The following is a 69064-nucleotide window of genomic DNA, read 5'->3' on the forward strand; positions in this document are numbered from 1 at the left end:
TTATTAAGAGCTAAAAATACTAAAAAACACTAAAATCCTAAGTGCTAAATCCTAAATTTAGCACTTAGGTTTGTATCCTCACCCCTCTTTATCATCAGGGGTGAGGATACAAACAGCAGAGCAGCAAACACATCATATGCGAGGTGGAGGCAGAGTAGAAGAGAGATAAAGTCGTCTCCCCTTTTTTCCTGCTTAGCTCTCACTCTGTCATTGGCTCCGCGCTGAATGGAGTCTCCTCACGGCAGAACTTTGTTTTCAGGTGAGTTCATCTGCACAGTAAATAGACATGGTGGGGAGGAGAGTCTGAGGCACAGCCCACGCTCGGTTTTGGGAGCCGAGCCACGAGAGCCGGCTCTGTGAAAAGAGCCGAAATTCCCATGATTACGGGACAGCTTGTCAGAATGACGTCACCACACAGCAGCTGTCGGAGCAGCGAGCCCAACATCTGAGCTGAGTTTAGGGTGTTTTTACTCGAGCCCCGCAGAAGCAATAATGTTCAACTCTGTCTGTTGTTTTCCCTCCAATGATGCGAACGAGGAAGAAACGTTGGTCGGAGAAAAAGGCACGTAAACAAAACTGTTGTGTCTTTCATCTGGAAGCAAAACAAGGTCCTCAGATTTTGTGTATTTTGTTTTTTTGGGGGGGAGGGGGGGATTTTCTTGTAATCCACAGAGGCCCCAGAAAATCTTTGGGAACCACTGAACTAAGCTAACACTCCCATAGTTGCTTAACACAGATAAATAGTTTAACAATGCAAGTTCAGCCTGTACATTGAAATTAGTTCAACTAAATAAACAATATTCATATTATTATTAATAACATGAACAAATAATGTAAATGTAGTGTGAAGCCTTTTGGAGCCCACTGGACTTGAAAAAGCGCTATTCAAGTCCAGACCATTTACCTTTAATGTCCAAGGAATTCCGACCAACTAATAAAGTCAAATGTGACAAACAACAAAGTCCTATAATACAACGCTTGATTCAACAGAACAAAAACACATTTATCAAATCTAACCCAAATCCCAGAAGTTCCAGATTAAAATAAACCACACAAGACAGCAGGTTTGAAAGTTGCACTTTTATTCCTCATGTGAGTTCAGGGGTGCGTTACGATGATCTACAGATCTGATCCCACTAAAACTTCATGTAGTCTCTCCTCTCCCTTTGGTTCTGCGTCAAGTGTGAAGCGATTACTTATTCCAATGCTTGTGAAGATAAAGTGCTAAGAATGTTGCAATTCTGCTGCCAGTTTGCAATAGGCTAAATTTTTTAAAAGGCCACGTTTTTAAAAGAACACGTTTTAAGTTAAACCAGCAGCAGCAAACAGGGCCGTAATGTATTACATACATGAACAAATACACCCTCAAAGGATGTCAGGTTTAACAGTGGAAGAAACTTTAGCAAGGTACATAGAGAAGCGGTAAAGCCCAACTTGTACACAGTGGTGTTAAATCTACCGGATGAAAACCTGAGGTGGGATTAGCGAGAGGGAACTCTGCACCAACTCCTCTCCCTCACTCAGCTCCATTTTGTTCTAACCTCCCTCCTGTTCGGACACGTCACACCAAGTGAGCTCACACGGGCGAGCAGTAGCGGCCAGCGAAGAGAACGCTCTTGGAGGGGTTGTGTCGGATGAAGAAGAGGAAGGGGTGGTCTGCGATGAAGGTGGCGGGGATCATGGCGCAGCGCAGCATCATGACGACGCCGGTGGCAGCGGCGGCCTCGGTTCCTTCCTCATTGACTTCCACGAAGGCCTTGTGGTAAACCTCCGACACAAACAGGTCGTTGGCCGGGGACATGCCTGTCGGAACAGAGAGGGACCGAAACGTTTAGATCAGGGGTCTCAAACTCCAGTCCTTGAGGGCCGCAGTCCTGCAACTTTTAGATGTGCCTCTGCTGCCGCACACCTGAATAGAATTAAGGCTCTGGAGAACTGGTCTACACAAGGTGGAGGTGATTAAGCCATTTCATTCCAGTGTTTTGTACCTGTGGTACATCTAAAAACTGCAGGACTGCAGCCCTCGAGGACTGGAGTTTTGAAACCCCTGGTTTAGATGGTACCAGAAAGGTACAGAGAGCGAGTCGGAAGAAAAGAATCTGGAGACGAATCCTACCGGAAAAGTCGCTGCTTGATTGGTCGAAGGCGTCCACCATGCCCATGCTGGTCAGGACGGCCTTCATGTCGTATTTCTCCTCCAGCTTGAACCGAGGGAGGCCCACCTGCACCTCGATCATATCCATCATGTCTGGATTGGTCCAATCCATGAACTTCTCGTACGTCAGCGCCTGCTCAAGCTTGAGGTTGGACAACAAATAAAGTCAATTCCTCGAGCTCTTCCTGCACGACCTTTAGGAGGCTTTGCAGGACTGAGTACCTACCTTCTCCAGACCAGTCGTACCCTCCACACTGTTGGGTAAAAAGATGAGCATGCTCAGCTCCTTCCCTTTGTACGGCATCTCCAGGATCTGTAAAACAGGGGATTTTTATCAACGTGGTCTGAATGATGGTTGTAGATTCTTCCACCTGAGCTGTGAATCTCTGCAGTTACCTGGCAGGCGACTTCTGAGATGTAGGTCAGTGGAAACTTTGATTTCATGTGCATCATCTTCACCGGCTTTTTCTCATTCTAAACAAACAAACAAAACACAAGAAACAACAAAATTGTGTACACGCAGATTTCAGTAAAAAGATATTGATTATGCTTACGTAAGACATAGGGATCATACAAAGTCTACATAGGCCAACAAGTTTATTAATCCCTGAAAGAGTTGCCAGAAAAATCCATTAAAATCTGTTCTGGTTTCCGCTCCAGAACCAGAAACCAAACATGGAGAAGCAGCGTTCAGCTTCCAATACGCTTTTTGTTTGCCAAAGGAAACAAACATTCAGTCTACGTTTTAGCTGATGAGTTTTTCTTCTCCACACCGACAGAGGTCGGGTTGCCGTTACCTTGGTGACGCTGAACTGAGCGTCGCGGGTGGCGTCCACCTTAAACTGCTTGTCCCAGTGGCCTTTGAAGTAGATTGCATTGACCAACACCAGCCGGGTCAATGAGTTCACTGCATCAGGACCCAGGATATCCTTAATTTTACCTGGTGAGAAACAATGCAAATAAACAGGTAAGAAAAAAAAATAGCACATTAATTAAACAATTATATATATTATAAGAATAAAAAAGAGGCAATAAGCACAAAAATGAATTCAAAATTATTAAAAATAAATAAGCAAATATTTAAATTCAAAGAAATACACACTGACAAAAATAGCCTAAATTATCACCAAAAAATAGAAAAATAAGTCAATAGAAATATTTTGTGTACAAATTTTACATTTTAAAAGTAAAAAAAAAAAAATTAAGTAATGAAACAACTTCAAAAAAATAACAATAATAATATGCTGAAGTTGAATCAAATAGGAAAGAAAAAAGTCATCTGAGGATTATGATGGCTAAATATTGCAGAAGTGGAGGGGAGTTAAAAAAAAAAACCTGAAACTTGTTCCTGTTTTTGAACATTTTAAATGAACAGATCCATTTCTTGCTGCTTATTAATTTGTCTTTTTAATTTCAAATGCTTAATGACACATTGTGGGATGTGTGGGTGTGTGTGTGTGTGTGTGCGTAATCCACCTTGCGTCTGTGTCTCCACCCAGCCGTTGATGTTGACCCGGGCTGCCTCAGCGTTCGAGGTGAAGTCGACGGTCTCCAGTTCTGCCTGGTAGTGCTTCTTAGTGCTCTCAAGGTAATCCTGAAACAAAAGCAATAGATGCATCTGTCGGCTTTTCCGGCGTTCCGCCTTTCTGCCCTCATGTGGTCGGCCTTAACGTGCACAGAAAGCCGCACCCACTCAGGAACATCCACTCTTAGTGCTGAAAGGAAATCCCTCCTCCCCCATCCCAAGTCACACCTGAACAAACTGGTAGGACTGCTCGCCGTAGAGCCTGTTGGCGACATTCAGGGCATACGGAGCGTCCGACTTGTTGAGCTGGCTCAGCAGCTGGCCGAAGCTGGAGTGGAGGTCGTCCTTGACATCCAGGGTTTTCAGGGTCTGCAGATGAAAGGAAACCAGTTTGATTTACTGAACAAGAAGCAGACCAAACAAAATTTTTTTTTTTTTTAAAGAAAGGTTTTCATGGTCATTTTGTTTATTAAGTGATGAAAGGATTTGTTTATACTCTATAAAGAGTATCTAAACCTGCTAAAGATAGCAAAATTACATTTTAACTCATCACTTAATAGAAAAAAAAGACACATTTCCGTACCATCCATAATGCCAAAAGTCTTCATACACCAACGGCTTTACATCACAACCGCAAACTGCAATGTATTTCATTCAAAGTAGCGTCTAATTGTGAAGTGGAAGCAAAGGATATGTAGTTATTTTTATTTTATTTACTAATAAAAATGTTAAAATTTGGCATGGATGTGTGTAGCTCTTTCAATTATTTCACTGCAGAATCACTTATTCCTGGAATTATGTCTGCTGATTTCTTTGGTGTATGTTTACCACATTTGCACATCTAGAGAACAAATCAAAACAGATCAAGCTCAGTCAGATTTCATCTTGCCCTGGACGTTGATTGGGCCACGTTAAGACTAAACTACACAGTTATACAAATGTGGCCTCTGCAGGCAATTTGTTGTAAAGGAGGGCTGCATAAAAATAAATGCCAGACTCAATAAAAATACATTTACAGTTGTGGTTCTAATGCACCAAAATGGGAAGATTCAAGGGGTGTCAGAATGTTTATGTGTGTAGGAATCAGTCATGAAGACCCAAGTGAGAGAAAAGTGAAAAATATCTTAAACCCTTCATCCCTTTAAAATGAAAAAGAAGCAAAGATCCAGACCTTAGAAGTTCTTACAGAACATAAGACCATTCCTCCACCATGTTGTTATTCCAAGATTCCAGATCTTGTGTTTCCTTTACTGTGCAACCAAAAATGAAACTTATTTAACTCCAATGGCCTGGCACTGCACTGTCACAGCTACACCAGTAAGAGGAAACAAGTTTTGCCCGTTTAGTGCAATGGGAAGCGGCAGATGAAAAAAGCCCAACAACAGAGCATCGTGTAAAAACAAAAAGGACTCTGGAATGTTGGACGCATTCAAAAACTTCCAAGTTGCTTCTTTCACCTTCTGTTTCCTTCCTGGATTATTTAATGGTTGCGCCATAAATGGCAGCAGGAGAGCGACAAAAGAGAAAGAGGGCAGCAGAATGTGAAGTAAACTCTCCTCCAAAGACCACATGTTAGCACCCAGACCTTTGTTAGTAGTATCAGGTAACAGCTCCTCTTTCATTGCTTTTTTTTTTTCTTAAACCACCTTTAGCAGCTGTGGTGGCAGTTTGGCTTGAGCTTTCTGTTGCATTTGCATCTGCGGCGGTCCTGCTTGCTTCATCTTTTGCGCCTTAGTGAAGCTCAGAACCTGGAGGCGACATTTGTCAAGCTGGACATGACCGATCTCCAGTTGGATCCGTTTCGTCAGTCAAATCAGTGACACGCCACTGTCATGAGGCTCACATGAAGTTAAAGATTTTTAAACTTTATTCAGATTTCCTTATGACGGAGTACTAGGGCCATGCTAAGAAAAAGGAATTATGACTTTTCGCCATTGAAGTGTTACGACTTTATCCTCATGCGAGTTTATAATTTGTTTCTTAGTACGGCCCGAATCCTCCGTCTGCATCAAGGCTCTGTGTTTGAAATAAGAGATGGAGAAGTGCAGTAAGTTGCACCTACTCAGGACAGCCCAGGGTAAATCCTCAAACACCTCGGCAGAGTCTGAGCATGACTGATTATTGGTGCCGACAGCAGGAGATGAACGGATGATTCATCGTTTAAAGCGTCTTTCACAACCCGGAGAGACTCCACTCTGAATTCCCACTCCTATCAAACTCAACGCAGTTTAATCAGAGAGTAAAGTTCAACTTGGATTGAGCACTGCGTCACAAAAAGGTAAATGTAAATGTTATGGTCTGGTTGCTTCATGACGGGAATGCTCTAAGAAACGTAGGTTTACTAACCGACTCCACACAGAGTTCTCCAGGAATGTAGCCGCTGATTTACTGCACAAACAAAGAGAAAAACCGGGATGACTGAATAGGGACGGGTCGGTTAATGTGGTCAAGGAAAATGAAGGTATTTTAGTGAGATGCTGAAGGGAGTTGGATTTTCTCTGACATTTTTGCTCCGGTTTTTTTTTTTTTGCAACCAGTTTTATAAACTATATAGAGAATAGAAAGCAAATATGTCAAATATTGGGAACAATAAGCGCTGAAATTACTGTTCAGAAGAGTCTGTATTTATTTTTTTATTATTAATAACTGCTTCTTTTAAAATTTAAATGGCAGCATTAAGACTGTGTTTTACATTTTTGACTTTAAAGCTTTGAAATAGTATTTTCACCGCGGTTTGAGTACAGACCTTTCTATCGATGCTGGAAGTTGTTCACTGGAACAAGGAAAAGCTCGACTGCAGAGGGAGCCAACTAAAAAAATAAATAAATCATCTTTCAAACCAAGTTGTGCAATTTAACATTTGTCGAAATACTGACAAAGACTTACATGGCCAGACCAGTAACGCTTGTACAACAATCTACATTTGACAAACTTTAAATACCATCACTAAAATATAAGAGTTCCTGCAGCTAAATCCGAACATTTCTGTGGTTGGTGCAGAGTAAATGTCCGCCTGCTACCAGGGAATCAACAAACCGAGGGATTTCTCAGCTAAATGACGCATTCCTCCACAGCCGACTCATCTTTCCAGTCCAGCCTCTCAGCCACTCCCTCTTACTCAGCAGCATGCATGGCAACGAGCATCTCCATAACAACCACTGGCACACAGTGTGAAATGCCTTAGACGCACAATAGGAAGTGTTTCGCCAGCGCTCAGCTTTATTTTAGAGATTTCAGCATGTATAAGCAGGAAGTTTATCATTTTCCCTATTAACTACTGGTTCCCTAGTTCCCTCCTTCACAATGGAGGGATGTTATTTGATATGTAGGGAAAAATAAAAAGTTAAAAAAAATAATAATAAAAAAATCAGCTTAAACACAGGTTAAAACTGAGCTGCTCTGATTAATAAAGTAATTGATGTCTCTCTAATCCTGAACAACCAGATAAGAAAACAGACATGCGCAATTAAAACCTGCAAGTTAATGCACAAATCCGTGTTTGTGCATTGATCCATGTTTTACAGTGAGCATGTTGCTATGATGACAGCACTGATTTACACTGGATGGAGTTGTTTCTTTAACCTGAGCTACAGGGCAGATTATGGGTGAGGCCCTGCTCCTCCCATTTACTAACATTTACCAGCTTGACTTAACTGGGTGTGGTTTGGCTTCTGCAGTCCCAGGTTGTTAGAAGCCACATAAACGCCGTGTTACCAACTTTCACCTGAATTTCAGCCACCTCTCCTGGAAAATGGCTCCTGAATCTTTCTGCTAAAGTGGGAAACCCGCTACCGCATAACGACTAATGCTCCGTTTATTCTCGTATGGTTAGTAGGAACTCCATCGCTGCCGAATCAACAATGCACAGCGGACGTGGGCAGAAAGTTTTCACTTCAGTCGTTAAATAATTAGAAGATTAAATGTGAATGTGCCAGTTTAATAAAATGACGGTCGCCGGTCGGTGTTCATGCAGACTGAACTTTGAGAAGGACCGCTCATAAAAACGGTTGGGCATATCTGCTGCACATAATGAGACCTGATAACCACAGTTAAACATCTACAGTGATTATCCTGTTCCCGTAGTAACGCAACCACAGATTTGACCCACATAAAAAAAAGAGGCTGATTATTTAATTCCTGATCCCTTCCTGTGTGACGTTAAACTGTCATGATATTTTTCCTTTTAATACTTGCCTACTTTGATGCTAACTTCAGCGCAACTACCTGTCCACAAGAAAATTGATATTTCCTGTTGCTTTGGCACCCATGGTCCATTTACAAACAAGCATTGTGTCCTCCCCAAGAAGAGAAAAAAAGACAGTTTGTGGTGCATATTGACTGCATATTTGCCGATACTTACAACGCAACTACATAGATGTCTGCTTTGCACATACACATTATCATTTTTCCTCTAACATCCGCCTCATTTGATCATTTTCAGAGAAACTTTGAGCTATACTCACAACAACTTAAATAAATAAAGACGGAACAAGAGTTTTTCCTTGCAGGTTGTTCCTTATAATCTTTTAACAAAACCTCACTTCAAAACTTCTGAACCTTTAATGTCTTTACACTGACTCAGTGGAGCTGAGTAAATCAAAAAACGTGAGGAAATGTGTCACTCTCATGAATGCTAATAATGTGACAGTTTAAATAGGGGCAGTGTGTGTTTCACTAACTGTACCTCTGACATCTGAGCGGCTGTGTTTCCTCTGGCTCCCAGCAACACCATGGCCAGAGCCGAGGAGATGCTAAAAGGAGAGAAGAAGACGTTTGCGGTGTTGTCTTTGTCCCCCAGCTTTTTGAGCAGAGCCAGAGAGAAGCTGGTGTTGGCTGAAGCCAGAGGAGTTACTGCTGCCATCGTGCCTGGAGGACAAAGGCAGAGGTTATTACTTAGACCATTGTTGGGTTTTATTCTTCTTTGAAGTCAAACTCCAAAAAATAAACTGCAATAAAATAGAACAAGCTCAGCAATAAAAACGTTAATGTTAAACTGCAAGTGGAGACTGCAAAATTACTTCAAAACAATCACTGAGAGCTTTTAAGCTGCAACATTAAACGTCTAAAAGAGCAGTAAAATCGTTACGACAGCATTTGCACTCCATTACTTCTGGGTGTTTCGCTGGGAAACCAGAAACGTCGCGTCTCACAGACTGAATGACACAAACTACACTCACTGTCAGACGCTTGTCGTGTGCTCCACGGAAAGAGTTGGGTCACATGAAGAATGCTGGTTGAAGCGCAGGGTTTTTATCTCTGACACGGGGACACACCCCGTAAAATAAAAAAATAACAAACTTCCGCAAATTTCCTGACTACGGAAGCCGAGGGGAAAGAGATAAAAAGCTTCGGCCTGAGCTGACAAAAAGTTTTCTTACAATTACTACTACTACTACTACTACTACTACTACTACTACTACTAATAATAATAATAATAATAATAATAATAATAATAATCTTTATTTCTTTCTTTTTAAAATAAAAAAGGTTTTTCCATTACAAATAGCATATCTCCATTTAATAACCTTGGATATTTTATGTTCCAACAGGTCAATTTTATTTCAGTATACCTTTTTTCCTGCAGCACTTTTTTTTTTTTGGTCACACTTAAATCATCAAGAGTGTCTTCATGCCAGTTGTTATTAAAACGACCAGAGAATACTGTATATAAAAAGCATTTTAAAGTTATTAAAGGATAAAAAGTTAGCCAAAACATTGGCATCTATGAGGAAACGCAAACTGCCCCCTGAGCTAAATAACTGACAGGTCACAGACTGGATGTCTTTTCAAGGGTAAAATCAATCGGCAAGAGACAACACCTTTATTCTCACAAAATACTATCTCACCTGTGTTGATGTCGCACACGCCCAGGTTGCGCAGCAGCTTCTCTGAGAAATCAGATCTTTCTTTGCTTCTTGGAGCTAATGTGTGGGTGTGGTGGAAGGCTAGGTCACCCCATCAACCCTTTGTTTCCATATGATAAATTGAACATATGATAAAAAATAAATCCGTGAAGCTTAAAGACGGATCTCTGACTGAGAAAAACAAACAAACTTCTCATTCAGTCAATGAATTGTTTGAACGGATCAACTGAAATGTTTAACTTTTTTTTTTAAATAAAAAGCTCAATGAATGTTTATTTATAGCTATTGGCCAACTAATGAGCAAACTGTGACACATTTAGTGTATAAAGGAAAACTTACCCTATACTGAAAAAAATCAACGGGTAAGATTTACTCAAAAAAAAAACCTAAAGACAATTTGCACAGAAATTTTTAAAGAAAATTTAAATAACACAAATTCAAGTATACCATACTCATCTATATCTAGTAAATTATACCAAGCAGAAAGCTAAAGATTATTTTGAATAAATTAGGTACATTTTGCTTAATCTAAAATCAAAATAAGTAAAACTGATAGCCTTAAGATTACTTATTTGTATTTACATGCTTTGATCATCCTCAATTTCTTCTGATAAATACTACTAGACAACACACCTGTGACAAATCATTTTCCAAACACGTTTGAAATCATTTTTTGCCCATAAATTAATAAAACTCTGCATGTTAGGCTGCATATTCTATTATCTATATCAACTGACACCATTCCAACAACTCAAACTAAAGATATCAATGCCACATAAAACATACAGCTTTAAATGACTAATTGGATATACTTCTTAATTTATTTAGCAAAAATCTATTACAACAAATGCAAGAAAATGTAATGAATTAGTAGAATGTTGTTGTTTCATTAAACATATGCAAAAGAACAAATATATATATATATATAGAGAGAGAGAAAGATGGAGAGAGAAAAAAAGACTTCAATCTACAGTTTAACACGGTTACTAAAGAAAATAAAAGTGGAGAATATTGAATACAAATATTCGTGAATCGTCAATGTTCTCTTTGCACCTCCTCAGATGATTTTAAGTCTGAGACCTGGAAGCCCTCTGGGTCTGGTGCTGGCACTGCCAGATTATGTTGCAAGAACAAATGGCAAACATGACATGAAAGTAATCATGAACCGCCGGTGTAATTTGTTCCTGTGAAGACGGAGATCATCCACCCAACCACACCTCCACCTCTTCACAGAAGGGTGGGAACCAAGCAAGGAAAAATGAGTAACCACCCATCAAAGGTAGACTTTCATCACACACCAGGATTTTTATCAGTTTTCTCTAACATCTGATTAAAAGCAATAAAATTAATACATATTTTTATAAATAAATCTAAATGAAACCTTTTAGTTTCATCATGGGCTCGCTCAGGTGTTGGTCATTTTTGAAGGAACAGTCTCACACTTCTAATGTGCAATTTTGACCTAAAAAGGTCAAACATAATAAACAAAAAACAAAAAAAAAAGAAAGAAATCAAATTCAGCAGAAAATTCCAGTTGAGAAGAGTCAGCTACTTTAAGGTGACTAAGGTTATTTGGGCGTGAATGTTGGGAGTGAATTACGGAAAGTGAGTTTCTTCATTTCACTCCATGATGCAATGAAAAGCTCAAACAAGCCCAAGTATAGCAACTTGCAAAAGCAATATGGGTAAAAATGCACAACACATTTCTCCTCACTCCAAATAGCAGTTTTTAAAGACAAACTAAAAAACATTACTAAATAACATATCTATAAATGTTCATCACAGTTTCTTTCTGGCTATGCCATAATAAACATGAAACTATATTAATTCCATACAAAGAAAGCTTGATAAAGTTTAGATTTGTACAAAGTAATACATGCAACTATAAAATGTAGAGGAGCAAATGTTCATGAATACATTTCTTCTTGTTGCAGCAACAAGTGCTGGCAAATAAATACATTCAGAGTTCTGAGTCCCTCTTGTTTTTACGTAGATGCAACTACTGCTTATGTGAACATATTCACACCCGTACAACGTCAATAAAACAGTAGACTACTAAAATTTACATTTGTTATGCGTCACACCAAGCAGTAAACGGCACATTCAAATTAATAATTAGGCCTTCGTCTTATTAAATCTTCTTTTGCTGTTTCAGTGGCTTACACTTTTGGGAAAAGGCTCAAGTCTATAGTCCCTAACCCTACAAATGCAACCTGTCACTTCATAAACAAGCCACAATCTGCTCCGGAAGCACTATGCATACCGTTCAGCGTGCGATGACGTCAGCATCTTCTTCTTGGATTCTTTTGGCGTCTGGGATTCGTCCTTATATTTTTTATTGTTAGTAGTAGTAGTATCCGTCCTTATATATTTTTTTTTATTATTATTATTAGTAGTAGTAGTATTAAACATATTGAAAAGTTCTGCAAAACCATTTGGCATGTAATCATGACAGAAAATACATCCTTATTCCTCTTAAACTCTTTTACTGAGCTTCTTCTTCTCATTCTTAATGACTTCCAAACAACTTCGGAGGTGCACACCGCCACCTATCGTCCATGCGTGTGTGACCTTGTGCAAAAATAACAATAATGCGACGTTACGATGACATCAGAGAATGATGTAATTCTACCATATTAATATATACACGTGTCTGTTGATTTAAAAAAAAAGAAGCAGAAATGAAGATATTTCATTTTCACTGGCAATAAATTTTCTAAATCAGATTATCAGAAAGACCACATATTTATTCACTCTACTTTATAAGAGTAGCATCTCACAACACAATTTCTGGGATTCTTACAGCCATTTATTGTTCATGGATTTTCCACACTTTTGTCCAGACAACAAAAAGTTTCACAACTAAAAAGTTTTTTAAAAATGTAGAATGTACGTAGTCCATAGAAAATGTTCAAAGATATGGCAACAAGTTCTGGCACTACAAAGGAAATCTTTTTTTTTTTAAATAACGCCCTATCATTACGTCACTTTGAACCAGAGGGAATACAGATGATGTCACAGTTTCTGTCAGTACACCCAGGGATTGACCAACTCTGATCTTAACTCTTCATGCCAGCCTTAGAAATTTACAATTTTAGCAGCTTAACACTTGAAAACAATTAAACATGTGCATTCAAATAAGTTCATCTCCATCTAATGGTTAATATTTACTCCAGTGCAAACATAGATTGCCAAGATGAATTTTGGCACGACCTTTGGAAAAGGACTCGGTGACCTTTGTAACAGTGCAATCTTGTGAACGACAGCGACGTAGTGTGGCTGCTGTTGGGGTGTAGAGTGTGCTGGTGAGAATTTCTGGCCATTGGTTATTAGTTTGTCTATGAAGAATTTGATTGCATGCTCAGGGGGCGACTCATCCATGTTGAACCAGGAGGACATCTAGAAGTGGTAGTACTTTAGCCCTCAAAGACTGGAGTTTAGTAGCCCACCTGCTCCAAAAGTCATAGAGTGTACTAGGGGGAGCAGAAGCGTCCAGCAAAGAGAATGGTCTTGGTGATTCTATGACGAATGAAGAAGAGGAAGGGGTGGTCTGCAGTGAAGAAGGAAACGCTATCTGCCACCAAGCCACCCGTGGCAGCAGCAGCTTCAGTTCCTTCTTCGTTCACTTCTACAAAAGCCTTGTGGGAGACTTGCGACAAAAAGAGCCCTTTGTTGCTTGACATTCCTGTCACAGATAAGAGAAGAGACATCCCAGGATTACAGGCCACAGCTGTAGGAATACATCTAACCAAAAGTAGATATCAGTATTCAAAACAAAAGAGCCGCTTTTATCGCAGAGAGTGTGCTTCCATGAAGGAATACTACAGATAAAGGGAACAATTTGTGTGACATGTTCAGATTTGAGGTCCAAATGCTATGAGCTGAGCCTTTCTTTTTCCAATTGAGGTTCTAAAGCAATATGTTTACAGCCTTTTACGGCTGCTCACCTTCACCGTTTAGCCCACTTACAGCCAGTGAGGCTCATGGGAGGAACGTCAATCTAAAGCAAGCTACGGAAACAGTACATGTGTTCAGATACCTGACGGACCTGTTAGCTACTGCTTCCACGACTAATGATACATGATGGATATATGACAGAAAGCACTCAGGAGCTGTGTTTCCATTAACCATAAAATTATGAAAATTGAAATTAGGAGAATAAATGGAAACATGCCAGTTTTGTAAAAACTCAAGTCTTTGATCAAATGTTTTTGGGATACCATTAGGTTATTTTATTGTTGCTGTTATATTAAAATAGATGTATTGTGCAGCACTGCATAAAAAAAGGAAGCGCCTTTTTTACCTCACACGAGTCACATGAATAACCGTCGTATGTTACTACTGCCGAAAACCACAAAGAAGACAACAGGAAGAAGTAGGAGGATAATGTTTTTTGTTTGTTTTGTTTTCTTTACGTTGTGCTGCTGGCTCCACCAGAGCTCTCACAGCAGCTCATTAAAGTTGTGTCATTGGAAAGTGTTGAATCAATAGCTCTACTCTAAAATCACTGACTACATTTTATCCAAAACACCGCTGCATGTAGCCACTCCCAAGGGTAAGTGTTTTGTCACTCCATCCCTTTAATAAGACGGCAACTTCTCCTCTGATGGCTGATAGATGATGAGCGCTAGCGCCATGGCTGAATTATGAATATATCCCACGTAACTGTTTGCGTCTGTTGCTGCCATTATTTTTAATGACTTATCGCATGGACAAGCTAATACACGCATTCGTATTTAGTGGAAAGCACTGCAGTCATAAAATTGTGTTTGTTTTGTTTTTGTACTTTCTACTCTAGTAGAATGGCCTACTGACCTCAAAATCAGAAGTTGAATTGATGGGATAAGGGTGTGGGGTTATGCCCCTCGTCAGCAAGGACAATTTTAACCAAAAAGGTTTTATGTAGCTTAAATTTCAGGCTGATATTTTCCGTCACCAACAAGTCCGTTGCAATAGACTTGATCCTGATTTGACAGCATAAGGGCCTAGTTCTGGGCCCCACTCCACCCATAGTCAATTTAACTACATCTCAAACATCTCAATCTCCCTCCATATGTCTCACCAGAGAAGTCACACTTCGTCTCGTCAAAAGCGTCCACCATGCCCATGCCACTCAGGACTTTGTTTAGGTTATACTTCTCCTCCAGCTTGAATCGAGGCAGCTTCACGATAATCTCACCGCTTTCCATCTCATGTGGATGAGTCCACTCCATGAATGTCTCATACGTCAGGAGGTCTTCCAGCTGATCAGGTGATAAATCGATCATTACATGTGTCAGTGGTGAGGTTTAATCAGTCTGTGAGGCAGAGAGAGCCTTACCTTCTTCAGACCTGTTTCGTTATCTTCTATCTGTCTTGGTAAAAAGATGAGCATGCTCAGCGCCTTCCCTTCATAGGGAATCTCCAGAATCTGCCCAAGAAAAGGTGCAAGGCATTACAGAGAAATACAAGCTCTCAAATATACTTGATTTATAGTAAATCGCCACATAAAGTTTGGTTATTTTCCTACTGAGCAAGTTCAGTCAGGCGATTTGAGTTGTACTGCTGCTTTACATGTAACCCACTTCCCAACTGGAGCAGAGGATGAAAGATGCCAAATTATCTGCCTTGCTTCACATATCTCTGATTACATAATTTCAGCTTCCACCTGTGAGCTCCAAGGTCAATAGTACCTCACAGCTGGCTTCATCAATGGAGGCGTGGTTGAAGTGGCTTTTAAGTTCCATCATCTGCACGGGTTTTGTGTCTTTCTGTGGACAAACACAGGAACAGCTCATTAACCTAAAAAAAGGACAATACCTTTCAGAATGAGTTAAGTTAGATCAATAATTGGACAAAAATCTAGTGGTTTTTTTCTAATTTGGTGGAGACGTTTGAGGACTTCATGACTCTGGTTGCTCATTTATTTGGGCGTTGACGATACTATAGAGACCACAGTGACGGGACTATGGAGACCAGAGCACTTCCTTGAAGGTGAATAATATCTAGTGGTTAAATTTTGCGCTGGTCTCCGATGCAAAACAAGCTTAAGGGGCCATTTAGCAGACGTATGTGAGCACCTAGCATAACCATCTGATGGCCTTTTACCGATTGTTTCAATCTTATCACCAGACCTTTGGAGTTCTGTTTTGAGTACTTGGTAAAGAATGGGGTGGAAGCGTCAAATGATCACAACCTTGTTGTTAGATCATTTCGAGGGATGAGGTTGATGGACAGAAGCTCTAAGACTGAAGCTTCTGGTATTTATCACCCAATGGATTTAGTTGGGAATGTTTAGATAGTTGTTCAGGATTCCTTCTTACCACCTCAAGTTTGTACATTTCACTGGAGAGACCAAGAAAACCCTGGAAGAACTGTATAGAGACTCTTTGTAGCCTGGGAACACAGTGGAGTAATCCCTCCACATTAACATAGTCGTTTCACGTCACAGTTACTATAAAAGCAAGACTGTTATTTTGAACAGCAATGATAAAGACTTACATATTGAAAAAATACTTTATGTTGGTGTTCACTGTTACCTTGTTGAGTCTAAACTGAGCCTCACAGGTATTTGATCTCTGGAAGGCCGCATCCCAGTTGCCTTTAAAGTAGATGGCATTAACCAGCACCATCTTGGTCATGTCGTTCACCATGCCCTTAACCACCATATCCTTGATTTTACCTGACGACAACATGAGCAGAACATGGATCAGATGAGAATCAACACAGCCTAATAAACAAAATCACAATTACACACTGTTCCACTAGATGGAGCTAATGACCTTCAGAGTTCTTAATCGTCGCATTTTTCTCTGTGGTTTTTACAAATACTGTACAGCACTTTTGACACAGTTAAAACCTGTTTTTAAAGTCCTTTATAAATAAATTGGCATTGGGTTAGTTGGAGTCATGTGATGAACTGATGGTGTGTGTGTCAGTGTGTGTGATCCACCTTGTGTCTTCTCCTCCACCCAGTTGTTGATCTTGACCCTGGCTTCCTCACATTTGGTTCTGAAATCCACGGCCTCCAGTTCTGAGTCGTAGTGAGTTTTTGTTTGGGTCAAAAACTCCTGGAAGAATAAACAGAAGATCCATGAATTCATCCTAAAAACAATTGCCTTCAATCACTAATTTACTTGATGATTTTGTAGAAAATTGTAAAAAATTGTATTTGGTATGTTTCATACATGAAATGACAGGCCTTTAGGTAAAGAAAAATTTCTCTAAAGAGGTCTGCAACCAAAAGAAGCTTATTTGCTTTCAGACGTGCCTCAATTCTTTGTACAATAGATTCAGCAAGTTGTCTTCCTTTCTCCTGTTCCACCATTTTCTAGACATGCTCTAAACATTGAAAGGTGGTAATTGAAGAAAGTACAATCAAATCGATGTCATGTTTTAGGAAACCAATTGAGATTGTCTAAACTATGTGACAACCAGACAATGTTCTTAAAATCTGTGCTTTGTCTAATTTTGGTGAAACTGTGTTAATCACAGCCAATCACTGGATATTTTATCTAGACAGTGTTCTGCCATCTAGAAATATGGTTCAATCTTTAAAATCCTAACAGATCACCCATTTCTGAAGTACACACAAACTGCCTGTCCAACACAAACAACAATGAATTGTTCTTTTTTTTTTTCCCCACTCTGATTCTCGTTTTAAACAAAAGCAAGTGAGTTGAATGAGTGGAACTCTGCACTGCGGATGCCAGCTCTGATTGAATGATTCGCTTGTTCTGATGAAAAGACCTGTTAGAAGTGTACCCAATAAAGCACATGGTGAATATATTTGGTAATGAAAATGTGTATTATTACCTTCTCACCTCCAGAAAGCTGTAGGAGTTCTCTCCAAACAGTCTGTTGGCAACACTGAGAACAAATTTAGCTTCCGGCTTGTTGAGCTCACTCCGTATTTTGGCAAACAGAATGTGGACATCATCCTGACAGTTCTGGGTTTTCAAGCACTGTGGAGACAGAAGACAGGGCTGGTTAGAAAAAGACTAATAAGAAGACATGTTGAAAAAAAAAATTAAGCCCATTGTAACATTGTCAAGAGCTTTGGGGTTAGCTATTAGCTAGCAAATGACTGAAAAAAGAGCTCTGTACAAGATAACACAGACCAGACATCAAAGTACAAGATCACCTCTGATATCTGAGAGGCTGTGTTTCCTCTGGCTCCCAGAATCACCATTGCCAGAGCTGAAGAGATGCTGAAAGGAGAGAAGAAGATGTTTGCAGTCTTGTTATCCTCACTCAGCTTTCTGAGCAGAGCCAGAGAGAAGGTGGTGTTGGGCTTGGAGAGAGAGCTAGAGGAGGCCATTGTATCTGAAGCAAACCAAGGATAGAGCAGTCATATTCAAGATGCATGACTTTGTTCAGACTAGTTTTCATTCCTCGCTCTATGACGAGTCTCTACTGACATACTAGTCATCCACACTTACTAACACAGTCAGTGTAAAATGAAACTTATCTGTGTGTGTGACCAGATCCCATTCATGTACTAAATGTTTCACCATTAAACAGCACAATTTTTAGATTCCCAAGAGAAGGAAAACTTTACTTACCGAAAGATCCGTGGCTGTCTTGACGCGATCAGGACTGTTTCTGTGGCAGAGAGAGAACGACTCCTTGCACTGACGTATTCAGGTGAACACACTCAAGTCAGCACGTGCCCTTGAAGGGAACATGTTTTCACTTTTGCAAGTGTTGTGATTGGTCCTTTCGGGTGAGATAAGTGGAGGAAACTGGTTCGTGGAACTGCCACGCCTGCACTCCTTCAACTTCGAGTTTGTGTTTTAGCAGGTTTAATTTTTCAGGACAATCTTGTTTAAAAGCAGAGAATCAGATATCTGCAGAACTCTGCCATGTGGCAACAGGGATTTTTGGGTGTGTCTAGGTAACCAGATGGATAACTATGACCCATGACCTTTTAAAACTTTAGGTCATATTTATATTGTAGATTGACCTACTTTTGAGTTCATCATTTAAAACAGCTTGGCTAAGATTGTGTCAAGAAAAGAATTGATTCAAGTTTATAGATTAAGTTTTCAACTTCAGTTTAATGTAGAACCACTTAGTTTAACTTGTCACTTAGTTTTATTTGTCCAATAAACAAGAGATATTTCTCTTTCTTGTCCGTCCTGAGGGAAAGTAGTAGCACCTCCTCTTCAAGCAAAGAAGAGGTCTTGTGCGAAATTCTGTTCCCCTGTGAAAATCTGTTCCCCCTGTGTCGGGAGCGCGCATTGCAGCCAGAGAGGCGGATCTGAACATTTTCACGGCGCTTCTGATCGATTTCTCGGTAAAACAACTCATATATATAATCATGTCAAGGTTGTAACATTCAGTTTAATCGGCAGCTGTTGTTTACAAAATTGTAAAGTAATTAAATAAACGAGGTCTTTTTACGCTGTTTTGTGTTATTTTAAACGCCAAGAGAATCGGCCTTTCTTCAACTTTTGTCACTTTGCCACAATAATTTATGGGACAGTTTATTGTCCGACAATACAATCAGTGTTTATTCAGTTTTTTTGAACTCTTATTATAATAAATTATTTTGTCAGTAACGTCTGTCTCTCTCGTGTCCCCAGGTTGTTTGTCCATGTCTTCATGCCGGGCAGCTGGACGGTGTTGCTGGTGAAAGCCGTCCTGACTTTTCCTGTTGGTCACTCTTCAGTGTGACTGGCTTGTGTTTGTTTTTAAGATGTGAATTTTGTTTTGATGTAACTACAAATGAAGTAACACTTAATAAAATAATACATTTCTTTTAATCCTGTTCTCCAGTTTGTGCTTTGATCAGTTATAAAGTTCTATTAAAAATGTGGGCGTTTCTTTAATATATTTTGCTTCCAAAAATGATTATGGTTTACAAAAAAGACTCCAGAAATAACAGATTAAAAGAAGAACATTTTATTAAACTCAAGAGTTACAGCACTGATGAATTTTGTGACGTGGACCATTAATAATGAAAACAATAACAAATAGAAAACAAATCTGCCTTCTAACTGTTTATTCTGACATTTTGTTTTGGCTCTTGAATAATCAGAATCTCGTCTCCAGCCAGGCACCAGAAACCTTGCTGTCTGCTTCTCGAGTCACTGATGTTGTCATTGACAGGAGAGTCGAGCTAAGGAGAAAGAAGAACAAATTTGAGAAATGCCGAGACAAACACATGTCATTAAATACTGAAACTTTTCTTAGATGTCTCAGCAGCTGTACCTGTTACATCCAGAGTAATGGTGTCAGGCGAGGTCCATCTCCCCAGCGGTCGGTCTGTCTCAAATCTGAAGTGATGCTGGCCCGCATCGCCCACCTTCACACCCTGAATCTGAGCCAAACGGCACGAATCGCTTCCTCCGGTGTAGCTGGAATGCAGGGCAGCCTTTCAGTAACGTCATTTCACTGTAACAATCACAGCACTTGCAGGTCTTCCCACCGCGTACGTCCGTGTCAAGATGGGCTGATCTGGTTGGGGTCGGTGTGGTGACCACATAACGAGTCTCACAGTGTGACCTGGGGAGTTTTACACAATAATTAGGATACTTAAACATATACTAAAGGCATAAACAACAACATATTTATATTCATACTTCATGAGATACACCAACACAACATACTATTAGTGTGAAGTGGGAAAAAAAATCATATTTTTCAGATTTCTTATACAAAAAACAAGGGACAGAATTTTTATAACTCTCCAAAATAATACAATATTTAGATTGGGTCTGTTACATAAAACCCCAACAAAGTACATTTACTTGTTTTCGCAAACATTCCAACTGTCCATCTAAAGAAACAAATGGGCAGAGTCACCGTAGTTCCTGCACACACGCACATGCACACGCACACACACACACACACACACACACACACACACAGACAGATCACTCTTCTGAAAACACACTCCACCTGCTCCAAGTATCTGGGAGACACAAACGCTTTTAATCTTTCAATTGTCAGGCCTCTAATTTAGGAATCTATGCACACAAAATACAAGTAATAAAACATTTGATGCAAACAAATGCATACGTCACAGTAAAAATCATGGAAGTGCACAAGAGGCCAAACAATTTAAACCTCAAGAACTCACCTTCAGAGTGTCTGCATCCACCTCATCCAGTCGCTGCAGGATGTTTATGTCCCTGACAGTGGTGGAGGTGAGGAGGTTTTATAGCGATGAAGGAGGCTGAGTGTTTGACAGGAATCATATTTTTGTTTTAGTCCTCAGTCCTCTCTGTCTTCTCTGTCCTGATTGGTCCACTGTTGTTGCCTTGTCTCAGTGATGCTGCGGAATCATCACATGATCAGACACACATTCCTTAATTTCTGTCTAATTGACGGATTATTGAAAGAGACTTTCGGATCAAGTCATCATCATGTCCTCACCTTTCCCACAATCTGTTACAACCAGTAGATCAGCAGGAGCAGCAGGTCTTCTGCTTTAATTGTTGGTCAACTCAAGACATCATGAGTTCACAGAGAAATGAAATAAAGAGAGAAGATAAAGTTAAGGAGGAAAATATGCATGGGCAGCAGACAGCAACAGTTTCTAACTTTCAGCTCAATTCTCTGCAGCAATATTTGAAATGATTATTTATGCTGTGTAGATAAAAATGTTCTTACTTTTTTTGCCAACTGGGTTCTCTTATCTTCCTCCACCTGACTGGTGGTGTTGAAGGTGGAGGATTCAAGGCGGAGCTGGTCTTCTGCTTTAATTGTCGGTCAACTCAAGTCATGTGACATGAGTTGACGTAGAAATGAAATCCAGACAAAGGACAACAGGGTTAACAAATAGAATATACGTGGACAGAAGGAAGAACAATTTTGAAATTTGACCTCATTTCATACAAATTTAAAATGAAAATACGCTTTCTTACTTTTTTTTTCAACTGGTTTCTCTTATCTCCCTCTATCTGACTGGTGGTGTTGAAGGTGGAGGTTTACAGGCCGAGGAGATCCAACCTGGGAAGATCACAGAATCAGAGATCTGAGAAGTCTGAACCTGGTTCAGGTATTTTTTCAATGTCTATTCTTCTTTTGTGATTTTTCTGTGTTGTAACACATAAACATGTTACTGGCCATATAAACTATTTGTTTCATGGAATTAATACTTTATCTACATAAAACTTTACTCCACATGCTCTCCATTTCCTTTCTGCCAATCCTGTTCTCTAGTTCACTCTCAACAAAAACGCTTCATTAAATCTTTCAATCATAAATTTTGTCTAATTTTTCTTTTGTCTTCTAATTTCTTATTGTCCTGATGCTTTAATTTGGTTTCTGATACAACATATTGTCAGGCAAGCATTCCTTACTTAATGTAAATTTTAACTCTATGTGGTTGAACAATTTCTAAATTATTAATAGTGAATTTCTATTTCTATTTTTATTTAGTAAAGCTGATGGTCCCCACCACCAGCAGGAGGCAAGCCGTGTCATGTGAATGTGGAATGCAAAAACTTACAAGCAGTGTGAAAAACAAGGGGTCCAGAAGGACAAGAACCACATGGACGACGACGATGATGAAAGGATCCAGCGATGAGCAGCTAAAACCTGAAAGATTAAAAACTTGGAGAGTGGATTAGTGGAGGAACAGAATAGAACAATTTACTATATCGAAGAGCACCGCGTGGGGAAGAACCGCTAATTCACCCTGAAACATGGGGCAGTTGAGAAGAAAACTCCAGTGCAAGGCGCTACCTAAGGATTCCACAGGCTTTAATAAAAAAAATCAAAAACTGAGAAATGATGTGATATCCCAATTAGGTCTTCAGTTTTTAAGGATCCCAATCTAATCAGAGTCACTTGACAAAACATAGCGAGGTCTAAACCAGACATGTCTGGAACTCTCTCTTGCTGTAGTTCCACCAGATGTTGAAGGTGTTTGTTCCTCTTCTATGTCCTTTTCAGTCTCCATCCAGAAACGGAAGCCAGGGGATGACAAAGTTGGATTTTCACAATGCGTCGATGGTGAAGGACTGAAAACGCGGGGTGACAGAATGAGATCTTCACATGGCATCATGGGGGGACTGAAAACACGGGGTGACAAAACGGGGGGATCTTCACAATGCGTCGATGGTGAGGGACTGACGTCAGGGGACGAGAGAAAAGGATCCTCATGCATCGTCCCTCGTAAGGGACTGAGTACAGGGGATGACGAAACAGGACGTTCACGCGGCATTTTACAAGAGGGACTGAGGACGGGGGATGACAAACCAGGATCCCCACACGACGTCCTTGGTGAGGGACTGTGGATAGGGGATAACAAAACAGGAAGTTTACATGCCATTCTATAAGAGGGACTGAGGACGGGGGATGACAGACCAGGATCCTCACACGACGTCCTTGGTGAGGGACTGTGGATAGGGGATAACAGAATGGGATCTTCGTGGTCTGTCTTTCGGTAGGCAATGAACAGAGGGGTTGACGGAATGGGCTCGTTCTCCCATTCTTTACCATATCTCCATGCCATCCTTCTGCCAATTCTTTGCAGGATGTCGTCCCAGCCGGGATCATCACTATAGTCGGTTGTCTTGGCTGGGAGCTCCTCTTTAGCAGCAGTGTCTCTAGTCCTCTTGGCCGGGGGCTCCTCTTCAGCAACACTATCCCTGGTTCTCTTGGAGGGAAGCACATCTTCAGTTTGATTCTCCCTAATCCTCTTGGCAGAGGGCTCCTGTTTAGGATCATTACTATTCCTGGTCCTCTTGGCTAGGGGTTTCACTTCAGTAACACTGTCCCTGGTACTCTTGGAGGGGGGTTTCACTTCAGCAACAGTGTCCCTGGTCCTCTTGGAGGGGGGCTCATCATCGGCTTCAATCTCCCTGATCCTCTTGGCAGAGGGCTCCAGCTTAGCATCATCACTATCCCTGGTCCACTTTTTGGGGAGCTCCTCTTCAGCAAGAGTGTCCTTACTCCTCTTGGCTTGGGACTGCTCTTCAGCATCAAAGTCCTTTGTCCTTTTTCCGCTTATGCCGGTCACAGATGTTGCAGGAGCCACGTCCTCTTTCAAACCTACCTGATCACTAGACTTTGATGGTGGGTCATCCTCCTTCGCATCATCCACCTTCTTTGTAGTTCTCCTGGCGCGGCCGGCAGTCCAAAAAGCCACTAAATTTCTCCAACCTGCCAGAGGTTGTGGGGAGGCACTAACAGGACTGGAGTCCTCTGGACGCAAAATGGGATCTTCCAGTTGGTCAAGTCCAGATGTGAATTTAAAGCTGGAAGGAAGCACTGTACCAAAACTAAGCTTAGATGGTAGGTCGTCCTCCTTCGCAGAATCCACCTTCTGTGAAATGCTCCTGGCGTGTCGAGAAGTCAAAGAAGCCCTGTCCTTTTCCAAACCTACCTGATGATGCTGCGAGGTACCGATAGGTCTGGAGTTCTTTGGACGCAAAATGGGCTCTTCCTGTTTGTCAAGTCCAGATGTGAATTTAAAACCGGAAGGAAGCACTGTACCAAAACTAAGTTTTGATGGTAGGTCGTCTTCCTTCGCAGAATCCACCTTCTGTGAAATGCTCCTGGCGCGGCGGGAAGTCAAAGTAGCCCTGTCCTTTTCCAAACCTACCTGATGATGCTGCGTGGTACCTATTGGTCTGGAGTTCTCTGGACACAAAATGGGCTCTTCCTCTTTGTCAAATTTAGATGTGAATTCAAGTGAAGTACATGGAGTTGTGTCTTCTTGAGGCTTCCCAGCTACCCCAATGTCTTCTATGTCTTTGAAATTTGGGGGACGAATCTCAAGCAGCTGTGACGCAGCACTGGCACGGTGCACAGCGGAGCCCCGATGACCAATCTTCAACTTGTCAGATTTCAATGACTGTTGAAGCTTTCCTACAAGGACCTTGATAAAACAAAGTCGGGATTTAAAGTCATCCTGGTCTTCGTTATCAGCCTCGTCTTCACTTGAGCTGGTCGTAGAGCTACCACTGGAGCTGGTAGTACCGGCATTACCTACCTCGTCTTTACTGGAGCTGGTAGGACAGTCCACAGACTGCGGAGGTGATCTACACCTCAACCCCTCTCCGTGGTCTTCAGAAACCATGTTGGCATCATTTGACCACACCTTACCGTGATCCTTACCATTATCTGGATGTCCCTCCAACACTGGGGATCCATCTGCTGGAAGCGCCATGGTAGGGGCTGTGAAGAAAGAAACAAAGAAAAAAAGCTATAATTCAGTATCTAGACCTTCACAAAAGTCTAAAGCAATGTTTAGAGGGAACACTGAAATACCAACAATGCAATAACCCAGGTTTGTAAATGTGCTTGTTTTTCTTGAATATATTTGAGAACAATATTTAACAATATTATTGCTATGCCACTGTATTTGATTATACAATAAGGATGGGAATTAAGAGATAAAACAAATATTCCTTATCTTTAATCACAAAAAAACAGCAAAAAATAAAATTTTACATAAAAACCAGAACAATAAACTCTAAAACTCAATGATCAAACATGTATGGACCATCGCCACTCAGACAAACGAACTTGCAGCTTCATCTTGGTACCAATTAAAGAGCTATATACTGTGTTTAAGACGTTTTAATAGCTAAACATAATGTGACAGCTAAACACCTGTAATCTTAGATTGTACCATTAGTGAGAATAAAACTGCAACAAGTTACTCCGTTTACCCTTCAATAACAACCCATCCTCACAAATCTTTGACGCACAGGTACATTTTATCATTCTTAACAATAGCTAGGGATAAGATATGCGATCAATTCATTACTATCACACTTAAATCACTGCTTACACAACTTTAATACTTTAAAAGTATCAAAGTTTAAAAATATGTTTCCAATTGCATTTGTAAATTACCAAAATGTTAATTGTAGTTAAACTAAATTCCTTTGAGCTCCACAATTCTTCACAATCACAAAGACAGCTAGTCTGACACCCCATCAGTACTACCTTCATACTCCCACATACAGCCAACAGCAGAAATGTACACCTGTAAAATTAATTAAGTTTAAGGACTGGAGATCTAACTAAACAGGCCGACATAAGTGGCCTTTCCTCCGTTTCCCGGGACTCCCTCCTACAAAAATAAAACTGTTTATTTAGTTTAGAAATACATATTCAGTGTTAAAATGGCCATTATATTCTGTATGGAGATAAGGCAGACAAAATAATTAAAATAATCATCTGCATCCCTTATGTGTCCATGATGCCTCAAAGTCTTATCACTTATCACTCTTATCTAAATTTATTACATCAATCTGAAGATTATGGCTGCGCACAACCCAGCAAAAAACTCAAATGAATGTTCACACAATTATATTGCTCCAAATGCTTCTTTCAATATTACCATCTCCATGGAGACAAAAAACATCAATAAAATGGATTCTCTAAAAGTAATTCTCTCAAATTAAAATAAAATGTTTTCCAATCACCACACCATTGTTAATATTGCTGACTCTTTCTGAAAACGCAATCAGCATGAAAATATATTACAGGACCAAATATGCAAAGGACCAACACAGTATTTCATAAATCACTAATTTTTCAAAACTCCTCTTAGAAAAATAAAACTAAACAATAATAAGTTTAAATCTAAACTACTTAGAAATAATTTAGGAGAAATATATATCTAAAACCTTTTCTAATATTCAAGTATTAAGATTTTATTTTAAGCAACGTATCTAAGGAGACCAAATGTGTTTTTGAGGCATTTTCCGAAACCTGGACCAGTCATTGACTTCTTATTCCAAAGATCTGAATAAAACAAAACTGAACTTCTAAAACCAGAAGTAACTTTTTAAACCACATAAGCAGTGTTAAACGCCCACAATCCCACCAAAAATGTTAACTAACAAATTAATCACAACCGGACCAACTGAAACCGAGATTATTGTTTTTCTAACGAATTTTAACATTCACTGTTAATGTTCAAGTAACTTATGAAAATGATACGTCACTAAAATGCAATGGAGCAAAACATTGTTTTTCTGGTCTTGAGTAATTACAATAAACTAAATCATTTAGTTACTTTGTGAAATCAACAGCACACATTGACTGTTCTTTAAAGATTTTTTCTAAGAATAATAAGTGTTGTTATTTAATCAATGTATCCATGGAGACCACAAACATTTTTCAAAAAGCTGGTTCCAAAACTTCTTTCAAACCAAAACAATTGCAGTCAGCATTACTGACATTTTCCAGAATTTCAAATAACTAGCAAATAAATCACAAAACAAATTCAATTAACTCACAAATATGTTGCACCCCAAAACTGCAAATTATATTTTCCTACACAGAGTTGGAATTTCCAAAAACTGAACACCAAAGTCATCAAAGCTGACTTTAACCAACTCAAATAATGTTTTTTTCTTTTCTTTTCACTCATGTAGGAAAAATAAACGCATATATTAAAGTCTATTACTAGACAGGAGGAGGCACATGTTTGAAAAGTGTTTCTTAATTTTTCATTGAAGTCATTTTAAATAATGTCACCAACGTATCCATGGAAACGAAATATGTTTTTCTGCGCTTTTAAGTGATGATCACTACGACTATACACGATTCGTTGCCTAGTGTTTTAGTGTTCTATCATTAACGAATACACACACACTTATAATGCTTATTACTGTGGCGTCAGTGGTAGGAGTTTGCCCTGCGATGGTACGACTCTGTTGTTGTGTCCTTGAGCAAGACACTACTCTCACCTTTAGCTGGAGTTTATTGCTGGCACGATATAACATCTGTGGTTACAATCCATTAGCTTATTATCATCAGTGTGAACGTGGGCATGAATGGAAATTTTAATAAACCGCTAGTCTGATGTGATTACCATGGAAACCAAGTGTGTTTGTCAGGGCATTTTTCAAAAAAAAAAAAAAAAAGTAAAGGCCAAGAATTGGACAGAAATTTGATTGTTTTTTTGTTTTTTTTCAAACCAGCATAACAATTTTTCTCAAACACTAGTGTTAATATCCCAGATATTTAACCACAAATGTCAATAAGCTAACACATACGTCAAAAAACAATTTAAATTAACTCACAAATTTGTTTCAACCCACAAATGCAAGAGACCTATTAAAGCTATATATTTCAAAGAAGTCCTCAAAATGTCAAAGAACTGGACACCAACGTCATCAAACCTGACACTCTTAGATTAAATATCACCATTTTAGTTTTTTTCAAATCAATTCATGTTTCCTGGCTGTGCTAAAAATAATAATAAAAACAGGTCAACATGTCCCTTTCTTGAAAAGATTATGGAACTAAATAATTAAAATAGAGGCTTTTATGAGGGTAAATAAAACAATTTTGAATGTTTTTTTAAAAAATAATATTAAATATTTAAGGTATTTCATTTAGCGTATCCATGGAAACTGAGTGTTTATCATGGCATTTTTCAAAAAAATAACGGTCAAAAAACAAGCTAATTTTCCAGAAATTGGCCTTAATTTAACTAATTTGACTATAATTAAGTAAAATACATGTATTTATTAAATCACTACACCACATTTTAACATTCCTGACATTTCCAGCGAAATTCAGTTAAGAAAAAGGCTCATTAGTTAAGAACGATCTATGCTAGCAAAGAATGCTACTTGTCTTTCTTTTCTACAGCAGTCAGTATTTCTTGAAAACACACACACAAACACAAAATAAACTAAACAAGTCATTAATATCTCAGTAATAACTTTCTTTCGTTTATTAAAAATAATAGAAGAATGATTTTTAACCTTCCAGCTGGTCACCCTGTTGGTGCTTCTCCTGGTTAGGAACTGTCTTTCGCAGGGGGGTTTTATCCACGGGTTTCTTCAGCAAGTGCGTATTTCAGCAAGTGCTTCTTTGGCAAGTTTTGCACAGCAGACTTCTCGAAAAACTCAAACCTTCCGAGGCTTTAAGGCTCCTTCAGGCGTCTCTCTCAAAGGTCCCGTCGCAAAGGGGAAAGAATTCAGAAGGTCAGCGTCATTTATAGGGTTGAGGACGCTAACGTCGTTTCCATGACAGTCATTGACGAACACACGCACTGGTGCGTGAGATAAATTGGACTACAAATAATGCAGATAATACAACTATCGCGTTGTCTTGTTTATCACTCCGTATGCTGCCACCTACTGGCCAACCAGTCTAAATTCACAATGACATTTTTGTGGACTGCCATGCAAAGCAATGGCAAAACGTGCGGCTTGATCCCGGGAGGGGTGCTATTATTTTTAGTGGGATTCTGAGTTAACATGGCGACAAAACAAATTAAAAATTGACCCCCAGAACACTAAAGACCTCACCAGCTGCTCCATTGTTGTGTATTTGGCCAAATCCTAAAAATACCCTATTTTTGAGGTCTTCCTGTGTCGTCATACATTCACTTAGAAATCCCATTTAAATTTTATTTTGTAGATATGTCCCTCGTCTGTTCTAAAGTGAAGACGGCACATCGATTCCGTTTACGGTTTGTCCATAAATTGTCTCTAAGCGACCCAAAGTTTTTTGATTTTTTGGGAAACTAGAGTGGAGGAGACACGCCTTACAGTGAAGAAACTGAGTGCCATTTTCAACCCAAATAATCTTTTAAATCGCTGTCACGGCCACAAATATTAACCTATTGGTATGAAACTCGGTCATGACATCGATAGGCATGTCTGATCCGGTAAAAGTTTTTCGCATTTTCTCTAGGACTTATGGTTTTCTGTCAATGTGCTTCAGAGTACAGTGATGCGACAGGATTTTCTGCCTCTAACAGAGACTTCTCTGGCTGCATGACTCACTCCCAGCTGGCAGATGAGTCATGACAGATAATTGTCATAGCAATGGCTCTAGGCTGCTTAGGACTACAAATACGCATCACTATAGTTCTAAGGTGGAGAATCAGTGGAAACAGAGGAGGAGCTGCAATTTAGAACTACTTGTGTGTTAGTGCACTGCTGCAGGTGTTGCAATAATATTATTCTGCATTATCATTTTCCTCAGGTTGTGGAACTGCCTTGCAAAACAAGGCAGTTCATTAGCATTAGCCTTTTAGCTTAAATAAGCTATTACCTATATTTCTGACTTATTAGCCATGTTTAGTATGGTGAATGGAGTAAGTAAAGAACAGACAACAAGCTAGTGATGCACGACATGCTACTGACAGCATTCACGCTAACATTAGCATTTTGGCTATTTTTAGCTGATACATTTACTTTATCATTCTGAATGGTGCAAGTCCATGTTAGTGAAGATGCTTGTGACTTTCCACACACACTATTGACTACTATTTACCAAAGCTTTGGCAGTTTGTTAGCATTAGCCTGTTAGCTTAAATAAGCTATTCCCTTTTTTCTTACTTATTAGCCATGTTTAGTGTACTGAATGGAGTAAGTTAATCATGGACAACATCCTAGTGATGGCCTGTTTTGTTCTTGCCGTCCTCTTGCGTAGTTTGTGTACGTGGAAGAGAACTTAAGACCGCTGGTCAAAAAATGTTATGAAAATCGAAATTGAGCGTTTGTTATCCGTTTTTTCCATTTTCGTTTTGGGCACTAAATGGGAAATGGGATAACGACCCGCAGTTTTGTCACTGCGTCCTGCTGTCCTTTTAGAGTTTTATTTTGAAAGGTCAGAATAACTGAAGCTTGACCTTTAACCCTGCAGAGACAGAAACAATTGGCAAACAGCTTATTCTATTCGGGTGTGGTGCAGCAGAGATGCATCTAAAAGTTGCAGCACACCAGCCTTTGAGAGCTGAAATTTGACACTCCTGGGGTAGAGTGTCTTCAATGATTCATCATGTGAACAAACTTATTCACATGTGATTTTAATTGTGTTTGTTGTCTAATGGAAATGCTGCAATTGGGAAATTGTTTTCTCAACATCCGCGGAATATTGATAAAGTTTTTATCACATTGTAACAGGTGGCCACGTCAGTCTACATGAGAAACTGAATGGCCGAACGTCTCAGGGGATTTTAAAAACTGTTGAATTGATATTTATTTCATATTTCTGGATGAAAATGAATCAGGAAAAAAAAGATCAACTTTGAATCTAATCAAAACTCCATGAAAACACTAAATCGATCAGAGTTTGAATTCGATCTTTATTGATCCAAAGAGACAAACAATATCAGACACTAAATAACAGACATGAGAAAACAAACAGGATGAAAATCTTTCAGGTAGAGGTGTGGTCTCGAGTCACATGACTTGGACTTGAGTCATTAATATTAAGACTTGACTTTGACACCAATAACTTGGGACTTGAGTTGGACTTGAACCTGTTTACTTGAACAGACTTGATATTTTTACCAAAACCCTAAAGCTTAAAACATATTTATAAAGTGGGCCCCATTAATTCATTTCTCTCATTCCGTATTGACAGGCGCAGCTTTCACTTATATGCTATGCTTTGTACACTGTATAAATCCGCATCAATTTATATAGCGGATAAATTGATGCTATGTGAACTGCATCAAATTAACACTTGTTGGCTCAGGATAGCCGGTGGATAGTGAGCGGGGCTCCGGATCAGAAAGCAGGTTCTGTCCCTGAACTCAGAGAAGAGAGTTTCTCTCTGACCCATCATGATGCTGAACCAGGTCCAGTTCCACCAGAGGTTGGATGGTGTATTTAAAGACTTCTACATCGGGAAATGTTACTGACAATGAATAGAATTTTTTTTTACTGCAGTCAGTGCATTAAGTCTACTAGTTTTTATACTTTGTGTTCAGCTGCACATGTTTATCAAGATTTAAAAGAATATAGATTTTAAAAAAGAACACTTGGTATATCATTTACATTTAACATATAATTGTAACATTGTTTTAAAAAAAAGACTCAAATGGACATGAAATTACAAGTTTCAGACTTGGGACTTGGTTCAACTTTTGCCTGTCTCGACTTGAGACTGACAGAACACTGGCTTGGTCCCACCTCTGGTTCAGGTCAAAGGTCATGATCATAATCCAGTCAGTTTGAGTCTAGAAAGACTCAAACTGTTGCAGCTTCAAACTCAGAGGATCAGCAGGAAACCAAGACAATTCTCTACAGAGATCAATCTGACCATTTCAACCTGCAGAGAGAAAAATGATGACAGCAGATCAGTGAGTGTTTCCAGGCTTTCTCCAGTAGCAGTCAGTGACACAGCACATCCAGTAGAAAGAGCAGCAGAGCATTCAGTCCTGTTCCGAGAGCTGCACTGGGAACACTGGATCTAATGGAAGATTCTCATAAAGGACTTCAGCTCTTACTGGGTTTGCCATTAATTAACTCTGTATGCATCTCCAAGAAATATCTTGTACTTTTAATAAACTTTGGCTGATTTTAACTCAAAGACTCTTCTGGAATCTCCTGCATAAATAAACCTTAGCTGGAGACATGCCAACTGGTTTAGTTCAATACTCTTCTACCTACCATACATCCTTTACAAGATCCTTCAGCTGCTCAACATCTGAATCCTTCAGGCCGTTTCCTTCCAGGTACAGTCCGGTCAGATGGGAGGGGCTGGACTTCAGAGCGGAGGCCAGACAATCACAGCTGATCTTTGACAAACTGCAGCGCTCCAATCTGAATAAGGAAAAGAAAAAGAAAAAAAGATGTGAGCTGAGGCCAACAGGACGCAGGTTAACCAGTCCAACAGAACCAGAGTCTCTTGAATATTAATGCCAACATGCTGCTGCTTCAGTAAAGACCTGCAGACTTCAGCTCTTAAACTCGGTCAGCTCCACCAGGAGCTCCATCAATACAAACAGCTTCTGCAGCAAATATTACATCAGCCAATATAATGACAACTCATGACATCAGTTGTAAATGTTTATGAAGACTCCTTCATGTTCATGGTTGGTGTTATGTTGTCATATCAATTTTATGCACACCACTTCAAATAAAGTGTTACCACAAAAACTTTAACTGGATCAAAACTGTGAGGAATAAAAGTGTTTACCATAAAGACCCTCAGTAGATCAGTAGAATATCAGCCAGATGTCTGCAGTTCGGTGGCAACACTCGCATCAGAAATATCGACATCATTTTAAAACATGGTTACTTGCCTCAGTTTCTCTAGTTTACATCCTGGATTCTGCAGAAAACCACAGAGCTGCTTCACTCCAGCATCTTTCAGCTCTCTGTTCTGGCCCAGCTCCAGTCCAGTCAGATGGGAGGGGTTGGACTTCAGAGCGGAGACCAGATAATCACAGCTGATCTCCGATAGCCTGCAGTCCCAGAATCTGAATAAACAATGAAAGCAGCTCCATCAATTTGAATGCAGCAAATCTCAAGTTTCACGCAAAACTAACAAGTCAGGAGGAAATGTCAACAAATGGAGATTAAAGCAGAGAAATTAAACTATTTGAATTATTCCACAGCCATAAAAACATGAAGTCATGGAGAATATTTAGTGTCAAAATGATTGTAGGAGCTGAATCAGCCAGAACCAGAACCTGCTACTGGGTCATGTTGTATTGGATGATTTTACTCAATAAAATCCTTCCAGGTTCTGATCAAAGTGTTGAAGCATCAGTCATTGATTAAATATTATAGATTTGTTCCTGCCAGGTTATCAGTGACAAAAATACATAAAATATACATAAATGTAAATCTAACATTGAACATATTATGACATTAATTAAAAAACATTTAACACTAAATTAATCATATCAATAAATTATCAAATACAAATATTAAATATGCAATAAAATTACAAAATATGCAATTAAATTAAATGCCCCATGAAACAATTAAATATGCCTTTTCAAATCAATTTAAATAAAATGTCCTTTTTCCAACTTTCATTTAAAACATATTTAATTATTTCCCTGTGTTGTTATCCATTTCATGACTCCTGTCTAGTTGCTGTTTTTAAATAACTGAAACGGTCAAACCCACCCATCATCCTCAGTGGGCGGGGCTAACGTTGATCCTGCCTGAACCTGTGCTGGGGTCTGTTGTCAGTTTGTGTTCAAACGTGGCGTCTCTATTCATGCGGGACCTGAATGGTTTCCGTCCGGAAATTATGAGAAATTATTTCTATATTTTCTAGACTAAAAAAAAAAATGACATCGACCCCAGAGTGACTACAGATTTACAAGAAGTTGTTCTACTCCTCAGATATTTCTGAGGTCATCCTCATCACCTCAGAAATAGAAAGCAATAAACCAAAGCACGGTTTCTTACATTAATACATGTAGTTTACATTCTGGATTCTGCAGAAAACCACAGAGCTGCTTCACTCCAGCATCTTTCAGGTTATTGTGGCTCATATTCAGTTCAGTCAGATGGGAGGGGTTGGACTTCAGAGCTGAGGCCAGATAATCACAGCCGATCTCTGACAAACTGCAGTGCTCCAATCTGAATAAAGAATAAAAGATGTGAGACTTCAGCAGATGAAATTAAAGATTGAGACCAGTAAAGTCAATGACATTAGTATTTTTTATTTATTCTATATCAGCAGTGAGTTTCAGGATAATGCAGCGCATGTCAGCCTCAGCTCTTTTTGTGTATTTTTGTGTTTTTCTGTTTCCTGTTTTCACCTTGCAGCCACTTTTCCATGAGAGCAGCTCTTAAACATCAGGGACTGACCTCTGGTTCTGCCTTTTACTGACCCAGAGAGGTTCTCTGAGATCCTGGTCAGAGGCTCGGCAGCACTCTGAGAAAAACTGGTGGAACTGCAGCAGCTTGGCTCCATCCATCCACCTGGTGAATATCTGCTCTCTGGGGAGCCCAACTGATAATCGGTGCCTTCCCTGCTCTAACAAGCCAGACTTTCATGACCCGCCTTACTCTGGACAGAGCTTCCACTGCTGGGGGCCCTGCTCCTTGGAGTGGATGGCAGAGTTTCTCCTCCTTCACTCTGGTCGTTGCCTCCATCCCTCTATCCTCACCTCTGAGGGAGGAAGTGACCTCACTGAGCTGATAAAAAAACCTCCCAGGCTCTCTCCTAGTGGTTCTAGGAGTCAGCTGCTCAGTCTGCAGTCCATCACTAACCATAGGACCCCCCATGCTGTGATGTCATTATGTAGCCAAGGATCTTTGCTCATCTGCATAGATTTAGATTTTATTTATGAAAGTAGCAGCTCAGACTCTTTGAGTTCTTTATCATAGTGTACTGTTTTGTGTCCATAGTTGATCTTTGATGCGACTGATGGAAACCAAAATCTAATTCTTTGTCTGATTTCACAATTTTTGTGAATAAAGTTGATTCTGAGTGTGACGTTTCTCCGGTTTAGTGGCAACACAACTTCCATATCAGAAATATCAGTAATAAACTAAAACATGAATACTTGCTTCAGTTTTTGTAGTTTACATTCTGGATTCTGTAGAAAAGCACACAGCTCCTTCACTCCAGCATCTTTCAGATTGTTTTCATACAGGTCCAGTGCAGTCAGATGGGAAGAGTTGAACTTCAGAGCTGAGGCCAGAGATGACCAGCTGACCTCTGACAAACTGCAGCTCTTCAATCTGAGGAAACAATAAAAGATGTGAGCTGAAGCCAAAAGGATGCAGGTTAAACCTGAAATGTGAACAAATAAAGTAGAACATGTGTTCCACTGAATGTAACAGTCACCAAAACATCATCCTACCTGATCCAGTAAAATTGGCTTAAAGAGGTAAAACCAGCAAAACTAGAACATTTTATTAGAATACTTCAGTCTGGCCTTCAATGATTCTGGTTGGGAATTAAAATGGACTTTAAGAACCACCATATAATGCCCACATCACACCAGTTTTAAAGTCCCTACAATGGCTCCCTGTAGGTCAGACAATTGACCTTAAAATACTGATGATAGTTTATAAATCACTGAACAGCTTAGCACCACAATACATTATAGATTTGCTGTTGTTGTATCAACCTTACAGACCAATCAGGCCTTCTGGTTCTGGTCTGCTCTGTATCCAGAACCAAACATGAAGAAGCATCGTTCACCACAAATCTGGAACAAACTTCTAGAACACGGCAAAACAGCTGAAACATTGACTTCCTATAAATTTAGACTATAAATCCACATTTAAAGTTACTTTTGAAACATAATAAATGAAACACTAATCAACAACTTGATATGTAATGACAGCGCTTGACAAAATGTAATGTTTCCACTGCTGACTGTGTGTTCTATGACTTTGTATTTTTATGATGTAAGGCACTTTGAAATGCCTAGTTGCTGAAATGTGCTATCAAAATAAAATTTGATTGATTGATCAACGTCAGCAATCTCAATGTAAAGCCATCATCTCCTCTTCCAGTGGCTCCAAATATTAGCTCCTGGTTCACTCCAGATCATCTTTTAGCTCCTACTAAATTTACAGAACTCACTCATTTTTCTTCAACAGCTTCTCAAAATCAGTGTAAAATTGTTATACTAGACCGGATGAGACACAATTTTGTTAATGCCATTTTTACACTTTTTATATTTCTTTAGCCATTTTTTTTTAAGTAAAAATTTATTTTTCTTCAACCGCTTCCATGTAATGTGAGCCCGATGACTCAAAGTCAATGTAACATTTTTCTACTAGCCTGGACGATCTAATCTATTAGACATTTGTTCCACTTTAACTCTCCTAAGAGTTACCCTGCTGGGTCAGAAAGTTCTGGAAACCATTCCAGAAGCTTCAAACCGGACCAACCCGGCCGTCAGGAGAAACATTTCTGACCAGAAGTCAACCATCCGGAGCAGGAAGGCATTTTACATCCATCAGCAGCAAGAGAACACAAACCAACAGCTGGATCAGAGAACATAACTTCATCAAAAACATTTTACAGTGAAAAAAAACCCCTTGAAAAATAAAGCTCAATAATCTGAAAGTCTTACATTAAAAAAATGTTTATGTTTATAGACATTTTAACCGGTTGTTTATAAATATCATTATAATTTTTTAAGTTAAAAAGTATTATTAAAATATTTTATTATATAATTAGAAAAAAAACAAACCCCAGACTCTTCACTATGCTGACTGGATTCTCCAGGATTTCACACAGATGCTTCATTCCAGGGTCTTTCAGTTTGATGATCTTTCTTATTTCCAGTTCAGTCAGATGAAGGTTGGACTTCAGAGCTGACGCCACAACTGCACATTCATCATCAGATAACTTAATGCTGCCAAATCTGTGATTAGAGAAGAAATGAAGTAAGTATCAGACAATCTGGATCATAAACAGATTAAAATATAACAGAGATGTCAACATCTGATGAACATCTGAACATCAATATAGTGAGTTTGACCTGATACAGAAAAAACGCTTTGAACTCAGTTTTATAGACCATTATCCATCCATGGTGTTCCTCCTGCTCCTCTCTGCTTCATCTGATGACCACACAACCCGATCCCAGATAAGTGGAACAAAATAGATGAATTGGAATATATCATGATGGTATTTTTTTTAAACCCTGTCATTTAAAAAGGACAAAGAAAAAGTCTAACAAACCCTAAAGTATCACACATTGTCCCAACAAGTGAAGAGGTGTGCAAATTTAAAATGCGTCTCCTCCAGATTGTCTCTTTCAAAGAAAATAGAAGTGTTCTGGAGTTTAAGGTTTTCTATTCAGTTCAATGGCACATAAAAATGTATAAAGCATTAAACGTTTTTAAAATGATCAAAATATTGGGTGCAGGGATAGAACATCATTGCTGCACCTCCATATGCATGTTTGGAGACATTAGTCCTAGGCACAGGTGTCACAGGTCCGAGTCCTGGCCTGCTGACTTTGCCACATGTCTTCTTCTCTCACAGCACAATTTCTGTCTGAAACTCCCCAATAACAGACACTAGAGCCAACAAAGCCTTTTATTTTACTTTTTTTTTTTTTTAAAAAAAAAAAGGATCAAAACCTCTAAATATCAAAAGTTACAGCAGAGCTCTTCTGAATGAGCTGAAGGTTTAGATGTTTGAAATAGCTCAAAATATGCAGGATAAAGCCGCTTAAGACCAAAACAACAGAAGCAATAGTGCTGAATCAGCCTTCACACAATGAAGACATCTGGACTCACCGAGCCTTTCTGCAGTTCCTCACAACTGGAATCAGTCTCCGTTGTCCCTCCACTGATGTGTTGTACGTCTCCAGGTCCAACTCATCCAGAACCTTCTCTGACATCTGCAGTATGTCGGCCAGAGCTGAACAATGGATCATAGAGAGATTCTTCTCTGATCTGTTCTCCGATTTCAGGAACTGTTGGGCCTCCTGATAAACCGAGAGATCCTTCATCTCCATCAAACAGTGGAAGGTGTTGATGCTTCTGTCAGGAGATGAATGTGTTCTTCCTTTCTTCAGATTATCTATGATTCCCTGGATGGTTTCTGGACTGTTCTCTGTCTGACCCAGCAGGCCTCCTAACAGTCTCTGGTTGGACTCCACCGTGAGACCATGAAGGAAGCGAGCAAACAGGTCCAGGTGGCCATTTTTACTTCTCAGAGATTTCTCCATGACTTTTTTCATAAAGTCCTCCAGAGATTTTTCCCTGTATGTTTTTCCCAGGAACGTCTTCACCACCTTGGAGTTTCTGCTAGTGAAACAGTGAAACATGTAGACTGCAGCCAGAAACTCCTGAATGCTCAGGTGAACAAAGCAGTAGACTGATTTATGAAAGATAACACTCTCTCTTTTGAAGATCTCTGTACAAACTCCTGAGTACACCGAGGCCTCTTTGACATCCAGCCCACACTGCTCCAGGTCTTCTTGGTAGAACATGATGTTTCCTTTCTCCAGATGTTCAAACGCCAGCCTCCCCAGCTTCAGGGCAATTTCCCTGTCAGCCTCCATCAGCTCCTGTGGGCTTGTCTCATGTCCTCCATGGTACTTGTTATTCTTCCTCTTTGTCTGGACCAGCAGAAAGTGTGAGTACATGTCAGTCATGGTCTTGGGCAGCTCTCCTCTCTGCTCTGAGGTCAACATGTTCTCCAGAACTGTAGCAGTGATCCAGCAGAAGATCGGGATTCCACACATGATGCGGAGGCTCCTGGAGGTCTTGATGTGGGAGATGATTCTGCTGAACAGCTCTTCATCACTGAACCTCCTCCTGAAGTACTCCTCCTTCTGGGCATCGGTGAAGCCTCGTACTTCTGTTACCTTGGAAACACATGAAGGAGGGATCTGATTGGATGCTGCAGGTCTGGAAGTTATCCAGATGAGAGCCGAGGGAAGCAGGTTCCCCTTGATGAGGTTTGTCAGCAGAACGTTGACTGACGACTTCTGTGTGACGTCAGAAACCAGCTGAATGTTGTTGAAGTCCAGAGAAAGCCTGCTTTCATCCAGGCCATCAAAGATGAAGAGAAGTTTGCAGGCAGCCAGCTGCTCTGCTGGGAGCTCCTGGAGTGTTGGATGGAAAACATGGAGCAGCGTGAGAAGACTATGCTGCTCATCTCTGATCAAGTTCAACTCTCTGAATGAAAGCAGAACCACCACACTGACATCTTGGTTCTCCAAGCCCTCTGTCCAGTCCAGAGTGAACTTCTGCACTGAGAAGGTTTTTCCAACACCAGCAACGCCGTTGGTCAGAACCACTCTGATGGCTCCATGTTGGTCAGGGAAGGCTTTAAAGATGTCATGGCACCTGATTGGAGAGTCATGAAAGTTCTGGATCTTGGAAGCTCTTTCCAGCTGCTTCACCTCATGTTGGGTATTAACCTCTTCACTTTGTCCCTCTGTGATGTAGAGATCAGTGTAGATGCTGTTGAGGAGAATTCCTCTTCCTGTTTCATCACTTCCTTCAGTCACACATTTACATCTGTTCCTCAGTCTGATCTTATGCTCCTCTAGAAGCTCCTGCAGACCAACATCTGCTGAAACACAGAAGAGAAGACAACTGGAGTAAAAAACATAATTTTATGCAATTAGGTTTGAATATATTGCAACCACTGCTGCTATAAGACACTCAGACCAGCTGTTCTTGTGTTATGGGGGCCCTAGATTAGGTTGTCCTCTGTCCAAACAAAGTCTCTCCCATTGGATTGTGGGTGTCATCTGCCATGCCTACGCTGCAGGGCACCGGCCCCAGCCAGTCGGCATGAAGGCAGACTATACCAGGAGCGTTTCCACTTCCTGGCCAGCCTTGAGAGGAGTTCCACTGGAAGCTATATGTGCTGCTGCATCATGGGCTTCTCTGACCACATTCACTAGATTTTACAATGTGAATGTGGCCTCCTCTCATCCTCTGGACCAGGTTCTTTCACAAGGGTCCTCTGGGCCTTCTCATTGACATTGCTGGTATTAGCCATTCAGTGCTTCCAGCACCACCCTGTGGCGGTCAGTAGGGATGAAATAGAACTAAAGTTACGTATGTAACTATAGTTGCATACGTATCGTTCGTTTTCCTGCATCAAAATTTCCTCCGGTTTTTAGGAGATGTTCAATTTTCATGCATTTAGCACAAACAGCTGAAAGCGATCCATTTCAAATCAAATCCCGGAAAGTTGTTGGGTTGAACACATTTGTTACATTTTCAACTGGAAACAGATTTAGCTGAAGTAATTGATCACTGAAAGACTTTTCAAGCCTCGACTTTCCAAGTTCCAACTAAAGACGTTGAATTGGTTCAATAGACGACAGAAGGAAGCTCTGATTGAAGGTGTTCATTCTCACCTGGAAAACACCTGCTCTGATTGGGTTTCAGCAGTCTTTTCCCACACTGGGGACAGCTGGAGAGTCCAGATGGAGCAGACGGCTCATTGTCGGACCCGATGCACTGTCTGCAGAACCAGTGTCCACAGCTGGTAGAGACCAGATCCATCAGAACTTTCTGACACAAAGCACAGCAGGATGGCTCCTCCTCCTCACTAACGTTGCTCCTCTTTCTCCTCCTAGGAAGACATTTCTTCATCATTAAAACAGTTCACTAACAACAGGATGGAAATCAGCTGCGACTCAATGGTTCTTGTTTTTTTTTATTTTTTGCACTAGGGATCTTATTTACCACTGGAAATAAAGAGGGAAGCAGTTTGTGAGAGAGGGGAAAGACGTGGCAAAGGTCCACAGGCCGGGACCCGAACCCGTGACGTTCTGAGGCCTCATAGACCTCAAAGACTGAGGTCACCGCCACTCCACCCACCACCCCATCATCATCATCAACTACAGAGCCTGTGCATCAATAGTTAAGAAAAACCAGCTGGGTCAGATCAGACAGGACAGCAACAGATAACTGACCAGCTTTTCTGACTCTGCTCCCACACACACTAGAGAGAAGACGATTCCTTAAATGCATATCATTCACTCGATAATAGAGTGTGCACCTGCCACACAGAGATGTTGAATGGTAATTGTTTTTCTATCCATCTCCTTTATTAGTTTACATATTAGGGGATAGATTTTTATTTTTGATTAAAATTAACATCATAGTCTCCCTGGAATGTGTGGATTCCCAAATGTGAGGGATTTACACAGTCAGAGAGACACTAAATGGATTCGAAAAATATTCTTCATTTATGACAAAAAAAAATTTTTTTTTAAATCCAAAAATAGATTTTAAAAAATTAATAGTTTAAGTAAAATTAAAGGCCATCATAGCACGGCATATTAGGGTCACTGTAGATAAAAAAAAAAAAAAAAAGGATGACTAAATTTCTGCCAAAAATAACTGGCACATTACTGCTCCCAAGTGGTGAAATCCTGTATTACAACTGAGCGTCTAAACTGACAGCAATGGCTCTGATTTCTGTCAACTTTACTCAACCAGGTAGGTAAAAACCCGGGTGGATCTTATGGACCGCTAGTTGGCGCTGGTTAAGAATGGCTGAGTTTATCTATCACATATTAATAGTGTCTCATACTTGATGACATCAGTTCCTAATTGACATCTTACCTTTGATCTGGGAGTCCAGGATCATTGGTGAAATCTACAGACACAGGTTTGGATTTGTCACTCTTCATAGAAACGCCACTGGGTGATGGAGAGGCTGCTCTGTTCTCCTCTGGATTCATCCTCAGGTTCCTCTGAGTCTCCTGGTGTGAAGCCCATCTGAAAGGGAAACAGAAACACTCAGTCACCATGGGATTCACTTCCAGTTTACCCAGTTAGCAGCTCTCTCGACTCTCCATAAAACCACGAAGACCATTATATCCTAATGGGTTAAACTAAACATGTTTTTTGGTTTTTTTTATTCCCTTTATTTAACCAAGTACAAAATGAAAATGAGATCTAAAAATGAGGAACCTGGGCAGAAATCTGAGACACACAGCAACCTAGTTACACAAAAGTAAAACACATTAAAACATTTGCACAAGTTTAAAACAATTAAAAGCAGTTAAAAAGTAATGACAATGTTTAATAGAATCACATTGCAAGTTTTTAAGAACCGCTCTACATAAATCCAATGAAATAGGATCCAACATCTTGAGTTCAGACTGGAGCTCATTCCATGCTGTAGGAGTCACCACACTTAATGCTTACTTCCCTTCCTGTTCGAACATGCAAAAGAAAAATGTTATTGGAGCGTAAAGGATGACGAGTAACAGATTATTGTTGGAGAGAATTTAAGTAGGTGGGAACCGAGTATAATTTAAAAATCAGGATCATCAAGTGATTGTTTCTCTGTACGCTTGAAGGAGACAATTCAGCTTTTACATGCAACTCACAATAATGCGGAAGACGCCCGACACCTGTTGCAAGCCTTAAAGAACAATAGATTTATTTTGGAAATTAGTAAAAACTAGAGAAAAGTAAGAGAACAAATTTTTATGCCCAAGTGACATGCAATTTTATATTATCCGTTTGAAAAGGAGCAGGTAGAATATATAAGATCTTATGATTTTCTGCCTCTCTCATACTCATCAACTTATAAACATTTAAATCTCCAAACACCAGATAAACTTAAATTATTTCCACATTATTGGACATTTAGTCTCATATTCTCATATTTAAATATACAATTATTTATAAATTTTTATACCAGTAGTACTTATAAACTTTGAAACACTCATCTTATACAACATATTTCCCAATAAGCTCATTCTGAAACAGTTTTTAAGTTGGTCTATGTTTGTACTTTTTTTAAACTCGTCATTCAATCCATTCCATAAATCTACTCCACACACTGATAAACAAAAACTCTCTTTGGTTGTTCTAATACATTGTCTTTTAAAATGTCCTTCTCTTAATTATATCCCCACTCTCTGTTACAAAAAATTTTTTGTATATTGTGTACTTCCACAGAAATTCCTCTATTGCGCAACACTTCCTTTAAGCAATAGAGGAATCTCTGATGGTTTTCGAGAATGCAAAATATAACTTTTGTCTTATCCACATTCAAAACCAGCTTCAGAGTTTGTCAACGAGTTTGAGCTACGTTGAAAGCAGACTGTAAAAACTCCTGTCTTGTAAAAGCAGAAGAAAAGCAGTAGATTACCAAGTCATCTGGATTAAAATGTTCAAAATCATTTGACAAACTATTATAGAGAATAAAATATGTTCTGTTGGTTCCTCAGCTGGTAGCTTTCAGTGAACAATAAATCAGAGCAACAGAGCGTTGGTATTTTGGAAAATGTTTGGTTTCTCCTGTAGCATCAGTCCTGGTGATGGCAGCTGAATGCTGAGGTTCTCATTAATCAACTGATCTACTGACCTCTAGTAAAACATTTATATTGAAGATCATTGTTTTGTATGAATCAGTTCGTCTTATTTCCAGTCATTAAGTTGCATCACCTGGATTATATAATGTGTCTGAAACTTGACAGTTTCTGCAGTTGGCTTGTTCTTCTCCTTACTAGAGCTTGTTGAACAGCTGACTGGCACATTACTGCTCCCAAGTGGTGGAAACTTGTATTACAACCGAGCGCCTGAATTCTGACGGCAATATCTCTGATTTCTGTTACCTTTACTCAATCAGGTAGGTAAAAACCTGGGTGGTTATTACGGACCGCTGGCTGGACCTGGCGGCCCAACTGTGGACCGCAGGCCTATGGTTAAGAATGGCTGATTTTATGTATCACATATTAATAGTGTCTCATACTTGATGACATCAGTTCCTAATTGAAGTCTTACCTTTGAGCTGGGAGTACAGGATGATTGGTGAAATCTTCAGACAAAGGTTTGGATTGGTCAGTCTTCATAGAAACGCCACTGGGTGACGGAGAGGCTGCTCTGTTCTCCTCTGGATTCATCCTCAGGTTCATCTGAGTCTCCTGGTGTAAAGCCCATCTGAAAGGGAAACAGAAACACTCAGTCACCATGGGATTCACTTCCAGTTTACCCAGTTAGCAGCTCTCTCGATTATCCAGTAATCCAGGAAGACCATTATATCCTAATGGGTTAAACTAAACATATTTTTTGAGGTTTTTTATTCCCTTTATTTAACCAAGTACAAAATGAAAATGAGGAACCTGGGCAGAAATCTGCAACACACAACAACCTAGTTACACAAAAGTAAAACACATTAAAACATTTGCACAAGTTTAAAATAATTAAAAGCAGTTAAAAAGCAATGACAATGTTTAATAGATTCACATTGCAGATTTTTAAGAACCGCTCTACATAAATCCAATGAAATAGGATCCAACATCTTGAGTTCAGACTGGAGCTCATTCCATGCTGTAGGACAGTTTCTGCCTGGAAATCATTTATTCACTGTTAAAATCTTTTTCTGTTAAACCTGACAGCTAATCATGAGTAGATGAGAGTCTGATCTGGTCTGGACCCAGAAAACCACAATATGAAAGAAACATATCTAAAAAGAGGGGGGCGTGCTCCGGTGGCGTAGAGGTTAGCGCGCCCCATGTTTGGAGGCCCTCAGTCCTCGACGCGGCCGTCGCGGGTTCGATTCCCGGACCCGACAACATTTGCCGCACGTCTTCCCCCCTTTCCTGTCAGCCTACTGTGAAAAAAGGGACACTAGAGCCCACAAAAAGGACCCCCTGGTGGGGAAAAAAAATAAAATAAAAATAAAAAGAGGAATGTTTGAAAGTTTCTAAACATAAGAACCAGAACCAATTCTCTGACCTTTCAGGAGAAGGAGGATGGTTGTTTGGATCACAGTCCATCTCTAGTAATTCTTTATATTTCTGCAGAGAATCCGTAGCACTCAGTTCCCAACAGCAGCTGAACTGACCTGTAAGCAGAAATCTGGTTACTTCAGAGGTCAGAGGTCACATATGAACACAGAGGCTGGAGAAAGACAGAAAATATCCCATAATAAGATCTTCACATGATCCTGGTTCCTCTCCTTGGGCTGCCACCTTATCGTGGTGGAGGGGTTTGAGTGCTCCAATGATCGTGGGAGCTATGCTGTCCGGGGCTCCATGCCCCTGGTAGGGTCACCCAAGGCAGACAGGTCCCAGGTGAGGGGTCAGACAAAGTGCAGCCCGAAGACCCCAATGATGGATTCAAACTTTGGACTACGTGTTCCCTCGCCCGGACGCGGGTCACCGGGGCCCCACTCTGGAGCCAGGCCTGGAGGGGGGGCACGACGGCGAGCGTCTGGTGGCCGGGCTTTTACCCATGGAGCCCGGCCAGGCACAGCCCGAAGAGGAAACATGGGTCCCCCCTCCCATGGGCCCACCACCTGTGAGAGGGGCCAACGGGATCAGGTGCATTGTGTTATGGGTGGCAGCCGAGGGAGGGGACCCTGGCGGTCCGATCCTCGGTTGCGGAAGCTAGCTCTTGGGACGTGGAATGTCACCTCTCTGGTGGGGAAGGAGCCGGAGCTAGTGTGTGAGGCTGAGAGGTTCCGGCTAGAAATAGTCGGTCTCACCTCGACGCATGGCTCTGGTTCTGGAACCAGTCTCCTTGAGAGGGGCTGGACATACTTCCACTCTGGAGTTGCCCAAGGTGAGAGGCGTCGGGCAGGAGTGGGCATACTTGTTGCTCCCCATCTCGGCGCCTGCACGTTGGGGTTAACCCCGGTGAACGAGAGGGTAGCCTCCCTCCGCCTACGGGTGGGGGGACGGGTCCTGACTGTCGTTAGTGCTTACGCGCCGAATGACAGTTCAGGTTACCCACCCTTTTTGGAGTCCCTAGAGGGGGTACTGGAGAGTGCTCCACCTGGGGACTCCCTTGTTCTGCTGGGGGACTTCAACGCTCACGTGGGCAATGACAGTGAGGCCTGGAGGGGCGTGGTTGGGAGGAACGGCCCCCCCGATCTGAACTCGAGTGGTGTTCTGTTGTTGGACTTCTGTGCTCGTCATGGATTGTCCATAACGAACACCATGTTCAAGCATAAGGGTGTCCATATGTGCACTTGGCACCAGGACACCCTAGGCCGCAGTTTGATGATCGACTTTGTCATCGTTTCATTGGACCTGCGGCCGTATGTCTTGGACACTCGGGTGAAGAGAGGTGCGGAGCTGTCCACTGACCACTACCTGGTGGTGAGTTGGCTTCGCTGGTGGGGGAGGATGCCGGTCAGATCTGGCAGGCCCAAACGTGTTGTGAGGGTCTGCTGGGAACGTCTGGCGGAATCCCCTGTGAGACGGAGCTTTAACTCCCACCTCCGGCAGAACTTCGAACACGTCCTGGGGGAGGTGAGGGACATGGAGTCTGAGTGGACCGTGTTCCGTGTCTCCATTGTCGAGGCGGCTCATCTGAGCTGTGGCCGAAAGGTTGTCGGTGCCTGTCACGGCGCCAACCCTCGAACCCGTTGGTGGACACCTTCGGTGAGGGAAGCCGTCAGGCTGAAGAAGGAGTCCTATCGGGCCTTTTTGGCCTGTGGGACTCCGGAAGCAGCTGATGGGTACCGGCGGGCGAAGCGGCATGCGGCTCGGGTGGTTGCTGAGGCAAAAACTCGGGTGTGGAAGGAATTTGGAAAGGCCATGGAAAAAGACTTCCGTACGGCTTCGAGGCGATTCTGGTCCACTATCCGGCATCTCAGGGGGGGGGAGCAGTGCAGCACCAACACTGTCTACAGTGGGGATGGTGTGCTGCTGACCTCAACTCGGGATGTTGTGGGCCGAATACTTCGAAGATCTCCTCAATCCCACCGACATGCCTTCTATTTTGGAAGCTGAGCCTGGGGACTCTGGGTTGGGCTCTCCAATCTCTGGGGTCGAGGTCGCCGAGGTGGTTAAAAAGCTCCTCGGTGGCAGGGCCCCGGGGGTGGATGAGATCCGCCCGGAGTTCCTCAAGGCTCTGGATGTTGTAGGGTTGTGTTGGCTAACGCGACTCTGCAATATCGCATGGACATCGGGGGCAGTTCCCCTGGATTGGCAGACCGGGGTGGTGGTCCCCCTGTTCAAAAAGGGGGACCGGAGGGTGTGCTCCAATTATAGGGGGGTCACACTCTTAAGCCTCCCTGGCAAGGTCTATTCGGGGGTTCTGGAGAGGAGGGTCCGTCGGATTGTCGAACCTCGGATTCAGGAAGAGCAGTGTGGTTTTCGTCCTGGTCGTGGAACACTGGACCAGCTCTACACCCTCAGCAGGGTCCTGGAGGGTGCATGGGAGTTCGCCCAACCAGTCTACATGTGTTTTGTGGACTTGGAGAAGGCGTTCGACCGTGTCCCTCGGGGAGCCCTGTGGGGGGTTCTCCGGGAGTATGGGGTACCGTACCGGGCTCTTTGATACGGGCTGTCAGGTCCCTGTATGACCGGTGTCAGCGTCTGGTCCACATTGCCGGCAGTAAGTCGGGCTCGTTTCCGGTGAGAGTTGGACTCCGCCAGGGCTGCCCTTTGTCACCGATTCTGTTCATTACTTTTATGGACAGAATTTCTAGGCGCAGCCAGGGTGTTGAGGGGATCCGTTTTGGTGGCCTTAGGATTGCATCTCTGCTTTTTGCGGACGATGTGGTCCTTTTAGCTTCATCGGGACGTGATCTGCAGCTCTCCCTGGAGCGGTTCGCAGCCGAGAGTGAAGCGGCTGGGATGGCGATCAGTGCCTCCAAATCCGAGGCCATGGTCTTGAGCCGGAAAAGGGTAGAGTGCCTTCTCCGGGTCGGGGGGGTGTCCTGTCCCAAGTGGAGGAGTTCAAGTATCTCGGGATCTTGTTCACGAGTGGGGGAAGAAGGGAGCGGGAGATCGACAGGCGGATTGGTGCAGCGTCTGCCGTCAAGCGGGCGCTGTACCGGTCCGTCGTGGTGAAGAGAGAGCTGAGCCAAAAAGCGAAGCTCTCGATTTACCAGTCGATCTACGTTCCTACCCTCATCTATGGTCATGAGCTTTGGGTCATGACCGAAAGAACGAGATCGCGGATACCAGCGGCCGAAATGGGTTTTCTCCGTAGGGTGGCTGGGCTCTCCCTTAGAGATAGGATGAGAAGCTCAGTCATCCGGGAGGGACTCAGAGTAGAGCCGCTGCTCCTTCACGTCGAGAGGGGCCAGTTGAGGTGGCTCGGGCATCTGGTCAGGATGCCTCCTGGACGCCTCCCTGGTGAGGTGTTCCGGGCACGTCCCACCGGGAGGAGACCCCGGGGAAGACCCAGGACACGCTGGAGGGACTATGTCTCTTGGCTGGCCTGGGAACGCCTTGGGATTCCTCCGGAGGAGCTGGTGGAAGTGGCTGGGGAGAGGGAAGTCTGGGCCACCCTTCTGAAGCTGCTACCCCCGCGACCCGACCCCGGATAAGCGGAAGAAGATGGATGGATGGATGGATGGATGATCCTGGTTCATTCTGATTTCTCATTAATAATTCATAAGTTCTGTCTAAACCAATAAACATTATTATAGAGGCAAATATGTTGAGTTGTTGGTGATTTTTTTTTAAAAAAAGTGAAACCAGAGTTCATTAACAGGAACTAAACACATCATAGGACACCCCTGGTTTAACTACAGGAAGCGGCTCCGTATCTGGAGGAGCAGCTTCATTATTAATTTTCTCGAGGGCGGAAAACTTTCCAAAACATTTTTTTTTTCTGAGCGGAGACGAAGAATTTTCTATTCAGAGCAGTAACTGACAGCAGCGCAGTGAAATATTTGATTTTAAATCACATTTCCGCCTCCTCTCGCTAACAGAGATAATATTTGAACAGCAGAAGTTGCTGCTCAGCTCGGTTCTAACTGAAGGATTCGGTCTGTTTCCTCCTCTCCGGTCCGGAAACAGAGAAACGTTTAAAAACGGGTTGGAACCAGTTTGGTAGAAAGAGTTAAAACTCACCCGACCGACTGCTGAAGTTTGGACCGTTAGATTCAGCCCACGACTCAAGGGAACTGTTTCCACTTTCGCTTTCTGACCAGCAGCTGTTTCTGTGTCCGCATGCGCAGGGTCTCTGCAGGTGAGGCGTTCAGGTGTTTAATGAGGATCAGCTGAAGGAGAGGAAACAAAGCAGCCGCAGTGAAAATGGCTTCAAGAATGCTGAGTTCACGGATAAACTGCTCCCATATAGCAGCCTTAGAAATTCAGCGTTTGTTCAGACCGTACAGGGTGGGACTGGTTCTGATGGGTTCGAGCAGGGGTCTCAAACTCCAGTCCTCGAGGGCCGCAGTCCTGCAACTTTTAGATGTGCCTCTGCTGCACCACACCTGAATAGAATAATTAAGGCTCTGGAGAACTGATCTACACAAGGTGGAGGTAATTAAGCCATTTCATTCCAGTGTTTTGTACCTGTGGCACATCTAAAAATTGCAGGACTGCAGCCCTCGAGGCCTGGAGTTTGAGACCCCTGAAAGGCAAAGAAACTGTCGAGAAAATATCTAAAATGGCTTCGGAATGAAGATGAGAAAGATATTCATACAAATGCAAAAATCCTGAATTAAAATGTTTGAGTGGAAAAGACGAGAAGAAATAGTACTGATGAGATTAAAGGTCTTTCCTATTTAAATGACATGTTATGTTTAATTGAGAGAAAAACAAAAATATGTGAGGGAAAGAAAATGTAGAAGATGGTCTGAAATGTAAAGCTTATGGGATAAACCTCAGGAAGTTCAGTCAGTATTAGTCAGTTCCAGTTATGTCGTCCCTTGTCCCTTTTTCTCAGACCTTTTGTATTTTTAACTCTGAAAATAGAAATAAATGAATTTGCTTGTAACTATTTTATTAGCTTTACAACTTATATTCTGCGCAAATAATACACTTTTATATTACACCATTTAAGCTTTTAATTTTATCCACTGTTTTAACAGAATATTAATTATCTCTTATACAAACCCCCCCCCAAAAAACCAACTACTCTTTAACTTGTCGCACATTTATCACATGCATCAATAATATATTTTAACTGACCTGTGATATAGAAAAGATGAGTCACACACGACGAGCTCAGCTCCCTTTAGCATCTGACAGGAAGGTATATTCTTCCATGTGCCAACCTGCCCACATTCCCCCTAGCGGCTATTTGTGGAATCGCACCGAATAACTGAAATATTGCTAAAGAACTTATTACAATAAGAAGATAAGGCTAGCAAAAGAAAAACAATGTTGGGATGTCTATTTTTATACTTAGTGTTGTCATTGTTTTTTTGTTGTTGTTTTTTTTTGCAACCAAATATATTTAATTTTCAGTGCCACTGTAACATATTAGAGTTAGAACAACTTATCATGCACCACAGCTTCAGACACATCAGCAGCAGCAGCAGCAGATTCTTCATCATGTCCAGGTGCTCACACAGAAGTTACTGTTTCATTTGTGAAACAAACTGAATTAATTAAGGAGGTTATGCTACTTTTGAAAGGGTAAAATGTGGATCATTGTCTCATAGCAAACAGGAAGTGGCAACAGACGAAAAGTAATCTTTTGATGTTTTCTGGTCAGAAATCACCTGAGTGTAACCCATAGTGTAAACTGTCCCGCTGTGGTAATACAGCGCCCCCGTGTGGTTGTCCTAAAATGTAACACTGGATCGTTTTGAGTGCAAACGAGCTAACAGAGGCTTGGACGGGATGCGCCGGAAAAACTGGAATATGACAGACCGGCATTTGCCTTTAATGTCCTGATAAATAAATCTGTAAAAGGAATGAAATTTTGCTTTGAAGCTGAAGGTGAGTCTCATTTACCACGCGTGTCAGCTGTTCTCCACTCCAGCTATCCTTTGTAGCTTGCTAGCTTAAGGTGAGCACGATGAGTGATAGCTTATTTTTCCAGTCTTGTCAGAGAGATTGTAGGCACGCCGAACACTGTTCAAAGTAACACCTTACCCGTTTAGTTCGCGTAGAACTGCGTCAGAAAATTATATTTTACCACTTTTATGAAGTCATTTAAAAATCCTGCGTAATTAGGCATGAAGCTGTTTAGACGAATTAGCTCGCTTAGTTCGGGTTATAATATCAACAACCTAGTCAGCACAGCAGCAGTATTCCCCATTGTGCAATATTTTTGTTGGTAGTTGTGCCTGCCTTGACACTCAGGTGAACTCAGAATAACTCTTTAACATTCCGCTGGAGGTGACACTGCTCATAAAATAACCTCCAATATGGAAAGACTGATTATTTAATAGTCAAATAGTCGGATTAGTAGGATCGGTGTCATTATTTTTATGCTAACATACGAGTGTTTTCTTGACGCGTTGTACCGAGTCCTGTTTTCCAGGTCAGATATTCACTTAAATACCATGAAAGTGTATTTTTAACTCTATTTACACCTTTCGTTTTAGTGCTGAATGTGTTCATACATCTACAAACATTTTAAATCCAGGTCAGTCATGTAGGCAGGTCACATGTTATGCTTTTTATTTGCAGACTTCCCACTATGGAAGTCCAACAGTGTCCGGAATTTATATAAAAATGTCATTATTTGAGTGATTGGTTTTAAAATTGTGATAATAAAATTGGGTGACACAATTAATTAAGTATATTATGAATTTACTATTGCAGTGTTTTTTATATATTAAAACAAAAATAAGTATTTATTGTTTATTTTATCGTTTAATTTTTTTTATGGTCGTATTCTGCAAAAAAAAAAAAAAGATTTTTCAAGTATTTATTCTTCAAAAACCAAAAATTCTATTTGAATTGTATTGTATTGTAAAATTATTGAATTGTAAATTACATGCTGTACATAATAATTAATCTGATGCCCTTAATGCCACAAGTAGAACAGGATCAGTCTCTCTGTCGTTTACTTAATTAAAAACATGAAAATACTTTCATTCTGCGTCTTCAAGGTGAATGTCATCCTGTCAAGCTGAACGCCGCTGTTAGACGCCGCCATCGTACGAAACTACCGAGGGCAGCCAAGGTCCGCGTTGGTGTGAAACGCCTCGGCTTCCAGCGCCAAACTCAGGGAGATGGCTTCACCCTTCGTGCCTGTCCCCGTCCCCATGGACAGAGCGCTGTCCGGCGGCAGGCTGAGGCGGCCGCAACGCGCCTCGTCTCTCGGGAGCGTCTCCAGCAGCTCTGAGTCTTCGTCCCCCATCACCCGGTCGGCGGGGGACGAGCAGGGTCAGACCGGCGGGGGGTCGGGATCGCAGCGGCAGTCACGCTGCACGGACAGAGCCAACCGCAGCCTGACGCCCCCGCCGCCGCAGAGCCCCGTGACCCGGGCCAGGGTGAACGGGACGCTTGAGGCGTCCATCCAGTACTCAACTTGCCCTCGGTCCATGTCGGACCCCACCGGGAACCAGCAGGCGGAGGAGAGGCCGATCACGCCTACCGTGCTGGGGTACGAGGTCATGGAGGAGAGAGCCAAGTTCACGGTAACTACCTGAAGCTGTGATTGCTTAGCAACTGCTGTAATGGAGGCCTTTCACCGATGATCAGTCTGACTGTACCAGGGGTTCCAAACTTTTTGGGCCAAAATCTCCAGCTCAAAAATTCTCACAGATCAAAAAACAAATTCATTTTTAAAAACTGAAGTCACAAGTTTTGGGGTTTTTTTAGTAGGGATGCACCCAAATCACCCGATACCGATCTGATACAGAAAATCAGTCCTAAATTGATTTAAAATGTTTCTTTTTTTAAAAACCCGGACGAAAATGTAATGAATTGCAAATTTATTTTATACAGAAATACGCCAATAGTTTCAAAAGTTGTGTTTTTACGGTCAGACATATAAAAACACAACTTTAATTTGTTCAGTTAACGGAATTAGGAGTATAAAAGCCAATGTAAAATAAATAATAAAAGAACTGAAACTGACAAAAGTCAACTGCAAAAAGCCTCCTTTCAAATGGTTTAGAAAGTGCAATTAGGAATTCTTAATATAATGTAAAAGAAATCGGTCCCACCACTGCAAATGGCTTCAAACAGCCTTGGCCTGTAGAGACAACTGTGAAAATACAAATTCTCTTTCACTCCTAATAAGAATTGTGTGTCATGAATTGACCGCGATGCTAACATTATTTCATTTTATTCCACACGTCGCTACATGCTTACAGCTCTGAGTTTAATTTTCTGCAGGTGTACAAGCTCCTGGTGAGGAAGAGTCAAGACGAGAACTGGGTCGTGTTTAGAAGATACACCGACTTCTCCAGACTCAACGACAAGGTGCTTTTGATTATCTATTATTATTTATTTTCGTAATAATTTGTTTTGGGGGGTTTTTTGCGCCTCCTTGCAGCCGTCCCAGGTGTCCTGGACGTTTTCCGGTCCTGTCTTTATTATCTCGCGCTGGTGTTTGCAAACACCCTGTTATCCGGCTGCTTTTTCTTTTGGACGTGCGGTGAAAGCGGTTGGAGCTGCACAAAGAAGCTTTCTGTTCCCACACAGCCAGCAGGCCCGAGCCCACAAGGTGGACGGCGCTCTCACGGCTGGGGCAAGGAATGTTTGAAACAGATTACATAGGCAGGAAATATAGAGGCCTTTTGCGGCCATCCGTGCTGGTCTGCACATTCTTTCAGATTAAAGATAGGACAGAATTCGTCTCCTCTGCTGTTTTTTTAAAAAATCGATTTCATGAGACGCCTCCAAAATTCCTGCAGTGTTTCCAGCTTCTGAAGTGTCACTGTTTACACCGATCATTTCTGAATGGTTTTGTAATAATGCCACATCTTGCTTTGTTTTTCCACTGTTTTATTATACACACAGTTGGATTACGTTGCGTGAGCCTTTTAGCCTGCAAGGCTGTTTTTGGGATCCTAATATTTATCAACCTCTGGATTCTTGAGGTAAAATGAGAAATGTAAGTATTTAGTCGTTGAGGTTTGTAGGTTTTCTATGAAACAACCATCAGAGCAGCCAAGTGGAATGTGTTGATGTGTAAAACGACTCAGTTCATCCCACTGCATAAGGTTTACATTTAGTAAATGATCACTAGCTAACGCAACTTTCATTGAGTAATTTCCTAGTTTGTCTTCCTGTCTTCGAAAACTCGATCTCCCAGTGAAACTGAGGATAATAGTAGAGATCATGTCAGGTTTGTTCTCAACTACAATGGCTGTCCCTGAATGAAGGGTGGACCCTGCTTGTTGAAACTATAATATATATATATCAGGTACAACTTATGACATTTACTGACAAAACTGCACAGGGTTATTGGTCTTTTTCCTGTAAAGTTGTTGGTTTATGTAAGTTTTAAACTATTTTTGTTCTCTTGTGTGCGTTTTCCCCTCCAGCTAAAGGAAATGTTCCCCGGCTTCCGACTCTCTCTGCCTCCTAAGAGGTGGTTTAAAGACAACTACAACAGCGACTTCCTGGAGGACCGGCAGCTGGGCCTGCAGGCGTTTTTGCAGAACTTGGTTGCACACAAAGACATCGTCAACTGGTACTTAGAAAAACGCTGCTGGTTCAGCTCTTAGTCTGTGTATCGCAACTTAACAGAAAGTCGGCCTCCATATTTGATACAAACAGTCTTTAATATCAGGGTAAAGGTCACTGATTTGTTAAAAAGAATCAAGCATGGTTCTGTTTTTTGCTTGCTCTCTTTGACAGCCTTCCAGTGAGGGAGTTTTTGTGCCTCGATGATCCTCCTGGGCCTTTTGACAGCCTTGAGGAGAGCAGGGTAAGCATACATGGAGCTAGTTATTCCTCTTCTCAATCAATTGAATAAAAGTCAGTAGAAGCCGTGTAATAAGCCTGATGGATAATCCAGTAATGACCAACGTTTTGATGAGAACTCTATACCAACAGACGACAAACGGGAATCTATTTTTAGAGATGCGCTGATCCGATATGAATATCTGTATCTGTATGATATTGAAAAACATTCTAGATTCGGTATCTGTGATAATGTGCCTGATCCTTTAGGATGGATCTATTCTAAGAGAAATGATTTACGTCAATCCAGCACTGATCTTCTGTATTGGATCGGTATCGGTTAATATCTAACCTCAGATATCTGTATCAAAGTGGGGGGAGGGAGTGTGTCGTGCATCTCTAGCTATTTTGTGGAAACAAACAGGTAAGAGTGCCCTGGTACAACGCTTTACTTCTGATACGATACCGATATTGCAGCTTTGAGTATTGGGTGATAACGGTATTGACTTGATACGATATCAGCATAATCAGGTGTACTTTTATTAGTTGTTTTGTTGTGTGGAATATTCGAAAGGGCTTGATAAAGCGATATTACTCCAATACTTACATTTTGGCTGATATCAGTAGTAAAACAGCATTTACTGCATTTTTGAGCTGCTTTAGTCATATTTGCTGGGATCATTTTTGACAGACCCCCCGTGTTATATAACAGAGTGGGTTGGAAAACAAGCACACGGCATAAAACGGCAGATTTGTGATGCTGGAGAGCTCGGTGTGAGACCAGTTCTGTTGCTTTAAGTAGCGCTCCAGCTAGGTCTCATTTCCTGACAGCTGGCTGGCAAAGAAAACCAGAACCAGCACCTTCCTGTTTCTGCAGAGAGAAGTCGTTCAGGTTCCTGAAACGTAGCCAAGGGCGCTTTTTTATTTTTTATTTATGCTGCTCAAACATTGTGTTCATCTGGGACCAGCAGGGGGTCTGAGAAACTGGATCTCACTGTTCCTTTGAGTCCAGAACTGATGGGATCAGAATAGATTCATGCATTAAAGTCAGATGGAAACTCAGCATCTTTCTCATTTTTAGTGCAATAACGTTGGAGTGCCATTTATTTTCCTTTGCAGTGATTGGTTGTAACCAGAAGAGTGGAGACAAGGAAGACACTGGATGTTAGCTTCTGCAGTAGTGCTGAATTGGTCTCCACCGTGTGTATTAACGGATATTAAGGGATATTTGGTGTTTACATTATTGACAAAAGGAGCGTTGGTCTCAGGTATTTGTGGATTTTATCAGTTTGCCGTCACAAACCTCCACGAATAGCGAGTCTCTGCTGCAGTTTTATGTGATGAACCAAAAAGATTCTACAGACAGTAGTGCGTAATTGGGAAACGGGCGAAGAATAATGCGCTATTTCTCAAAGAAAAAGAGAACGTTTGTTGTGCATTTGTATTCAGCGCCTACTTATTATTTGCTAAAACAAACTTTGTGTCAGTATGTCATACATTAAAGTTTTTTCCCCTCCGTTCAGGCGTTCTGTGAGACGCTGGAGGAAAGCAACTACCGCCTGCAGAAGGAGCTGCTGGAGAAGCAGAAGGAAATCGACTCTCTGAAGAGGAAACTGGAGGAAAAGGAGCAGACCATCCTGATCCTGGAGAAGCACGCCAAGTCAGTAGACCTAACATCGCCTTACTGACATTTACAGTGTTTCTTTTTTTGTTTTTGTTTTTTTGACCCTGTCACTCATGGATGTGTGATCGTTGCAGTGGAGGAAGCCCGGGGTCTCCCTGCGGTCTGTCGGCTCAGGGAAGTGAGAGCAGTGCAGACGCCGACGTGGAGTCGTCTGCAGCAGAGGCGGATCAGGACACGCCCGACGACACGGGGTAAAAAAACACACCCCAACAGCAAATATTATAAAGATACATGAGTGGATACTCCACCCTGATTCACAGGTGTGAAATTACTCCACTGCTCTGCTAAACGTTTGACTTTATTGAATGCAGAACAAATGATCCCAAACGTTTTGTCAAATTTGCGATTTGAACCTTCACGTTGGATTCTTGCCTTGCATTTTGGTCACTTTTTATTCCTTTAACAATTTGTCACCTCACAGGGGCAGAACATTAATCAGAGAAGCAGCCAAGAAAGAGGCCCTAATTTCAGAAGAGTAGCTATTGATTGCAAACAAGACAGATTAGAGTTGAGTTCTGAAAAGCATTCCTCTCTACAGCGAAAGCATAAATACTACAGTAATCCAATCTGACGGGGAGCAAAATGGTGTTTTTATCATGTCCATTAAACTTACTTAACATAATTCTGTTTACGTTTGTACCAGTGATATTTACAATGAAGGGACAAGTACATTTAAAAGGAGTTTTTGAAGGACGGCCAGAAATGAAGTGTGTAGAATCACGTTTGTTCACATTCAGCAGGAAAATAAAGACATTCAGAAACAATACTGATGATCTTGTCAGCTGGTTTACAGTGGAAAACACAAAATATTTTCCAAAATGTAAAGACTGTCAGATTTTAATTGTGATTATTCACGATTAATCGATTATTGAAATAACAATCAACTAGTTCGGTAATAGATTAATGACTAACTGAGTTTTTTATAGACTCAAAAAAAATTTGCTGAAGGAACAACGTACCAAGCCAAAACGGTGCAAAAAACAAATACATTTTGCTTTTAAAATGAAAAAACGTCTTTGGTTTGTAAATATATTCTACCCACCACAGGAGAGGACTGCTATAGTGTTACATTTAAAATGTTTACTCATTTCAAGTAAACATTTTACTTTGAATGAGTAAAATGTTTATTTTCTTATTTAAAAAAAGGAGTTGAATTATTTATTAGCATATTTTAATGTATTTCTAATATTGTATAAAAAAAATATCCTTTAGCAGTTTTTAAGCAAAACGTCAGAATAATTGATCGTTAGTTCCAGCCATAAACCAAAGATGGAAGCATTTGGCAACACGTTCCTCCACAGCTGTGAGTGAAGGAACATGTACATGGAGTTTTAACCTCTCTGTGCCCCTTTTGCAGTCAAATTTGGGGAAATGTATCTGAAATATGAGAGAAATCTGTGCTCCAATCAGAACAAATCAGAACTTGTTCGTCAAGTGCAAACGTGACCTCAAAACCAGGCGCTCCACGATTAGAAGAGTCTAAACAGTAATTATTATCAGCGTTCTAATTATCTTCTAGTCTTTAAAGTGTTCCTGTTTGTGATGATTTCTTTCCCCTGGATATTTCACAGCAGGGCAGCTCCGGTCTGAAAGCACAGCGTCTTTTCTCGTCAGGTATTATGAAAGTTAACTCGACGGGCTGAACTGCAGCATTCTTACTAGTAACACGCATCCCATCATCTGTGCTATGAAGGTGTTCTGTTACGTGTTGTCAGAGTGTTCAAAGCTGCTTTTTTTCCCCCTCCTCCACGTCTCTCTCTACAAGTCTTGCATGCTAAATGTGCCGCTAACTTTGGCGTCTCTCCTGTCTAATGGCTGAAGATGGTCTGTCGGTGTTGCTGTGGAAACATAATTTCTTGTGTTTTTGCTCATTTTCTCACAGTATAATGACTTGAAACAATTAAGTGTGACAAAAAGGTAAAAAAAAGAAATCTGTAAGCAGGGGGAAGTAGTATTTAGAAGCTGATGTTGAAGCCAGGATGAGTTTCTTTTAACCGTAGCAACTTCAGGTGTGTCCTCCCTCACATGGTTACTGTCTTCTGTGATGGACGTGATGACACATTTCAGAGCCCAGTGTTTCACCTCCTGAGGCTCGGCAGCTGTTGTTTACAGTAGAAACATCAGCTGCCGGCCACAGAAGTGCTTTGGATAAAGGCGTCACAATACCTGGCTGATTGCAAGGCTTTCATGTGATGTGTTGAGGAAACCTAAGAAGACTCGACCCCCCAAGCTGTGGTGTGGATTCATCGTGCGACCACGTCCTGTGCCTTTCCAACCTATTTGGACCTTTTCCACTAATAGTTACTCGGTGCGGCTCGACTCTTGTTACAAGGGTTTTCCACTAGTAAGCATTCAGTCGGGCTAAAAACGCAATGTCTAAAGACTGCCGGTCACCGATTACTTTTTACTTTTTGGCTCTCTTCTTTATGGAATGAAAAAAAAAAGCTGCATACAGTTCAACAGAGCTTTCACGTTAGCATTGTAGCATTGTCTGTGTTGTGTGCCGATCACTTTGTGCTACTTCTTGAATTGTAGGACCTCATAGCTATATGCCGACCCAACCGAATAGGGCTAGAACTCTGAAACCACTAGCGGTTCATCGATTGTAGTTTTTTGAAGAAAGTCTGAAATACTGATTTCGGCCGATACCGATTTTACTTTTGTCTGAAAAGTCACTAAATAAGAATGAGAAAACCTTTATTAGACCCTCAGTGGGAGCAGGAGTAGATCTTGTCCTCAGGAATAAAAAACAAACAAACATCATAAGACATGGGTATCATAATAATAATGTTGCTATGGTGGCAACCTTAGCAACCTTGCTAACTGCGCGTCTGCAGATGTGACTTGGTGGGCGGGTCTATCAGTCAGCCCTCTCTCATGGTAGAGGAAAAAGGGGACAGTGGCGGATTTTTAGACCTTTGCAAATGTAGATAATATCGGTTTCACGTGCAAGTATCGGACGATGACTAAAAATTCAGCAGATCGGGTCTGATCTATTGATGCACCGCTAAAAACCACCAGAAACCGAGTAGAGTTGAGCTGAGACGAACCGCGCCGTTAGCTGCTAGCTGCTAGCTGGAAAAGGTCCGTCATGTTGTACAACTAACATGTTCGGTGACTGCTTCACACACAGTGGTGTGTGTGTGTGTGTTGACTGTGTGGGTCTCTTTCAGTGGCTGTCTCGTAACTCAGGCTGTTCTGCAGGTGCTTGCAAAAGTATTTGGACTCCTTGAACTTTTCCTCATTTTGTCACCTTCCAGCAGACTTCAATGAATTTGTGCTAAACGTAATTAAAGATACATGGTTTATCTGCTGTAGTGCAGATGGCATTTGAGTTCCCATTACTCTTTAATATAATTTCATTCACAAAGTGGATATTTTAGTGAACAATGTGAGCAAACGGCATCACGCAGACCAAGGAACACAAGCAGATACGTCAGGAAGAAAGTTGCAAATGTAAAAGATACCCCAAAATTTGAATATTTGAAAAGTAAAATGTTTTCACAACTGTAAACCCAGCAAGACATGGCAGCCAGGCAAAAAGAGCGTCAGTCAGAGAAGCAGCCAGGAAGCCGCTGGAACTGCAGAGATCCAGGCGTCAGGTGAAGACAGTCTGTTGACAGGAAATCACTTCACCAACGTATAAAATGTCGTATGTGGCGAAGATTAACAGCACACTACACTCTGCAGGGAGGCTTCCTGCTGTAAAATACAGTGTTGATTGAAGCGTGTTTATGGTTTAGAGTGGCCCTGTCAAAGTCCAGAGCAACATCCAGAGGAGAATGGAAAGATTTGAGATATTTATGTTCACCATTTGGATCTTACAGAGAAAAGGCAAAAGCATTCAGTCTGCCTAAGGTAAAAAATGCAAGGTGAACAGACTCGCACTGATACTATTGCCTGAATCTAAATTTCATCACACTTTTCAGATTTTTACTGCGAAAAGAATTAAGTCATCCATAATTTTATTTCCATGTCATAATTCAGCAAGTCTTTTACTTAAAATCCCAATAAATGACAATAAAGTTTGTGATTATGCCATGACGAAATGCGGAAAAGTCAAAGTTTTATGAATACATCTGCAAAGCACCGCCTCTTTTTTTTCTCTTGTCCTCATGTTTTTTTTCTCTATATCAGTAACAGTCTGTCATTTCTGGTGTTAAACCTGACGTTATTTTCAATAAGAAGTGAAGTAAACTGTGTGTTTTGTCTCGGCAGAGGCAGGTGTCGGCTCCAGCCGGTGCGGTCCGCCGCCTGTTGGTGCGGCCCGGCGCTCAGCACCTCTCCTCCGGTCATCCAGGTCACTCAGCTGTTCCACAAGAACACTTGAAGCCCAGCTCCAAGCCTTTTCCTCTTTCCTCCCGCTCCCCTCCGTCGTCCAATTGGCTTTGACTTTCACGTCACTTCGCCGTCCTCCATCTTTCAGGCTGGAACTGCTGCTCGACCCGATGCACGGAGAGGAAATAGTTTCACACTGACACCACTTGTGGGTTATTCAACCCGGCACCTGAAACACTTTATAAAACCCAAAGACCTCAAGACGAAGAGCCGACCCGGGTCGCCCTCTAACCTCCTCCTGCTTCTGCCAGGTCGAGTTTGTTATAATTTTGCCTCCGGAAAGCGTGGCTCCGACAAAACTTGAAGGCTCGACGACTTTCAGTACAGACGATCGATAATAAAAAGTAACCACTGACATCCCCCGGACGTTTTTTGCCTTTTTGAGAAGACGGCTTCTCCAAACTGAGAAACAGCACCCCCTTGTGGCGTTCTGAGCAGATGTACCCAGGTGGCTTTTGTCACGGTCGATATCCAGGTACTTTGTGCTCCCACTGACTGTTATCAGTGTAAACAAACCGTCGGTTTGCATTGTGAAGCCAATATCTCCTCTGGTTTTAAGTGCCAAGTGTGGTTTGGAAGCGTCAACGAATCAAGATGGAGACATGAGATGCAATAACTGATACGTACACAAATCATTTCATAAATAAATAGAAAGAAAAAGAAAATCTGAGATCTTATTCCTGTCCTGTTAGTAGCTACAGTCATTGTTTAGTAATGTAGGTACACTACAAAAATAAAAATCTCAGAGTAGTTTTGCTCTAGATTCTAGTGCAAATATCTTAGTTTTGTCTTTTTTCAAGTGTACTGACTTGCAAGGAACATACTTCTATTTTAAGTCAGAAATTCCTTTATATAAGTGGAAAAAGTACAAGTTCCAAAAATAACTATTACTTTTTCACCAATATTAGGAAATGATTGGCTTTAGTTCCTATATCTTGCTGAAAAGTTACTTTTGTCTTATTTCAAGTGCAATAAGATATTTGCACTAGAAACTCGACCAAGAGCACTTGGTAAGATTTAGTGTTTTTTTTTTTTTTTTGTTTTTTTTTTTGTTTGTTTTTTTTTTTTTTTTTTTGCAGTGTAACACTAGAAGACCATTTCAGACAGTTCACTTCCACACATCTACATGTTAACATGCAGCTTTGTGTTTGAGCTGTGGAAGATTTTACATAAACATGTGCACTTTAAGGTACTGGACTCTAGATTATTGTGATTTCCGTAGAAAATAATTTGCTATTTACACTTGATGTATTTAATTTACTCAACACTCAAATTTTTTATTTTATTTTATTTTTTTTTTACATCCCAACCGTCACAGTTGTCATCGGGTTGTTCAGGTGACTTGATCGTGAGTTAAAACTACAAGAGAACAATTGTGTTGAACCAAGACTTGGCGAAGAGCAGCCCATCTTTTACATTGCGAATGGTGCTAATTAACTTAAAAGCTCTGAAGCAGGAAACACTTATCTGAAAATGTCACACCCAGACTGTTCCTGGCGAACACGTCACCCACGAAAGCCATACTTTTTATTTTTTAAATTTTTTTTCAATCCAAGCAACTCCGGAGTGACAGACGCATCTGTGGCTTTCGCTCTTTAATCGTCGTTCAATGATTGGGGGGGGCGGCGGCGGAGCAGCTGATGGCATCTCACGCTCGGCCTGGAGCAGCTCGGGTCTTGCACTTTATGGATGAACGGCGAAGCTTAACGACCGCTCGGATGTTGTTTTCACTCTTTCTAAGAAGGCCACATGCGTCTTTGATCACCACGAGCCGTTTTGATTTCCAGCGGGGTCTAAAATGTTAATATCTTGTTTATGATCTGTGCCGCTCTGGATATTTGCCTCTTGCAACATTAAGTGCCTTGAAGGGTTGTGTTGTTGTTTTCTTAGCTTTTCTTCTGATGAGTTGGGATTGGTTTATAGATTTATGCAGGACATGAAACATATCCCCCCCCTCTCTCTCCCTGTGATGGAAAGGTTTTAAATAACACTCTTGTGTGTGTGTGTGTGTGTATATATATATATATATATTGTTGTTTTGAATAGATATGTTTTTGTAATATTACACAAATCGAATCTTACCTTATTTACACCTGTAGTTTCACTTTAAAAAAACTTAAACGTATATGCGAACAACAAGATCCAAACTATGAAAAGGATACTGTAGACACTGTAACACACGCTGCTTATCGTGTACAAAATGAAATATTCACATGATTAAAGAGGGAGTAACATATTGAACACACCTACCTTTGTTTTCTGTTTTCTTACGTTTTAAGTTGGTGTTACCACGGCAATAAATGGTACCAGGTTTCTGTGAAATAAAATTTTGGATCTATCTGCTGTGACGTTTGTCATTTAAGACTTTTTAAGTGGAGAGGGCTTTCTACATGTTCTTATTATTTAATGTGGAAAAGCAGGCTCTCATTATTTATAATGATTACTTTTCAGCTCTTAATTTCCCAAAGTGCCGCTTTGTTGCCGAGCGCCGTTCACTAGATTAGCGGTTTTCTTTGCGGATCGCTCATATGGGACCCATTTCAGACGTTTGACATGACGGAGTCGGCTTAAGCCAGTCGTTTTGTTCAAGATGGAGTTTATCAAGCCGATGTTCCTGCGCTGCCTCTTTTATTGTCCCTCGGGAATACTGATGGGTCTCAGTTTCTTTACCTAATGATGTCATGGGTCATTTTTCTTCGTGAAAGCACGGCTGCAGTTTTCATTTGATCTTTATTTCTCACTCTCTCTCTCAGTGATACATATGAATTAGTTCATGCAACAACTTAATGAAATCATGAGGGAAAGTTAGCTGTTCAGCTCAGACTATGGCAGACATATTTCAAATGCACAACGAAACAACAGCTTGTTCAGTATCGCTTCATTGTAATTATTTTTCGCATTTCTTTTAAATGCAGAAAGAGATTTAGGTCGTTCATCTCACTGTCGAGCTTGTTCCAAAAACTGACTCCGTTAATAGGAATAGGAAATATATATATATATATATATATATATATATATATATATATATATATATATATATATATATATATATACACAAAAGCTGCTTTATGGTATATATGCAGGATGTACAGTTAAATTAAAGCTAAATAAAATGTTGATCCTCACAAATGGTGCAACATTAACAGTTCTTAAAAACATCCAGCACTTCCATAGAAGTTTTAAAAGACATCTAGCTTGGCCTTAAATCTACAGGTTTGTTTTTTTTTTTTTCAGTTAACAAGTTTGCTGACCGTTTGTGGTTATTTCAGAATTTCTGGTTTTGGATTCACAGCTGGTTTTCCTTTATGTTTCAGTCAATTATAAAACTTCCGGACCGCTTCAGCAGTGCCGTGACATCAAGTTCAGAAACTACATGAATGAGAAAAGCAAAAGAAATTAACGTAATAACTGACCCTAAACAAGGATATTTTACTCAAAACACATTTAGAAATAACTCGGACCACTTCTGTGTTATTTTGGCGAGCTGGCTTTACTTCCTCTTACACTAGCGAGTAGTGAGTGAAGTACATAAAGATTTCGATTTCAATCTCACCGAACAACATTTGCCCAGTTTTCACAAGCAGATTCAGTCAGCAAGAAAGACCACAAGGAAAAATCCCAACAGGGCCGTTTTCCGTGACCCAGTATTAATCTAAGAGTGTTCACTGGTTCTTGTACGCGTGCCAGGCCTCCCACTGGCCTCTGCAGCAGAAAGTAGCTGTAAAACATCCGTGGATGGACAGATTGATGTCTCGTGAATCACATCTATATGGCTTGAACTTGCTGGTGTCGGGTATGTGGCCCCGAAGCACACAAGTGGCCATGTTTTGATAAACTACAGGCCAGAAATTTCAAATCCGAGCCGCACAAGCAGGCAGAGGAAAAGATGCGATCGAGGAAGGGACCGGCTTGGATTTACCATTAAGCTGCTTGAATGGGTTTTCGCTCTAAAAACGGGATAAAAGCTGGAAACAAACCTTAATGATTTAAAGGTCTCTTAAACCGTCCTGATATTTTGAGTGTATTTTATTGCTTTGCTTTCCACGGGCCACACTTTGCACATTCCTGCTTAATGTAACACAATTGGATTTAGATCCAGTTGGAGCCTGCAAGGCTTGCAAACAATATTTGCTGTTTTCATAAACACATCTTTTGTCTTCCCTCCTGTAGAATTAAATCGGGTTTTTGCAGAATCTACGTCTCAGACAGAGCACATTATTTTGCATGTGAAGTACCCCAGGGCTCTATGTTGGGCCTTGTTTTATTCCCTGGTTGTTATAACACGGAGAAAATATAGTTACATTTAAAGTTGACATTTATGCTTAAGACAGCAGTTCATTTCATGGGTTCTACTTTCAGGTGTGTTATTGGTAATCCAGATTTTTTTTATTGTTCGTGATGCTCCTTCTAGTCTCTCCAGCTTAGATTTAATGTGTCTTTGTTCAAATTGTCTTCTAACAAGTTTGTGCAGCGTGGTTTACTTCGTAACCTGGTTGTTTTAGAATCAAGTATGTCTAAGAATAGCACTGGTGTATTTTTATGCACAAATATGCCAGACTGGAAAAAATTTCCCTCGTTTATTATTAACACCTTTAAACGTTTGCTATGATTTGCATTCCAGAAGTTGGGTATTCATTAAATCACTCAGATTTTGCTCTGGGCTGATTGAAACAGTTTTATCTTATTTTGCAACTAGATTGTTTAAAAATCGTTCAAGTAGCTCCTGACTTGTGTTGTGTGAGCTGCCATCTTGACCAGCTCACACTTTAAAAACAGATTTATTCGCAAGGCGTTTCTTGGTTAAACAGATGAAAACTTTTTATTATTATTATTATTATTATTATTGAGTATTGTTACAAAACCGTAAGTTGTACGATTTCTCACTGCAATGTGAAACGGCAACACAAAAACTTTGGGCCATTTCACTTGCACAACTGAAATTGATTTAGACAGTAACACTTTTGATTTTTAAAACACTCATAACAGGATTGCAGTAGAGCTCCAACTCGACAGAGTTTATTTTGTTCAAAGTATTTTAAAGCAAACGATGTGCTCCCCACCTATAAGTGTTATAAATGACATGCAGAGTCTTAAATGGAAACACACACGTCACTGGTGTTTGTTCTGCTGACAGACAGGGAAGGGGGTGTGTGCTGCAAGTGTGAGCCTGCCTTTCGAATAAGTACGAGCTGAGGACCACAGGGAGGCAGAGAGCAGGGCTCCTTCCACTCACAGTCAGTATGAAGTTGGCAGTTCAGTGTTTATGCTTTTTGCATTTCGCCCTTCTGAGTTTTGGACTGGACACGTACATTTCACTCAGCAGAACCAAAGCCTCTCACAGTGATGGTAAGTTACTTGGAGAGTTTTTTGTTTTTTTTTATCTATTTATTTTTTGCATTTACGTAGCAAACAATAAAAATGCAAGTTATGCTGATTAGAAAAAAAGAAATGACTGTATCTGAATTCATCGTGCTGAACAATCAAGAGTTTAAATCTCATGAAACCATGATGCATTTATCAAAACTTATGGAATCGCTTTAACCATTTAACCATGCATAGTTTGATTGATTTTTAGCATTTCAACTGGACCATGGTCATTATTCACAGGACTGGAGGACATGAAATAAATTCATTATCAGTGATAATGAATTATGAATTTAAGTCCCTAACAATTTATACCCCTGTCATGTTCAATTACAAAGTATTTTTTTAATTTTACCAATATTTTTCAACTGACTGGAAGTAATGTTTATCCTGTGTTAACATCCAAAACGTTGTTTGGTGATTTGATTTCTGTTATACTGATTATTCTAAAGCAGATAATTTTTTGGCATGCCATTTTTATTTAAATTCAAGATTTCTCTATAATAATAATAATAATATTCTTTTTACTTTGTGTTATCTTTTGAGAGATGCCAACATCATATTAGAAACAAACTTAACTGAATGAAAATAAATTTAAATAAAAATAATTTGAATAACTTTGGGCTTGACTATATATAATTGCTTGAACTTACCTTTTTTTTGGAGTATTTTCATAGAAAAGGTTTTGTGTTAAGAGTACACATATCTAATGAGGCACATAATTACCCATTACACTGACAAAACAAGCTGTTTAGATAGATAGCTTCATATTAAGCCATAAAGGTTATGATACAATAAAGAACTTTTTTAATCTATTCTAGTAAGGTAGTGAGGTTTTATGTGACTCTTTCTCCTAACAATCACAGCTGAGATGTACAGTTCATTGGTAACAACTCTGAGGAAACTATGTTAGCTATAGCAAAATTGGCATTAGCATTACTGCTGCTGCTAAACTAGCTAAGCTTTGCTTTAACACAGAAACTTCATCAACCACAAGTCTCACAGAAGTTCTTAACTTTGACAAAATTTCTATATTTATTCTTAGTACAACTTTTATAAACGTAGCCTTGCTAATCTCTGCTGGACAGCATACAGAATGGATAAGTTTAGGAAATGGTTGAACAAAGCTAACTGGTGTCTAACGTCAAGTTTAGATAGGATTTGTTTGCTTATATTGTCAAAATAACATTCTTGGGCAACTTCTTTTTTTTTAATGGCTCATGTTTAACAGTGTCCAAAACATTTTTTTTATTGTGTGTAAATCACATGGGGCTTGACACAGACTGCTAATCTTTAACATGGTACTAGTTCTTCAATGGGAGGAAGAAGGTAATACAAAACGTATACATTTCACTATCAGTGCAGACATGACGGGAACTCTGAGGTATTCTGCGCAAACGGCCCTGGTCTCTGGTGCTTCACTCATTTTTATGGCTGCAGAGGTTTATGGTAGGAAGTGATTTGTGTTATAAATGAGACAGTTTTATGTACCCCTTGATTTATTGCCGCAGAATGGACTGGTTTTATCTGTGTCACAGTAGGCTGTGCAGATATCAGACAAAAACAGGGGAAAAGGAGCCTTATCCATCAGGGTTATCTAAGGTTTGATCTGGTGTGTCCAGCACAAATTGCCCACAACCTTACATGAAACCTCAGCGTTTTAAACCGCCTTCCACTCCATTTACACTTCATAAATCCAAGGGATTCCACTACGAATCAGTCGAGTGGAACGAGAGGCCGTGAGTCGGCTCCGACATCCTGTCACCTGTCAGGAACTGACCTTTGGAACACAAGCACAGCCATTAACTCATCCGTCTCAGCAGGCGCTGCGGTTGCTGCAGCGTCAATCGTAAGAGGTTTTAATGGGTTTGAAGGAAATCCTGCTGAAGAAGTGGCAACGGTTAAACTGTTTGAGGAGCTAGGATTTCTTTCAGTAGTAAGATGTGAGGGTTGTCCAGTTTCAGCCTATAATATTGCAAATTGGATGTTCAGGCATATTTCATCTGACAGGAAAATTGTTTGGGGTTTTTTTGTCAAGAAAAAGAAGCAGACATTTGCAAAAATAAAATCTGCAAAAGCAGTTATTCTTAATGCTCGCACACTTTTGTTCTGTTGTGTAAAATAAATCCTGTCAAAATTCATGTTCATTGTCCTCATTGAACAATACTATACATGTCTATAGCTGACCAATATCTCAATAACGGTCTTTGAAGATTCTCTACTAATTGTATTATCACGCCTGTCACAGATTCTTATCTCACACAAGCAAGAGGAACCTGAAATACACTACTAACTTTTAAAACACGTAATTAATAAATAAATAAATAAAATATAAAAATAAAAAGTATTTTTGATTATTTTTTGATAAACTCAGTGCTGCTCCAAGAACATTTATCCTAATCCTGCTTTTCAGTGCTAATCAAGAGCGTATTATAAAATTTGTAAGTTGTGCAATTATATGCTTCAAACAAGAGTTTATGAGAGAAAATTATATTAAAATTATTTTAAAATGATAAAAAAAAGACTAAAGCAGGAAGTAGAAAAAGTAGCATTGTTTTTATAATGATATAAAATAACAGTACAAACTGATGCAAGTTTTTTTTTTTTTTTTTCTTTACAAATTCTTATCTGGATTTAAGTTTGGACTTTGACTGAGCCATTCGAACGCACATTTATTTCAAAGTATCAGAGTACAGAAGGCTTAAAACGAATGTCTCCTTTGCCTCCCTTTTCAGATATTTATTCAAAAAATCTATTCAGACCCAAGTATGCTTTTGCCTTTTGGGCTTCACAAGTTAGAGGGAGTTCAGTCAAATAGAAACATGCTTTTCATCTAAACGTAATTGTTCCAATTTTATTTCAGCGGGGTATATAAACCAAGACAGAGTGAGAAGACTGTTTGCCAAGAGGGCACTGTATGAACAGCAGAAGACAGTGAGTTGGACATCTTATATAATAACAATAATAATTGTTTGTTGAGCATTTAATATTTTTCATCTATTTTTTCCCCCCTCTAAAATATGCATCGTCTCTCTCGGAACTTCCAGAAAAAGTCCAGCATTGTTCCTCATCCTGCGCCTCAAAACGACGTTTCTCGTCCCAAAGCGCGGCTGCCGAAGCCCCCGGTGATGCCCGGATGCTCCCTGCTGGGACAGAGCTGCGTGCCGCTGTGCGGCTGCTGCGATCCGTGCGCGACGTGCCACTGCCGCTTCTTCAACGCGATCTGCTTCTGCCGGCGAGTGGAGCGAGCGAGGTCACGGTGTGGGAGCAAAAAAGCAGCGAAGAGAAGAAAGGCGAAAAAAAAGTCCACGACGAAACCCTAAACACGCGCCTGGTCAATGGAGGAAAAGAAAAGAAAAGAAAAAAAAAGTGCCAGTCAAAAGCTTTGGACGCTTCAAAACGTCGGCGCGTGAGAATTCAATTTTATTCCTCTCGGAGGAGGCAGCTGCTTGGATTTACTAACCGATTAAAATCTCTAGAAGTATTTGCAGGGCATTTTCAGTCATGCAAATGTTGAATTGTTGATACAACTTTTGTATAT

General features: G+C 40.8%; 6 protein-coding genes and 1 long non-coding RNA gene across 16 annotated transcripts in view; 2 read left to right on the forward strand and 5 right to left on the reverse strand.

The window, feature by feature from the left end:
- Nucleotides 1-1060: 1060 nt before the first annotated feature.
- Nucleotides 1061-9013, reverse strand: LOC122824000 (leukocyte elastase inhibitor-like). Of its 2 annotated transcripts, XM_044104141.1 has the most exons (10): nt 8858-9013; nt 8365-8546; nt 5327-5428; nt 3909-4049; nt 3632-3749; nt 2953-3095; nt 2552-2629; nt 2382-2468; nt 2117-2297; nt 1061-1803 (listed from the first exon to the last, which is right to left on the reverse strand). In XM_044104141.1, exons 2-10 carry the CDS (start codon nt 8539-8541, stop codon nt 1577-1579), a joined length of 1254 nt encoding a protein of 417 aa, XP_043960076.1. In that variant the 5' UTR covers nt 8542-8546; nt 8858-9013; the 3' UTR covers nt 1061-1576. The 2 variants fall into 2 exon arrangements, with proteins under 2 accessions (XP_043960076.1, XP_043960077.1); XM_044104142.1 differs by lacking the exon at nt 5327-5428.
- On the reverse strand, nt 5443-8354 carry LOC122824001. Its single transcript, XR_006369436.1, has 3 exons — nt 6567-8354; nt 6427-6490; nt 5443-6068 (listed from the first exon to the last, which is right to left on the reverse strand). It is a non-coding gene; the product is annotated as an uncharacterized LOC122824001 (long non-coding RNA).
- Nucleotides 9014-12254: 3241 nt separating the features above from the next.
- On the reverse strand, nt 12255-18324 carry LOC122824355 (leukocyte elastase inhibitor-like). Of its 2 annotated transcripts, none has more exons than XM_044104863.1 (9): nt 18088-18324; nt 17667-17733; nt 17347-17487; nt 16476-16593; nt 16063-16205; nt 15217-15294; nt 14865-14954; nt 14607-14787; nt 12255-13229 (listed from the first exon to the last, which is right to left on the reverse strand). In XM_044104863.1, exons 2-9 carry the CDS (start codon nt 17712-17714, stop codon nt 13018-13020), a joined length of 1011 nt encoding a protein of 336 aa, XP_043960798.1. In that variant the 5' UTR covers nt 17715-17733; nt 18088-18324; the 3' UTR covers nt 12255-13017. The 2 variants fall into 2 exon arrangements, with proteins under 2 accessions (XP_043960798.1, XP_043960797.1); XM_044104862.1 differs by having other exon boundaries at nt 17667-17848.
- Nucleotides 18325-19416: 1092 nt separating this feature from the next.
- LOC122824337 (pollen-specific leucine-rich repeat extensin-like protein 1) lies at nt 19417-28438 on the reverse strand. Of its 4 annotated transcripts, none has more exons than XM_044104812.1 (9): nt 28216-28438; nt 21984-24658; nt 21143-21481; nt 20906-20975; nt 20610-20804; nt 20278-20340; nt 19956-20032; nt 19739-19884; nt 19417-19646 (listed from the first exon to the last, which is right to left on the reverse strand). In XM_044104812.1, the coding sequence occupies exon 2, from the start codon at nt 24648-24650 to the stop codon at nt 22311-22313; it is 2340 nt and encodes a 779-aa protein (XP_043960747.1). In that variant the 5' UTR covers nt 24651-24658; nt 28216-28438; the 3' UTR covers nt 19417-19646; nt 19739-19884; nt 19956-20032; nt 20278-20340; nt 20610-20804; nt 20906-20975; nt 21143-21481; nt 21984-22310. The 4 variants fall into 4 exon arrangements, with proteins under 4 accessions (XP_043960747.1, XP_043960748.1, XP_043960745.1 ...); XM_044104813.1 differs by lacking the exon at nt 20278-20340 and adding an exon at nt 20429-20496; XM_044104810.1 differs by lacking the exon at nt 20278-20340.
- A 2093-nt stretch (nt 28439-30531) lies between these two features.
- Nucleotides 30532-48696, reverse strand: LOC122824356 (NACHT, LRR and PYD domains-containing protein 14-like). Of its 2 annotated transcripts, none has more exons than XM_044104864.1 (12): nt 48447-48696; nt 44368-44476; nt 43414-43569; nt 41236-41391; nt 40020-40237; nt 37432-39220; nt 36375-36548; nt 34732-34905; nt 33622-33795; nt 32499-32675; nt 31864-32016; nt 30532-31522 (listed from the first exon to the last, which is right to left on the reverse strand). In XM_044104864.1, the coding sequence occupies exons 2-12, from the start codon at nt 44406-44408 to the stop codon at nt 31504-31506; spliced, it is 3231 nt and encodes a 1076-aa protein (XP_043960799.1). In that variant the 5' UTR covers nt 44409-44476; nt 48447-48696; the 3' UTR covers nt 30532-31503. The 2 variants fall into 2 exon arrangements, with proteins under 2 accessions (XP_043960799.1, XP_043960800.1); XM_044104865.1 differs by having other exon boundaries at nt 37432-39217; nt 48447-48695.
- A 1401-nt stretch (nt 48697-50097) lies between these two features.
- snx16 (sorting nexin 16) lies at nt 50098-61134 on the forward strand. Of its 4 annotated transcripts, none has more exons than XM_044104574.1 (9): nt 50098-50267; nt 51389-51919; nt 52623-52709; nt 53777-53925; nt 54093-54162; nt 55661-55797; nt 55896-56012; nt 57393-57435; nt 60040-60171. In XM_044104574.1, the coding sequence occupies exons 2-8, from the start codon at nt 51512-51514 to the stop codon at nt 57409-57411; spliced, it is 987 nt and encodes a 328-aa protein (XP_043960509.1). In that variant the 5' UTR covers nt 50098-50267; nt 51389-51511; the 3' UTR covers nt 57412-57435; nt 60040-60171. The 4 variants fall into 4 exon arrangements, with proteins under 4 accessions (XP_043960509.1, XP_043960510.1, XP_043960508.1 ...); XM_044104575.1 differs by having other exon boundaries at nt 57396-57435; XM_044104573.1 differs by lacking the exon at nt 57393-57435 and having other exon boundaries at nt 50100-50337; nt 60040-61134.
- A 4211-nt stretch (nt 61135-65345) lies between these two features.
- The window catches only part of LOC122824184 (agouti-signaling protein-like), a 3834-nt gene continuing 115 nt past the window's right edge, over nt 65346-69064 (forward strand). The window contains exons 1-3 of the mRNA XM_044104478.1: nt 65346-65505; nt 68387-68457; nt 68571-69064. The exon at nt 68571-69064 is cut by the window's right edge and continues 115 nt beyond it. Coding sequence (XP_043960413.1) covers nt 65400-65505; nt 68387-68457; nt 68571-68846 — 453 coding nt within the window. The 5' untranslated portion in view covers nt 65346-65399 and the 3' untranslated portion in view covers nt 68847-69064. The remainder of the gene's footprint in view (nt 65506-68386; nt 68458-68570) is intronic.

The sequence above is a fragment of the Gambusia affinis genome, linkage group LG21 (genome assembly GCF_019740435.1).
Source record: "Gambusia affinis linkage group LG21, SWU_Gaff_1.0, whole genome shotgun sequence".
NCBI classification, from domain to species: Eukaryota; Metazoa; Chordata; class Actinopteri; order Cyprinodontiformes; family Poeciliidae; genus Gambusia; species Gambusia affinis.

Bases quoted from the DNA above. Each gene is read 5' to 3' on its own strand.
- LOC122824000 (XM_044104141.1), bottom strand. From the start codon at position 8,541: ATGGCAGCAGTAACTCCTCTGGCTTCAGCCAACACCAGCTTCTCTCTG. The intron at 2,630-2,952 runs GTAACGGCAACC...TTGTTTGTTTAG, and splicing joins CTCAGTTCAGCGTCACCAAG to AATGAGAAAAAGCCGGTGAA. The intron at 2,298-2,381 runs GTAGGTACTCAG...TCCAACCTCAAG, and splicing joins GTACGACTGGTCTGGAGAAG to CTTGAGCAGGCGCTGACGTA.
- LOC122824355 (XM_044104862.1), bottom strand. From the start codon at position 17,843: ATGGCCTCCTCTAGCTCTCTCTCCAAGCCCAACACCACCTTCTCTCTG. The intron at 15,295-16,062 runs GTAACAGTGAAC...GTTTGTCCACAG, and splicing joins CTCAGTTTAGACTCAACAAG to AAAGACACAAAACCCGTGCA. The intron at 14,788-14,864 runs GTAAGGCTCTCT...TCACCTGATCAG, and splicing joins ACGAAACAGGTCTGAAGAAG to CTGGAAGACCTCCTGACGTA.
- LOC122824337 (XM_044104810.1), bottom strand. From the start codon at position 24,650: ATGGCGCTTCCAGCAGATGGATCCCCAGTGTTGGAGGGACATCCAGAT.
- LOC122824356 (XM_044104864.1), bottom strand. From the start codon at position 44,408: ATGGACTGTGATCCAAACAACCATCCTCCTTCTCCTGAAAG. The intron at 41,392-43,413 runs GTAAGACTTCAA...TTTCCCTTTCAG, and splicing joins CCTGTACTCCCAGCTCAAAG to ATGGGCTTCACACCAGGAGA. The intron at 40,238-41,235 runs GTAAGATGTCAA...ATGTCTTCCTAG, and splicing joins CCTGGACTCCCAGATCAAAG to GAGGAGAAAGAGGAGCAACG.
- snx16 (XM_044104573.1), top strand. From the start codon at position 51,512: ATGGCTTCACCCTTCGTGCCTGTCCCCGTCCCCATGGACAGAGCGCTG. The intron at 52,710-53,776 runs GTGCTTTTGATT...TTTCCCCTCCAG, and splicing joins TCTCCAGACTCAACGACAAG to CTAAAGGAAATGTTCCCCGG. The intron at 56,013-60,039 runs GTAAAAAAACAC...TTGTCTCGGCAG, and splicing joins GACACGCCCGACGACACGGG to AGGCAGGTGTCGGCTCCAGC.